This window comes from Apium graveolens, chromosome 2 (genome assembly GCF_009905375.1).
Source record: "Apium graveolens cultivar Ventura chromosome 2, ASM990537v1, whole genome shotgun sequence".
NCBI lineage: Eukaryota > Viridiplantae > Streptophyta > Magnoliopsida > Apiales > Apiaceae > Apium > Apium graveolens.
Genome location: NC_133648.1, coordinates 307,722,486 through 307,794,574, shown reverse-complemented (window position 1 = coordinate 307,794,574; position 72,089 = coordinate 307,722,486). Strand labels below are relative to the sequence as shown.

The 72,089-nt window shown below is 36.3% G+C and overlaps 5 protein-coding genes and 1 non-coding gene across 6 annotated transcripts; all 6 read right to left on the bottom strand.

Annotated features, from left to right (window-relative positions):
- Positions 1-21,586: 21,586 nt before the first annotated feature.
- Positions 21,587-22,024, bottom strand: LOC141703052 (uncharacterized). Its single transcript, XM_074506667.1, has one exon. It carries the CDS (start codon positions 22,022-22,024, stop codon positions 21,587-21,589), a length of 438 nt encoding a protein of 145 aa, XP_074362768.1.
- An 8,113-nt stretch (positions 22,025-30,137) lies between these two features.
- LOC141703045 (F-box protein At5g07610-like) lies at positions 30,138-31,403 on the bottom strand. The gene has a single exon (XM_074506661.1). The coding sequence runs from the start codon at positions 31,401-31,403 to the stop codon at positions 30,138-30,140; it is 1,266 nt and encodes a 421-aa protein (XP_074362762.1).
- A 479-nt stretch (positions 31,404-31,882) lies between these two features.
- TRNAG-GCC (transfer RNA glycine (anticodon GCC)) lies at positions 31,883-31,953 on the bottom strand. Its single transcript has one exon. It is a non-coding gene; the product is annotated as a tRNA-Gly (tRNA).
- Positions 31,954-32,860: 907 nt separating this feature from the next.
- LOC141703038 (F-box protein At5g07610-like) lies at positions 32,861-34,033 on the bottom strand. The gene has a single exon (XM_074506656.1). The coding sequence runs from the start codon at positions 34,031-34,033 to the stop codon at positions 32,861-32,863; it is 1,173 nt and encodes a 390-aa protein (XP_074362757.1).
- A 1,443-nt stretch (positions 34,034-35,476) lies between these two features.
- On the bottom strand, positions 35,477-43,272 carry LOC141708682 (uncharacterized). Its single transcript, XM_074512425.1, has 8 exons — positions 43,118-43,272; positions 42,666-42,849; positions 42,034-42,247; positions 40,880-41,046; positions 40,478-40,602; positions 38,583-38,637; positions 38,231-38,279; positions 35,477-35,864 (listed from the first exon to the last, which is right to left on the bottom strand). Exons 2-8 carry the CDS (start codon positions 42,840-42,842, stop codon positions 35,773-35,775), a joined length of 879 nt encoding a protein of 292 aa, XP_074368526.1. The 5' UTR covers positions 42,843-42,849; positions 43,118-43,272; the 3' UTR covers positions 35,477-35,772.
- Positions 43,273-54,425: 11,153 nt separating this feature from the next.
- LOC141703026 (uncharacterized) lies at positions 54,426-54,965 on the bottom strand. The gene has a single exon (XM_074506646.1). The coding sequence runs from the start codon at positions 54,963-54,965 to the stop codon at positions 54,426-54,428; it is 540 nt and encodes a 179-aa protein (XP_074362747.1).
- Positions 54,966-72,089: the final 17,124 nt, after the last annotated feature.

Genomic DNA, 72,089 nt, shown 5'->3' with positions numbered 1-72,089 from the left:
CAACGGTACCTCAAAGTTTCGTCGACTAATAAATATGAACAGAATTCAAGGAGAAGTAGAAAACATACCGAAGTGGAAAGACCCGTACATGGGCATTCCTTTAATTAGATATCTCATTAATGGATCATAAGAATAGCAAGTGACTTATATAGTAATGACGGCCAAATATTTGATTTTCAAAATTTTAAAATGAGATTTCGAAAAAGATTTTCTTAATCAACTTTCAGAAGATTTTTGCATGAAATGAGTTTTACAATTTGGTTGTTGAATTACTATTTAAGTTCTTGTTATTATAAAAAGAAAATGACCTAAAATGATAATGGATCTAGACTCAGTGTTGTTAATTTGGAGGACCAAGTAAACCCATTAACCAGGAAGGAAGTTTAAAGTTTTCGTGAAAGACGAAAGTAAACTTTGTTTAATAATATTAATGATTGAATCAACATGTTAAAACATTATTTACCCAATTTATAAAATTATAACAATTTAACAAAATTCGTGATTCGAATAGACAGAGTGTAATTGAGGGAAATGGAAGAATCTTCCATATGACTGGAGAAGAATCGTCTTTTTATCGACAAAGTTGAGGCATTACGTGATCGACGGTTATTCTACGCGGCATAGATGAAATCGAAAGAAATGACTATAAATTTCGGGGGAGCGCAATTATGATCAAATCATCAAAGCATTTAATGTGGAGGCATTTTCAGACGACATTCCGAAGTTATAATGTGACCTAAATTGTGAATCTTTCATTCGAATGATTCCGGAAGGCATACGTAGGTGAAGTGTAACGACCGAGAATTTTGCGTCGTAATTAAGAAAGTAAAGTATGTGTTATGTGATGAGATTATGTGATTAAGTGTTGATTATTTGTCTTATCTGTATACTAGAGTTAAGGAGCGTGAATAAAAACGTTCCAATTTAAAGAGTCAGCTTAGAAGTCGAGCTGTGGTTTCGAGCCGTCGGGTAGAACGGAACTCATCCTAGTATGAAAATTTAATAATATAAAATGTGAATTATTTGTGAAGTGAATGAATAAATTATTTCGTCTTAAGAGACGTGTTGATTGGCAAAGATAATGAGAAGCGTAATCGAAACGCTGAGCGTCGGGCCGTCAGGCTGAACGTGACCCGGTACGCGTAAAAGAGGATAAAGATTTAAGAGTGATATATTCTATGATCAGACCTGAGTCATTATGTGACTATATGCGTGTGATTGCTTGACTGTGTGCATGACTATATGTTCTGTGTCAATTTTGTGAATTTTAAAGGAATTATGTGATTTAAGTAAAGGTTTAATTAACCTTCGTGCATTTTTATAAAATCATCTGAGATGGATAAAAACATGGGATTTGTTCTGTTATCTTCATAGAGGTCCTAGAGACTTTTTAAAAATAATAAGTGAATTTAATTGTTGGACCTTGCATTTTTAAATCGATTTTATGAGGAAAATATATTTATTAAAGTAAGTTTGCAAAATTTATATAAAATCAACCGTTCGCTCAAATTCTTATTATGAGTAATGGATAAAAAGCTAATTTCGAGACCTACGTGTTAAAGATTTTTATTCAAGACAATTTCATCTTCCCGAGAGAAAAATATTTTTACTTTGGATTTCGTTGCACTTGAGTAAAAAGAGAAACAAAATGCAAATTAAAAAGGGGGTTATTAGATTACCATTTTACCCTTGTTTGGTGGAGTATAAAACACTCCTTCCTTCCCCCATTTTCTTCTTCTTGCCGTGCACTCACTCTTTTCTCTCTTTCTCTCACTCTCACTCTCTCTCTCTCTCGGCAACTCTCTTTCTCTCTCTCTTTGATTTCTCTCGGTATATTGCCTCTCCCTCTCTAATTCCTTGAAACACTCCATGAATCTTCATCCTTAATCCATACAAGATCTTTAATTCGTGTGCATGTGTGTGTTTATGCTTGCATGCCGTAGTGTGTGTGTGTGTTGGGTTCGGTTTCGAGCCAAGAACCGAGGGCTTGATTGATAAGTTCATGTTCTGTGATTAACGTGCTGAAATCAAATTGCATGTGGTGTTGTTGCATTGGCTTTGTTAAGAAATCGGGGGTTTTTATGGTTGGACACCCTCGAATGAGGGCACCACCGTGAAGCCACCGCCACCGGTGATGAACTCTGGTGAACCGGTGGTGAGCTATGATGTTAAAAACTGAGTTCTAGAACCTTAAGATCACTTCTTTATGTTTGCATGTGGTGTTTTGATTGATAAGGCCGAATGTCCATTATTATTTTTAAGGAAATCAAGTTGATTATGGTTAAATGCATGATTTAATGATTTGATGTTAAGAAATAGGATGATTTGTGATTTAAGGAGTAAGAATATCAAGTTGCATGTTTTGTTTTTGAAAAAGGCCGAATGGACTTAATCTTTAAAGTTGTTTGATTTGAGTAAACTTGTTTAAAGTAATAATGGATTGTTATTAGCTTGAAAATGAATGAAATTATTGGTGCATGCTAAGTTAGGTTCGAATTTTTATGTTAATAAGAAAGGAAATTGATTTTTTGTGAGATAATCTTGGTAAACACTAAGTATGAATAGCCTAAAAGTGATTGCATGTTAGTCTTAAAAAGGATCAAGATGTGCATGTCCTTGTTTGGTTCTTGGATTGTGAATTTTGAATTTTTGCCGAATAGAAAATGGGTTTAGAAGAGATTGATTTGTGATTAAGTGAATGCATGCATGTTGATTGAATAATTTGATTAAAGTTGAGTCATTAGGTGTTGTTTGGCTTTGTGCTTCGGAAATCTTGATGAAAATGAGTTAAATGACTAAGTTAAGGTTTAAAACAAGTTGGAAATGTGATATAAGACTTTGCATGTTAAGATTGATCTTTGCATGTGTGTTTTCTTGATAAACCCGAATGGGTCTTAGGCTTAAAAAGAGAATTGAGTTGATTTTTGCTAAAAATCTTAGTGACTAATGAGAACTTGATTGCATGACCATGATTGAGTGGTGTTTATGTTCGAAATTTGTTAATAAAAAAATGGTGCTAGTTTAAATGTTGGATCATGCTAGAACTAAAGTTGTATGGTGTGATTTTTGAGAAATTTGATTGTATATGTAGGATTATGGCTCGGATTTTTATGATTAAAAGAAAGGAGAATGGTTCTTTAAAGGTTGTTGAATGAGATACGTGTTTATGTGAATTAAAGTGAGTATTTGATTGATTTTATGGTGGGTATTTGCAATAAGGCCGAATAGGCCATAAGAAATAAAGGTCAAAACTTGATTTTGGTAATTGAAAGAATGATTGAGTGTTATATGTGAAAATCTTTGATTTTGCTTGATTGGATTGTTGTTTTGGTTCGAATTAAGGAATAAAAGAAAAGGGAATTAAGTCGATTGATATAAGTGATAGTATGCACGTAAATGTTTGGTTGTAAATGGGTCTAGTACTCGTAAAAGAGTCGTGTTAGTGTGATTTGAGAAATAGCCTAGGTCAAGCGAGTACGCTTTGATTGCTAGGTATATAAGGATATAAAAACTACGAGAAAGGATTGTGCTATGTGCTATGTGTTGTGTGCTTATTTGTATAAGCTATACTCGTATAGTTCGAGTCAAAGATATAATCGAGTTATCGTATAGAGAGATCGTTCTGGGAACGAGAGTTGGGAATCTAATTAAGATTTCTGGTTTTTATTGTAGATTCGGAGCGTGAGGGCATTCGGGCTAGGAAAGGGAAAAGTATACTAGGTGGCAGTAGTTCAACCCTCAGGAAAGCAATTTCAGGCAAGTAACTCTGATTACTTGTGTAAATGATTATAAAGGAAATGTTGTTCATACCATGTAGAGTATTGAACTGTCAAAGTATAAAACCCTTGCTTTATGAAACCCTGATATTGATTTGAAGTACCCTTGTTCTTGATAACCTGTTATTGATAATCCTATTAATTTCACCCTTTGATAATCTGCCTTTCTGTTCCAGTTTCCTATAATGCCATGAATCATATTGAACCTTTAATTATCTTGGATAACTCTGTTAATGATACCCTGTTTCTCTTGATCGCCCTAATGATCCCTAAGTTATTACTGATCCTTCAAATTTAGTACCTTATTATCCTTGATACAGAAATCTTGAGAATTGTTCCTTGCGTATCTTTGATTCACTCCCTGAACTTTGTTTCTTTAAAATCTGAATTAAGAATGAGTTTCGACTTGAAAGAGTCCGAATGATTTCAAAGGCTTGGTAATGATAAAATGAATTTTAGAAAACCTATTGTTTTCCAACTCAAGATTTTCCAAATGAATTCCTGATGGATTGGATTGAGACGTAAGAGGCTAGTGGGACTAGTCCAGTCATGGTAAGAGGCTAGTGGGACTAGTCCAATTTAAGGCTGAAATTATGCCGAATGGTACCTTAAAGACCGGAATGGAGGTCGATACAGGCTGATCACCCGTATATAATGAAATGGAAAGATAAGTGATCCAATCAAGGGTTCTAAATGGTTATTTAAAAAGGGAACTGAAACTTTTATTCAGTAAATTGATTTTTGGAAATGAAAATGGTTTATACTGTTTTGAAAAGAGTTGATTATGTTATTGTGGAGCTTAAAGCTCAGAACCCTGATTCCTGAAATTGTTGATCATACGAATGATTCTATATCTTGAAATACTGTTGCTTTCCTCTATCGAAAGATCCATTTTGATCCTATAATGAATTGTGATGAATATCGGCTTTTGTTCTGTTTCGAGCCTTGTTTCTTGAAAGCCCAACTATTCTTCGGATACCCTTTCCTTATCTCAAAGAAAACAAAAATAAATATATGGAAATCTGCCACCTAGATTAACTAAAGTAGAATGCCCTAGTTTGTTCAAAGTATATTGAGATTTGATATTGTAGAACTGCTATATAGTTACTTGCTGAGTTTTCTACTCATTTGTTTTGTCTTAATCTAACCATGGCAGTTAAGCAAGAAGATGGTCAGGCTTAGGCGCACTGCTCGTAAGAGCGTACCTGGTGGTCCCTACCGTATTGAGGGCTTCCAGTTGCCAGAGCAGGTAATACAGGTTATGAGTGAGCTCGCGCCTAGAAAGAGGTGTATAAAGATACAATGGGTTATCTGTCGGTTTCCAGCCGGAACCGATATTGATTATTTAATAATATTTTGGGTTTGTAAGTTATATTTTGTGATTGGTAGTTGTAATCTTGTCTCATACTTTATCCTGCTGATCCTGTTAGTAGTTAATCGGGGTTTATGCATATTTAATTATTAGAATAGAGGTGTGTGAGTCCTCATTTCCTAACCCCGAGATTGAGGGCGTCACATGAAGCGTGGAAGGTGATCAACACTGACATTCTTTCCTCTAATACGATGGCATATGTTGTTATTGATTCTTGAATACGTATGAGCTTCTTTTGTTGATAAATCATTTGAGGTGAAAACGAAAGAAAATTTATTATATTCCTTCTGAATTGTTTCTCTTCTCAAATTATTGATTCTTGATTGAGACAGATAGTGTTGTGGTGTGACGCTTTGTCGAAATGACGAAGAGTCGGGTTGGACGCCACCTAATCATGTGTTGTATGCCATATAGTATGAAAGACTGGCCATCTTGAGTATGAATATGGTTGTCTCATTCATATCCAAAGCCTCGCTCATTCTTTTTCCTTCAATTTATTGACTTACAGCTCCTCCCAAGCAGTTGTTGCATCGTTATTCCTTATTCAGTTTTTCAATCAAAATCATATTCACAAACTCTCCTCTTACGTAGAGTCTGTATAGTTAGGTCACACACATTGTAGAGGGGGGTGAATACAGTGTATAGCACAATCAAATCGAATTCTAATAACACAAGTAACAGAAAACATACTTTATTCAAAGTAATAAATTATGTTACAGTATGGAACTGTCCTCTCTCAGTGATGAACAAATATCACGAGAGCTGCTAGGGTTACAATGAATAATCTTCTCGATAATGATAACACTTTTAGTGTAAACCCTATATCTGTGTTTATATACTACACAGTTATAAGATAATCGCTAATTGATATGGAATATAATTCTGCTTCCTAAAATATATCAATCAGATATCTTTTCTTCCAAGTATTCTATTCTTCATAAAATTCCTTCTTCATGCATATCTCCTCTTACGTTTGTCTTGATCTTCTTTTCCTTTCAATCAGCTGCCTTCCTTATCTGAATGTTTCCTTTAAGTCCTGATATTATCTTCTGATAAATATCTCCTGAACCTCAAGTACTGATGACTTAAGTTCTGACTTCAGTATAAGTGCTGATTTCAGTTAAGTACTGATATGTCCTGTTTAAGTAAGATCTGAAAACTAAACATAAATCATATTAGACATGACATTATCAAATATATCTAACAATCTCCCCCAACTTGTAAATTAGCATAATATACAAGTTAACAGATATTTGATGATGTCAAAAACATTAAGTACAAATGCATGAGAATTTGACTAGATAACTACAACTTACAGTCCTTAAAACTTTACCAACTTTAACTTCTGATAACAACTTCAGTCTGTATACATATCAGAATTTGAGCAGTTGTAGATCTTGACTTGGCTTCACTTTCTGATCTCTCTGATGTCAGGAGTTGTTCTGAGATAATTCTTTAACAAACATCTCTCAGCATATCTGAGTTCATCAATCATCCTCCTTTTAGCATCTTTAAGTTCTGCAGAATCTTCACCAGTTTGAAAGATTGCAGCCCTGAGATCATTAATTTTAGCTTTCCTTATGTCCTGATCCAGTCTGATCAAATATGCCTTGTCAGACTCAAGATTGAATTCCACAGCCTTGTAACCCAGAAATGTAGTTATAATCTTAGCAGAGTTAGGCTTCATCTCAACAATATCACCCTTGTGATCTCTGTACTTTGGAAGATATGTGCTATCAGACTTTATAAAATAAAGCCTTTTCTGTCTCTGAATTTGACTCTTCAAATAGTTTGCAGCACTTTCTGTTATTTTGTCATTCATTTGAAGTAAGAATAATACATGTTCCAATTCTTCAAAATACTTTAGTGGAATGGAATTTTCCCTTATATGATAAACCCTACCATCTGTCATGAAGTACAACAAGATGTGTTCTCTCAAGTAGGTATGGTAAACCATCTGTACAGATTCTAGTTGATTCAATCTTTCAGGAGTTGCTCCAATACCTGGTTCACTTAAGGAAGTTGGATCATTGGTTGTGTTATGTATTCTTCTTTCATCAGCACTACCCAATCCAAATTTATCTCTTGCTTCCTTTCCAGTAACCACTCTTGCTTCAAAACCACTTACAGCAGTCTTCAAAGGTTGAGTCTGTTTAGCTTTGGTGAATCCTGGTAGGAGTAACTTTGAAGGTTTAACATGAGCAATGTCAGAGGTTTCCTTTGATTTATCTTCTGATATCAAGTTAACTTGAGCTATGTCAGAGGTTACTTTCTTCTTTGAGATATCAGAACTAACTATATCTTGACTCTGAACAACTTGAGCCATGTCAGAGGTTGTCTTAGAAATTTTTCTTGAAGTCAGAGCAAGATCAGCATCTTCAACAGTAATTTCTTCATCCACAGGAGGCACATAAACCTTGATAGGTTCACCAACTTTCTCTTTGCCCTTGGACCTTGGATCTATCTGCAATTGTGATTTAACCTTGGTTGCTTCAGGATTTGTTCTTTCTTTTATCACAATGCCTTTCGCCTTTGGAAGTTTCTTTTTACCAACAGAAACTTCAGATTTAGATTTGAATTTTTCTAACTTAAGTCTAGCTTCTTCTTCCATCACACTCTCAAAGTCCATTCCTGGATTTTCTTTCAGAAATAGCTGTCTTGATATTTCTTCATCAAGATCCAAAAGTTCATCAGAACTTATCCTTTTACCAGTAGCAGAAGTAATTCTTTTTCCAGCATCAGAACTTGTCCTGTGACTTGTAATTTCAGCTCTTCTTGATGAGAAACTTCTACCTTGACCATGACCTCCACCCATTCCAGAGTTTCCCTGGTCATCTTTTTCATCATCCTTCCCCTTCAGTGTCTTAACAGTTTTGCATTTGGACTTAATTACTTTCTCCCCCTTTTTGGCATCAGTAGGTAAGAAAAGAGAGACAAGTAATTCCACTGAGGCTTGGATTTCATCGAGTTGAGATTGCTGAGAAGCTTGACTTTTCAAAATATCATCAATCTGAGACTGTTGCTTCTCTTGGGTCTTCTCAATGTAAGCAACTCTGTCAAAGGTAGGTTGGAAGAATTTTTTCTTATCAATTTTCTGAGTCATTTCTTGCTTGAGCAATTCTTCCTGAATTTTATGTAACTCTGCATGAGTTGTTGAATGGAGACCTTGAAGAAGTCTAGTACTCAATGCAGTGACTCGAAGCTGTGTCTTGAAATCATCATTAATTAACATTTCATCAGCTTTTGCCAAGTGCTCAGCAAGAATCTTTTCAGATGGAACAAAGGTAACTGAGTTCCATTCCTTATTCCACTCCTGTCCTCTAGGAGTTTCACTCCAAGGTACTGGTGCTGCTCTTGTAACAAACTTCTTGACTAGTTCAGATTTATGAACAGTTTGTTGAGGTGCATGTCCTGAAGGACCGGCTGCAGTAACATCTTCATTTATAGCAGCATCACCAGTAGTATCAACATTTGAAGCATCAGAACTGACAGAATCAACATCTTCTGATAAAACAACAGTATGAGAAGCAATTGAGGCTTCAACATCATCCTCTAAGTGCTGATCTGTTTCCAAGTTCCGATCAACAGCCATATCTTGATGCTCACCTATATTCTGATCATCAGCATCTAGATGCAGAGAAGGTGTTGTAGACAATTCTGGAGTTTGAGTAGCATCAGTAAAAGGTGTTGTTGATGGATTAATTGTTGTTGGAGCTTCTAAGTAGAGAACCTCAGGCACAACCAGGTTGTGAATATCAATTTCAGCACTTGTGCCTGGGTCTACAGGAGATACAGGTTCATGTACAGGAGACACAGATGGTGTGTTTGCCTTGTTTGTAGCAGCTTCCTGAGTTGGGGACAATGGAGAGGGAGATGCAGTAGCTTCAATAAATTCTGGTTCTTTTGAGATCAGAGATTCCTGATCTCCTTCATTAGCTGCTGCTTCCTCATCATCTGAAGCTGGCCTTTTAGCTCTCTGTTTCTTGTATCTCTTTGAAGGTGGGGATTCCTTGGGAGGTTCAGCATAAGTCATTCTTCTAAGCCTTTTGAGAAGCTTAGATCCCCCAATTCCAGAATCCTTCTGAGAAGGGACCTTCTCAGCTTTTTTTTTAACAGGTTCTAATGCAGAAACCTGTTCCTCACTATCAGACTCATCTCTCAGAACAATCCTCCTTCTCTTCTGTGGTGTCTGAGGGACAGTCTTTGTCCTCTTGGGCTTGGATGATGGAGGCTTCACAGTATGTGCTGATGATGAAGGTTGAGCTATCTGTGAAGGTTTGAGATGTGTTCTGATAGAGGATTGAGGTATAGATGTATGAGTGGTATGTTCTGATGGTTGTTGTGGTATTTGGGATGTGGTGGTAGGTTGTACATCAAGATAAACAGATTTATAGGTTTGAGGATCAGCATTTACCAGGATCTGTTTTACAGACTGAGGAATCTGTAAAGGTCTAACCACCGTTTTCTTAAGGTCAGCATTTACCAAGTCATTAAAAGCCCATTTTGCAAGTTTAAAAGGTGGAAATAAAGAACTGGCTAGTTGAGGGTCATCAGCACAACAATAGGTATATATAAGCTGACAGAATCTAGCAAAGTAAACTACATTTCTATCCTCTGTCATCTTATCCCCAATAAAGCCTAACACAGCACTTGCAAAGTCAAAATGAGTTTGGTTAATAATAGCATACCCGATGTGCTGACTCATTATTGGAATGGCATCAAAGTTGGAACACTTATTCCCGAAGGCTTTAGTGATGCAGTCGGCTCAATTCCTTTCTGATATGTGCTCGTTTCAACTGTCCAAGCTTAGCCAAACTCTTCTCATACCCCAAATTGGCCATGAGCTGCTGTAGAACTGGTTCCTCCGGTGTTGAGAAAATGCAGCCTTTTGGTAAATGTAGAGCTTTACGAACTGTTCCAGGAGTTACCACATGTTCAACATCATTGACTTTAAAAACAATGCTGGGAGTACCAGTAGCACCACCATTATCAAAATGACCAGTCCGCCAAAATGTCAGAACTTGTTGGCTGGAAATGACTTGAGGCTGGGTCAATGCATACCCAATTTCACTGTGTGCCAGAAGATCTTGCACAAAGTGCAACTCAGATGGAGCTTCATCATAATTTAGGATTGCAGCATAGTTGTTGGGAACAAACTTGGCTCCATCTATAATCAAATCCTTAGGTGCCATGAGAAAAAAAATTGAGAATTAAGGTTGCCCGTAAGGTATTTGATAATATGTCTGTATGAAAACCAACGTCAGGAGATGAGAGAGAGTAAAAGTAAAGAAAGAGAGATAAAGTGTAAAAGTAAATAAAAGATTGTATAATCTTCTCTCTCTCTTACTTATACATGGTTAAAAAAATAATCGTTGGACTCATGTCAGACATGCATCAATAATGAATAGTTAATGGGCACGGAAAAACAGTAATCATTACTTATCACATGCAGTTTTTCAAGGAAAAACCGTTCCACTTACCAAGTAATCCCATTAATTGAGGTAAGTCAGTTTTAATTCAAAATTTAAACTGTTCCCACTTATTTAATCATTTTCACTGCAAAACCAATATTCTGTAAAAATATTCAAGTGTGAGAATGACAAAAAAATAAATAAATCAAGTAAACAAGTACTGATATTTTAAAATCAGAACTTAATTTATATCAGTAATTAAAATGGTCATCAGAATATGGATATATCAGGATTTAAAAATGCAGCAGAATTTAAAACATCTCAGAGACAAAATCTTGCAAAAATATAAAATTTCATTAATATATTAAGAGAATACATTCATGAAATTGAAATTTACATCAGAACATTACAAGACTGTTCTAAGCTACAAACTCCAACATTAACCGCTTTTGTCCTTGGCTAATAAGCCGGACAAAGCCGACGATGAAGAAAAACAAGAAGAAGAAAACAAATTATTTCTTCTTCCGACTCTCTACAAAAAGAATAGTGAGTCGAATGATTCACTCTTGTTGGCGGAGAGCTTCCAGCCTTTCTTCTTCCAATCGCTCCAGATGGCGATGGTAGTCCATGTAAAAGAACAGGAGGTGTGTGAGAACCTCCTGGGGAACCGAGTCCTAAATCTCATCAGGAATGACATTTACGTGCCATTCCTGCTGCCAGTCCTCACAGCTCAACTCCATGTTGAAGGTCTCATAGTTTAAAAACATATTGTAGTTGACCATGATAGTGTTGGTATGAAGGAAAAGAGAGTGAGTATTTGAGAAAAGAAATGATGTGTAGGCTGATTTGAGGTGTTGGTTTATATAGGCAATAGAATGCCAGAAGACGCAAGGAAATTTAATGCTGACAGGTAGAAATAATTCTACCTCGTCTCCCTAGACTGAGAAGAAGAAAAATAGTCATTGGAAGTGTAAAACAGGGTTTAATGCGCACAAGAAACAAGTAAATATTACTGTGCATGTACGTGTTCCACTAATACTAATTGTATTGACTGTTAATATCTCACCCGTACATATTCTGATTTAAGATAAGACTGTTTCAGATTTTAACCACAAATAAGTCAAATAGAGGATCAGAATTTAATATCAGCACTTAGACTTATATCAGAACTTAACAGTCATCAGAACATGATTTCTTAACTCGAAAAATGAATGCATTTCTCTGTGATTCTTCACACAAATTCTGATTTCGGTTCTTCAGAACTTATTTATCAGAACTTCCATCAGAACTTGTCCTCAGAATTTATGCAATCTGACACATAAATTGTTCATCTAAAACAACATTGAACGCCACAGTAATTTTCATCATTCATATGGAGTGTAAGTGTGTGCATTAAGCAAAATATCAGACAAAGAGTAAAGTCTGATTCACTTCAGTACATCTTAGAAATAAGGCATAACTAAGAACTTTACTAAAAATCTATCATTATTCTGAAGTTTACTTTTGAATGAGTTCATGCACGAGTCCACCTCAACTGTTTTGTGCTTATTTTATGCATCTTTTGAAATTCCATTTTACAGTGGCTTCTCAGTGTAGGTGAGTCACGACTGCTTATCAGAATTTATGCTATTATCAGAGTATTTCTCCAGTAATTATAGAGTGTGAAAAGTCACCAAGAAAAATAATTATTTACTTTTCTGATGCATATTACTTAATACCAACAATGCACTTGGGTCGTCCCTTCCACATTTTTACTCTAGATCTCAAAGGAGTACCTGATTTTTATTCCTCTTTCTTTTACTTTTTCTTTTGATGAGTGAGGTTTATCAGCACTTAGTACATCCATCAGATTTACTAACATCAGAACTTAACAGATGAGACGCATTATTCTAGTTTTTGACTTATTAATAAGATAGACAAAGTAAACATGACTAAGCTCAATATCAGAATTTGCTTGTGTAAATAGATTTCCACATAAATAATTACTTCTAACATGGGATTTCTAGTATGTTAAAGACTATTAGGTCAGCATCTAGCACAGTTATCCTCATAGGATTGAATAGTCATATAAACAGTCATATCACTATCAGAGTTTAGAAATTCACATCAGACAACAATCAGTACTTAAGCAATTTTCAATTAAGCACAGAATACACAAAGAGAGTAATTTCTGTAAATACCGATCATAAAGTCTGATGTATCAGAACAAAATCTAAGCAGATTTAGAGAAAGAACCTGAAACCATTCCAAGTTCATTTACCAATCTTGTAAAAGTGGCTTCACACAGTGGTTTTGTGAAGATATCTGCTAGTTGTTGATCTGTTGGAACAAAGTGCAATTCCACTGTACCTTCATCCACATGTTCCCTTATGAAGTGGTACATAATGCTAATGTGCTTTGTCATTGAGTGTTGAACTGGATTACCTATTATAGCAATAGCACTTTGATTATCATAGTAAATAGGGATTTTAAAATATGTTAACCCATAATCCAGTAACTGATTCTTCATCCAAAGAATCTGTGCACAACAGCTTCCTACAGCAATGTATTCTGCTTCTGCAGTTGATGTGGAAATTGACTTTTGTTTCTTGCTAAACCAAGAAACCAATATGCCTCCAAGAAATTGGCAGCTTCCACTTGTGCTTTTCCTGTCAATTTTGCAACCTGCAAAATCTGCATCTGAGTAACCTATTAGTTTAAAATCTGATTCTCTGGGATACCACAATCCCAGATCAGCTGTTACCTTAAGATACTTAAAAATTCTTTTCACATTTGTTAAGTGAGGTTCTCTTGGATCTGCTTGAAATCTTGCACAAAGACAGGTAGCATACATGATATCAGGTCTACTAGCAGTTAGATAGAGTAGAGAGCCAACCATACCTCTATAATTAGTAATATCTACTGATTTACCAGTATCCTTATCCAATTTTGTTGCAGTGGCCATGGGAGTGGATGCACTTGAACAATCTTGCATTCCAAATTTCTTCAGCAAATTTCTGGTGTACTTGGTTTGACAAATAAAAGTACCTTCTTCATTCTGCTTGACTTGAAGGCCCAGAAAATAGCTAAGTTCCCCCATCATACTCATTTGATATCTTGACTGCATCAGTTTGGTAAACTTCTTACAAAGTCTGTCATTTGTAGAACCAAAGATGATATCATCAACATATATCTGAACCAGAAGTAAGTCCTTTCCATGGTTGAGGTAGAACAGTGTTTTGTCTATAGTTCCTCTGTTAAATCCACTTTCCAGAAGAAACTGAGCTAAAGTCTCAAACCATGCTCTTGGAGCTTGCTTAAGGCCATAAAGTGCTTTATCAAACCTGTAGACATGATTAGGATATTTGGGATCTACAAAGCCTGGAGGTTGTTCAACATATACTTCCTCCTCCAATTCTCCATTGAGAAAAGCACTTTTCACATCCATTTGAAAGATAGTAAACTTTTTGTGAGCAGCATAAGCCAAAAATATCCTTATGGCTTCCAATCTAGCAACTGGTGCAAATGTTTCATCATAATCAATTCCCTCCTGTTGAGAATATCCTTTTACAACCAACCTTGTCCTTGTAATTATGCCATCACTATCAGTTTTGTTTCCGAAAACCCACTTTGTACCAACAACAGATCTGTTCTTTGGTCTTGGCACTAGGGTCCAGACTTTGTTTCTTTCAAATTCATTTAACTCTTCCTGCATTGCTTGCACCCAATCAGCATCTTGAAGAGCTTCTTCCACTTTCTTTGGTTCAGTCCGAGAAAGAAAAGAATTGTAAAGATATTCACTCGAAGTAGTTGTTCTAGTTCTGACACCTGCATCAGGATTTCCAATAATTAAGTCAGGTGTATGTGATTTAGTCCACTTCCTTGCAGATGGAAGGTTTTCTCTAGAACTGGATGCTCCCCCATGATCCATGCTACCTTCATCAACATTTTCTGATGCTCCCCCTGAAACTATGCTCTCTGAGTTGGATCCTTCAGAATTTAAGTTTTCAGAACTATCAGAACTTGACGAATCAGAACTTGAAGAGCCAGTTGTATATTCTGATGCTTCTTGAGATGTGGTTGTATCTTGAGTATGCTCCCCCTGCATAGGTGCATCTTCCTTTGGCGTAGTCACCACAGTTTCAATAACATCAGAGTTTAATCCATCAGAGTTTGCAGTATCAGGATTTAGACTGTCAGGATTTTCAGTATCAGAATTTAAGTCTTCATTTTCAAATCTCAGCTGATCATGATCATTGAAATCTTCAAGTCCAGTAATCTTCTTATCATCAAAAGAGACATTGATAGATTCCATGACCACTCTTGTTCTCAAGTTATAGACTCTGAAGGCTTTTATGGAAAATGGATATCCAACAAAGATTCCTTCATCAGCTTTTAGATCAAATTTGGATAGTTGTTCAGGGTGAGTCTTAAGAACAAGACATTTGCATCCAAATACATGAAAATACTTCAGATTTGGCTTCTTTTTCTTCACCATCTCATATGATGTCTTTCCTTGCTTGTTAATGAGTGTTTCATTCTGAGTCAAACAAGCAGTCTGCACAGCTTCAGCCCAGAAATAGGCTGGAAGCTTTGCTTCATCAAGCATTGTACGTGCAGCTTCAATGAGAGTTCTACTCTTTCTTTCAACAACTCCATTTTGCTGTGGAGTTCCAGGAGCAGAAAATTCCTGCTTGATTCCATGGTTTTTGCAGAACTCTTCCATTATCAAATTCTTGAACTCGGTACCATTATCACTTATTATTATCTTCACAGAATCTTTGACCAATTTATCCAGTTGCCTGACATGATCAATCAAGATAGATGCAGTTTCACTTTTTGTGTGCAAGAAATACACCCATGTGTATCTGGTGAACTCATCCACTATGACCATAACATATTTCTTCTTTGCAATAGACATGACATTTACTGGACTAAATAGATCAACATGTAGTAGGTGATAAGGCTCAAGAATTGATGGTTCGGTCTTGCTCTTGAATGAGGATTTCCTTTGTTTAGCCTTCTGACAAGAATCACAAAGGCCATCAGGAGCAAATACTGACTTTGGCAGTCATCTCACAAGATCTTTCTTGACTAGTTCATTTATATTGTTGAAATTTAAATGAGAGAGTTTCTTGTGCCAATTCCAGCTTTCTTTAATTGATGCTCTACTCATCAGACAGATTGCAGAACCATCAGTACTTGTTGAAAGCTTGGCTTCATAGATATTACCATGCCTATATCCTTTCATAACAGCTTTTCCTGTAGATTTACTAATAACTTCACAGTGTTCTTCAAAGAAATCCACATGATAACCTCTGTCATAGATTTGACTGACACTCAGCAGATTGTGTTTAAGTCCTGAGACCAGAGCTACTTCTTTAATGATGACATTTCCAAGATTGATATTGCCATATCCCAATGTTTTTCCTATATTGCCATCTCCATAAGAAACACTTGGGCCAGCCTTCTCCATAAAGTCTGATAGCAGAGCTTTATTTCCAGTCATATGTCCTGAACATCCACTGTCCAAAACTAGGATATTTTTCCTGTTGCCCTGCAATCATAAAGACCACTAATGATTAGTTTTAAGGACCCAGACTTGCTTGGATCCTTTGGCCTTATGAAGTTTGTTAACATTTGCAGCGGATTTAGCATCAGAGTTTATGTTAACATTTTTCTTATCAGAATTTACACTATCAGACTTTGAATCAGAACTTACACTAGAAGGAACAATGCTAACTTTCTTTAAAGAATGTTTTATTTGATAATAATCATAGTACAGACTATGATATTCCTTATAAGTATAAATGGAATGCAATAAACTACCACAATGAAAACAAGGATTTTGTGGCTTATATCTAATAGACTGACTCTTAACTCTTGACTTTGAAGGTAAGGAGTTTATGTTCTTATTCTTCCTGCAAAAAGAAGCCAGATGGTTAGAACTTCCACAGTTATGACACGTTTTTCTAGGAGCATCAGGAACAGGCTTATAATCATTGCTTTTATTCACACCTTCCTTTCCATTCCTATTTTTCCTAGGTGATTTTACCTTGTTTGCATTCTTAACATCTTTCAGCTTATGCTTAAGCTGCTTCTTCGTCATTAAGCCTACGTTTACTTCAGTTGTCTTTTCCTATTTTAGTTTGTCAGAAGTTAATTCCTTTTTAACTTCTGATTTCTCATTATCAGACTTTACAGCTACAAACTTAACAGGCTTTAACTTAGATTTTTGATTAACAACTATAGGCTTAATTTATATAGTTCCTTTATCATTCTTATCATCTCCATAACCTAAGCCCTCTTTCCAGTTTTTACTACTTAACAAATTCTGAGTTGTTCTGCCAGAGTTAGTCCAAGTCCTGATAATCTCTCTTTCCTTTTCTAACTCAGTTTTTAGAGATTCATTCATTTTAAGTAATTCATCCCAAACATAGAAAGCATCATCTCTATCTTTCTGAGTTTGATGGAACATGACTAACTCTTTTTCTAAATAATCATTCCTCTTTTTACAAGAAAGATTTTCAGAAGTTAATCTTTCACATGTTAAAGTTTGATCTCTATAGCTAATGAACATGGTTTTAAGATATCTTCTCAACTCATTAATATCACCAGTATGAAAGGGATAAGTAGTTTGAGGTACCTTTAACTCAGCAGCTTCAGAACTACTTTCAGCACTTGCCATATCAGCATTTGCCATCAAGGCATAATTCTCCTCACTTTCAGAATCTGAGGTGTCTGTCCAGCTTTTGTTCTTTGTGACAAGAGCCTTGCCTTTGTCACTCTTCACTTTCTTGCAATCAGGAGATATGTGGCATTTCTCACCACAGTTGTAGCATTTGACATTTATATAATCTCCTCTGTCAGACTTTCCTCCTTTGCCCTCAGATTTTCTGAAATTCTTCTTATCAGAACTTGCACCTTTCCTGGAAAACTTCTTTCCCTTCCTGAAATTCCTGTATGCAATCTTTGTGATTCCTTTCACCATAAGGGCACACAGCTTCATTATCTCTTCATCAGCATTCGTCTCAGGCAAGCTTTCAAATTCTGAGTCATCATCACTATCAGAACTTGATGACTCAGTATCAGACTTTGTGAAGAGCGCTTTACCCTTGCCTTTCCTTGAGGTGGCTGCCTTGGGGGATTCTTCTTCAGCCTTAAGAGCAACTGTCCTTGACTTTCCTCCTTTCCTCTTGCTTCTTTGTTCCATCTAAAGTTCACGAGTCTTGAGCATCCCATAAATTTCATCAAGAGTTGTTTCATCAAGATTATAGTTGTCTCTTATTGTTGTTGCCTTCAAATCCCAGCTTTCAGGAAGAACCAACAGGAATTTGAGGTTTGAATCTTCAAGATCATACTCCTTATCAACCAGTGACAAATCATTCAAGAGTTTGACAAATCTATCATATAAATCAGTCAATGACTCATTAGCCTTTGAGTCAAAGTGTTCATACTCTTGAGTGAGTATTGTCTTCCTGTTCTTCTTAATCGTATCAGTTCCCTGACACCTTGTTTCCAAGGCATCCCATATCTCCTTTGCAGTCTTGCAGTTTATTACCCTGTTTGACATTACATTATCAATGGCACTATGCAGTAAGTGTCCTACCTTAGCATCCTTAGCAATTGATGCGATATCTTCAGCAGTGTAATCACTCTTCTCCTTTGGTACTGACTTTGCTGCTTCACCTGCAACTGCAACAGCGAGCTTGGTTGGTTTGTGAGGCCCTTCCTTGATTCTATCAAGATATTTTGGATCTGTAGCTTCCAGAAACATAGTCATCCTCACCTTCCATATGGGATATTCAGATGGTCTCAATATGGGAACTCTAATAGCCTCATATCGGCTATGGATTTGTGTCTTTGGAGGTTCTTCAGTTTTGGTGGGCTTAGTTGGAGTTTCTACTTCAGACATGATTATTTTTGGATCTTAAACTGTTTATGTGTTAACGGATAGGCTCTGATACCACTTGTTAGGTCACACACACTGTAGAGGGGGGTGAATACAGTGTATAGCACAATCAAATCGAATTCTAATAACACAAGTAACAGAATACAGACTTTATTCAAAGCAATAAATTCTGTTACAGTATGGAACTGTCCTCTCTCAGTGATGAAAAAATATCACGAGAGCTGCTAGGGTTACAATGAATAATCTTCTCGATTATGATAACACTTTTAGTGTAAACCATATGTCTGTGTTTATATACTACACGGTTACAAGATAATCGCTAATTGATATGGAATATAATTCTGCTTCCTAAAATATATCAATCAAATATCTTTTCTTCCAAGTATTCTATTCTTCATAGAATTCCTTCTTCATGCATATCTCTTCTTACGTTTGTCTTGATCTTCTTTTCCTTTCAATCAGCCGCCTTCCTTATCTGAACGTTTCCTTTAAGTCCTGATATTATCTTCTGATAAATATCTCCTGAACCTTAAGTACTGATGACTTAAGTTCTGACTTCAGTATAAGTGCTGATTTCAGTTAAGTACTGATTTGTCCTGTTTAAGTAAGATCTGAAAACTAAACATAAATCATATTAGACATGACATTATCAAATATATCTAACATGTTCTATGATGATTACAAAAGAAATGGAATAGTCCCGTATGACAGGTAGAATTACATGTCAAAGGTGGATATGATTGCAAGCCGATAAATGGTAGACATTTGCGAGCAAGGAAGTATGGATACACCGACAACACGGTCGTGGCAAAGATATCAAATCAGATAGTTGTTCGTGTTACGAGGATCTCATCAATATGGTAGATTACATTAACGCGATGCACTTCAAATCAGAAGATTTCGACGTGAAATGAATGGTTAGTGGACCGTAACAAATAATTTAGTTATAAAATAAGGAAGTAAGGATGTATGCATCAGAAAAAGCGAACGAGTGTTAGGACGACAATCGAAGATCAAGGGAATTCTGAACACTGACTCAGACAAGAAACTAATACGTGAAGCATCCCTTCATCGCGGGAAGATATTTGTCGTAAAGATTCAAGATCGAAGAAATCTTAATTACAACCAAATCTCAAACGTGTTTTTTAAGAGATTGTGAAGTTCTCTAACTTAAGTAAATGAATGATGGCAAATTTAATACCCATAAGCGGGTCAACGACGAAAGTTCGATACGGGAACAAAAAAAGGGGAGATGTAGGAATGGCGAATCGACTGTGAAATCTTTTATGGAATAATGATCTGACGATTGAGTTTTCACCAGATTACGACAATAATAATAGAACCCCCGCATAGTTATTAAAAGATAAACAGATTAACTAATAAAATTGAATGTGTATCGTTAAGGATAAAGGACTGATGTGATTAATTGAAGGATGCGGTAGAATTCTTAAAAGTAACTATACACAATTAGTAATGACAAGAAATAAGTTAAAAAGAATCGCAAAATAAAGTCTTTAAAAACAACATAATAATTTTAAGTTCACTAATAAAATTTTGTAATATTCTGAAAGAACTGAGAAAAGTATGGTTATATTAATCATTATTGGTTTAAGACCTTAGTCCCATTTCAAAAAGATATATGTTATGCCAGTTAATCATACATATGTTGGTCAGAATGATATAGTTTGAATTATGGCGAATGGATGAATTTGGTTGATGGAAGTGGATGGATATGTTTGTGGATGATTTGGTTGATTGATGGTGTCGGCTTGAGTCCGACTGGTAGTCAATGATATAGGCGAAGTGTTGCCCAAATTTTCAGAAATTACCCTATATTTAAGAATAAAGAAGTATATTATCGTTCTCGTCAATACTCCAAATGATTGCGATCTTGGGTCGTGGGAAAGGTTGTTATGACCAAACCGACTTTATATAATTGGTCTTTGATTCTAGTTAGCTAGTCACCACTTGGTTTAAGTGATCAGTTAAAAGAGTTAATTGATCAACTTTACCAACTAATGGTTAGTTAAATGGAGATCGATTCCAATTAGATTGAGTCAAGCTCTGACATGATTTTCAGAACCGAAATCAAAGAAATTAGGAAATTGAAGGAAGTGATGGCATTAGCAGAAATTGAAAGTTTAATAAAATTAGCATGATGGACTGCAGACATGGGAAAAAGAGAATGAAGGTATGAAGTTACACATTGATTATCAGAAATGGTAAGTCTGGGGATTAAATGAACATAGTGTATCAGGAGTATTTGGGTAGTGTAATTGTATGTATGGATAACATCCTCGCCCATTCAAAGACTAAGGAAGATCAAGTTAAATGTTGGAAGATATGCCTGCGGAAGGTTAAAAAGTAACAACTGCATTCTGAGTTTCAAAGGTGTGAACTCTGGTCATAATTGATTATGAGCTACGGAAGTATGGTTAATTACCAACCAAGCAAGATCCATTTAGAGACAGATGTCTAGAGTAGAAAAGAAAGAGTGAATGTCACTGAGATTGCTGGAAAGTGGATAAAGGAATTGGAAAAGTTAGAAATTGAAGAACAGGTTTTGATTCAGTTTTTGGTTTATGATGATACTTACTTTGTTGTTAGAAATCAAAGGTGGTACTAATATAGATGATTGATGTTGACTTCAGTATGGAATGTTGTGAGCATCAAAGTTCATATTAATATCTAATTTGATATGACAACAAAATGAGTATTATTACCAGGAATTCGGTTTTGAATAAAGTTATGATTCATCCCATTCCAAATTAATATATTTCTTTCAGATAGTAAAAGATTCTCGCGGTGAATATCCTTGATAGTGATTGAAAAGAAATTGGGATATACTGTTAAGTGGTAAGTTAAATGCAATTGTTGAAATTTTCCTTTAAGTTTAAAATTTTAAATAGATATAGGACATTTGAAGCAGAAGACGCCATGAACTCAGTATATCGGGCACAGATAAATGAAAGGTACAAGAGATCGATTCAAAATTCTCGAATACAATTGGAGAATGATCATAAGTCAGACTAAACGAACAAAAGGAGACATGAAGAGCAAAGTAGAACAATCAGTGAAGATGGAAGGTCATGAACACAAATTATTAGAATTAGAAAGAGAAGCAGATTAGTACAAATTAAGTTATTCTTTTTAGACAATGAGATAGGTAGAGTGATTGTGAATGAGTTGGCCTTGTTGTTACGGGCACAACGAGTTCATAAGATGCTCGTGGAATCAGCTTTCCTTCCATATCCTCAAGGTGATAAATCCATTTCCACAAGATTGCTTTTATGTTGTATGGTCCTTCCCAATTAGCTCCAAACACTCCATGATGAGGATTCTTTGTGTTTGGCATCACCTTCCTGAGTACCAAATCCCCTACCTTCAGCAGTTGTCCCTTTACCTTCTTGTTATAATATCTTGCAGCACGCGGTTGATATGCCGCAAGCCTCAGCTGAGAATTTTCCCTTGTTTCTTCCAAAAGATCCAAATGAAGCCTTTGATCAACCTCTGCATCTTCCTCTGTGTAACGATCCTTACGAAGCGACCCTAAACCAACTTCCACAGGGACCATAGCTTCATAGTCGTAAGTTAGCATAAATGGAGTTTCTCCCGTAGTAGATCGCAGAGTAGTGTTGTAGGACCACATCACTTTTGGGAGTTCTTCAGGCCAATTCCCTTTGCGCTCTTCCAGTTTGGTCTTGAGGGTATGCTTTATTATTTTATTCACGGCCTCTGTTTGCCCATTGCTTTAAGGATGATAGATCGCTGCAAACTCCTTCTTTATTTTTCGGATCCTTGCACAGTTGTCGCAATTCCTTGCTGTCGAACTACTTTCCGTTATCAGACACAAGCTTGTAAGGGATTCCAAACATGCACACGATGGAGTTGAAAACAAAGTCTCTGATTTTCTTTGCGGTGATAGTTGCCAACGGCATAGCCTCCGCCCACTTAGTAAAATAATCAACCGCGACCACCGCATACTTGACATCCCCTTTAGCCTTAGGCAGTTCTCCAATAAGATCTATTCCTCACATGGAAAATGGCCACGGGCTTACCATAGGTGTCAAGAGCGTTGCTGGCATAGGTGAGTAGTTTGCAAAGTGCTGGCAGCGATCGCATGCTCTGACGAAATTCGCAGCATCTTCTTTAATCATAGGCCAATAATATCCTTGGCGTAAAACTTTCATTGCCAACGAGTTACCCCCCGAGTGATTACCATAAATTCCTTCATGCACCTCCCTTAGGATATAATTTCCTTCTTCTTCATCGACACATCTGAGCAGCGGTTGATTGAAGCCTCTCTTATACAGAACTTCATCGTACACCACATACCTTACAGCCTGGTAGCGGAGCCGACGAGTCTTGAACTTATATTTGGGGAGTGTTCCCTTGTGAATGTAAGCGAGAATGGGTGCCATTCACGTTTTCTTGGGTGCCTCATCCACTTGCATCATCTCCACCTCCGGGATACTAGGAATCTCCTGGATTTCTAGGGGTATAGATCCCAATAACACAGCTTCCTGCTGCGACCCCATTTTCGCTAGGGCATTCACGTTGCTGTTCTTCTCTCATGGTACACATTTCAGTCTAACCTCTCTAAACTTTTCAATCATGCACTGCGTACATCTCAAGTACAATTCCGTTCACGGTCCTCGAGCTTGAAAACCCCCATTCACCTGATATACCACCAACTCATAGTCACTCCTCGCAATTAGGTTTCGTACTCCCATTTCCAAAGCGATCTTTAGGCCATTAATCAATGCTTCATACTTCGCATCATTATTCGTCGCATAAAACTTGAAGTGAATTGCACTCATCAGGTGATGGCCTTCGGGAGACACGAGTACTATGCACGTGCCTGCTCCTCCATTGTTAACTACCCCATCTACATGCAAGATCCATCAGGGATGTGGGAACTCTTCTAAAGATTCTTCATTACGAGGGGGCTGGAGCACTACCAAAGCCTTATCATCAACAACAGAATCAAATTCCAACAAAAAATCGGCTAAGGCTTGTCCTTTAATTGCTGTACGGGGCATGTATTCCAAGTCAAACTGTAGCACGACAGATCTTCGTGTCCCTACCTCCGATAACTTGTCGCAAACTTTTGAGAGTCGACTCTGATATCAAATGTGATAATCAGGGTCAAATATCTCGGGTATAAAGTCCCAATTCCTAATCTGAAATTAGTCGAAACCTATTGTCCCATATGCATTAAACTTGGGTACACAACAAGGTCATTACAGGCCCCGAAAGATCATAATTTGTTTATTGGTGCACATACTAGTAGTACTTTATATTATATACCGAACATAAATCCCAAATCTTATCGACGTGGGACTTGGGTGTTTAATTTTTTTATTTTGATTAGTTTCTTAAAATAACTTATCGCCCGTTTGGGAAACTGGATTTCATTTAAAATTCTGGATTTGATCAAATAAGCTGTTTGGGAATTTGGATTTGGATTTTATTTGAAATATATGACATTCAAATATTAGTATAAACATGTGAATTTAAAATGACAACCCAAATCATGTCATTTAAAATCCCTCATTTGAAATGAAATGTAAGTTTTCAAACGTTCTCTTGCAGTATTTGAAATTGAATAGCGACGATGAGAAGCTTGTACGCCTATAATTGGTATTCTTAGTTGAAATGTTAAATCGATCGTCTTGTGTGGTCTGCTACATTGTGTTTTAGCACTTGTCTCCTATACTTCGTTGTAGCTATCTGGTAGATACTGACGTTGATTTTGTAAACCTTTTGGAGATGGCAATTATTCTTACATCCTTAAGTAAACTTGGAACCCAGAATCTTCCCTGTTTTGTGAGACTGCAATTACAATTGAACTTGGAATACCGCATAACAATAATCAAATCACACATAACAAACTGACACTTATAAGTAAATGTTGATCCGACACCAAATATCACACAGAAGCAAGAGACTTGATGTAGGGTAACAAAAATACAGAATTTAAATCATATTTATCATTCAAGTAGCCAGTTGGGGATAATTCACACAACATCTCCATAGTCTTATCCACAAGGTTGTACCGAATGATCTTATAATGTATCTGCAAAATTAAGAAAGACTCATTTCCTTCTTCTTTTCCTTTCCACACAAGTAAAAGCATAGCATATACGTGACAACAGTATTTGTTGTACTGATTTTTCTCAGGAAATATTTTAGGAATCGCAAATAGATCAACTTGATGTTTCACAAACCACCCTGAGTAATCTCTTTCCATCTCATACACATTTAACAAGAAATCAGGATCCACTGAAACAAAATGCAAACTGTCTGCCGACTCTCCAAAATAAGAATAATCAGCACAACCGGCACAAAAGCAATCGTCTGGCTGCTTTTGCCATTACCCCGTGCCAACATTATTCTTAGGCATGGGCAGCTTTCTTACTATTTCTTCATCAACTTTGAAGTACAAAGCATATGGCTTGGTTTCCCAAAGACTCTGGTCGTAGTAGCTATCCCACCAGTGAAGAGAACCATTCCAATATACACACTCAGAGAAAAGGGCATACTCTGGTGGGATCAAAGGTAGACTAGGCGCTCTCCACAACCTAGTTTTGGATGAATAAATCGCAATCTAAATTTTTTCACGCAACTTTGCAGAGCCTCCAATACAAACAACTTTGTAGTAAGGCGACTTTGTAGGATCAAATGCTAAACTCATTTTGTGAACACTACTTAAATGTTGGTGAAGTCTAATTTGAGGAAGTGTAGCAAATTCCTTAGTGGTGGGGTTGAACACATAATATATATTTCCTATTTTAGGTGGTATATAAATTGAACATAACAATAGGCCATTGCAAGATTGCAGAACATATATGGGTGCACCGATATATGGCTCAGGAATAAAATCAAGAGTTTTGAAGGGGATTGGGCATTCACTGATAAACTTTGTCATTTACGCTCTTTAGATACAAGTAACAATCAGCAAACTAAGAAGAGGATGAACATGAACTTTATGTAACAGACTCCATTAATGAAAACTAGCAGATGTTCTGTACATTACCACTGAAGAAGAAGAGCTAAACTTAGAGAGAAGCACAATTGAGAGAGTTTATTTTTACAGATTGTATCTTAGCCATTAAGCTTGCTAACCAACAAAAAAGAGTAAACACTACTTTATAACCAACTATGTCTAACTAACTTTTACAGCTGTCATATGGTGGCAAGTGGGAGAGGAATATGGAAGTATATTCTGGTGTGCATGATCTTCAGCATAACTAGTGTGTGGAGCTGCTGTAGTAGCTCCAATACCCCCCCTCAAGTTAGGATTGGATGAATCAATCAAGCCTAACTTGGAAAGTAAAAGATTGAACTGAGGTGAAGGTAAAGATTTGATGATGAATTATGCAAAGGAATGTCATCTGAAATATCAGTAGAAATATTAGATATAACAGTGTGTGTAGGCAAGTAGATTGTATCAGGGGAGAAAAAGATATAGAAGTGACAGGTTGATTGTGAAAGGGAAAATGAGTTTCATGGAGTATAACATCTCTGGAAACATGAATTTGAGAATCACTTAAATCTAGAACTTTATATCCTTTTTGCCCTGTAGGATAGCCTAGAAACACACATGGTATAGCCCTAGGATCAAATTTTGATCTATGAGCTTTAATAGTACTCATGTAGCATAAACAACCAAATGTTCTGAGAGAAGTCAAATCATGATGTATTTTGTGAATTTTAAAATAAGGAGATTGAAAATCCAGAGATCTCAATGGCATTCTATTAACCAAGTATACAGCACACAAGATACAATCACCCCAAAATTTAGAAGGTACCTTTGACTGAAAAAATAAAGCTCTTGCAGTCTCCAACAGATGCCTATGCTTCCTTTCAGGAATTCCATATTGTTGTAAAGTGTACACACAGCTGCTTTGTTGTAAGATTCCCTTAGACTCAGAAAAAGATTTCAAAGCACCTTCAATAAATTCTTTAGCATTATCTGATCTAAAGGTCTTAATTGAAGTGTTAAACTGATTTTCAACATATATGGTGAACTTGGATATAACAGCAGCTGTATCAGACTTATTTTTCAATAAATGTACCCAAGTAAATCTGTTGTAGTCATCTACAATTGTCAAAAACATAGTACAACCAGATGGAGTCTTAGTTTTATAAGGTCCCCATATATCAAGGTGAACCAATTCAAATATATTTTTAGTTTTGATACAACTATGAGGAAAAGATAGTCTAGTCTGTTTTGCTGCAGGACAGACTTGACAAATGTTTTCTTTCATACATAGCTGAACATTACAAGAAGGTAAAACAAGTTTCATCTTCTGAAAAGGTAAATGTCCAAGTCTTAAATGCCACAGCTTGACATCTTCAATAGCTGACAAGCAAGCAACATTGCATATGTGAGATTTATCAGCATCTAGAAGCGTGACTTTATGATTTTGAGCATCCACAGAGTAGAGACCAGCTTCAATTTTACCAAGAGGAATCACCTTCTGTCTCTGAGAAGGGAACTCAAGAATACATTTATCATGAGTGAAAAGAACTTCACAAGATGAATCTTGACAAAGTTTCTGAATAGATATGAGATTAAATTGAAACTCTGGTACATAGAGTACATTATGCAGAAAAATATCAGAATTCAATTATACTAAACCAGTATGAGTTACTTTAACTTTTCTGCCATCAGGAACAACAATGAAATTGTCATTGAGTGTAGTTGGTGTAAAATCAGAAAACCAATTCAAGTTTGAACAAATGTGATCTGTGGCACCACTATCAAGAATCCAAGTAGCATTATTGGAAGAAAATAAACACTTCTTGCTAGAAGAGCATGACTAGTTGAAACAGTATCATTGTTGGAGTTAACCTGATGATTGTTGAGTAGTTGTATAAGCTGGTTGTATTGCTCTGTAGAGATTACTGGATCTGTAGTGTTAGAAGAAGAATCACTCAATTGATTCTGAGATATAGCAGCAACTTTCCTTTCTTTGAACTTAAATCCAGGTGGATAACCATGGACCTTAAAACATCTCTCCAAACTATGTCCTGAAATCTGACAATGAGTACAATAATAAGTCCTTTTAGCATTTCCAGAATTTGGAGCTTTCCCTTGATTAAAAACATTAGGTTGCCTTTGAGATTGAGATGCATTAGAATATCCTCTGAAATTAGATTTTTTGTCATATGGCCTCTTCTATGCAGTAAAAGCCAATGATTCAGTCTGAGAGGCACTTGACAATTCTCTGTGTTTTTCTTCTTGAGCAAACAGCCTAAAAGCCTGTGAGATAGCTGGAATTGGCTCCATCATCAGTACATTTCCCCTTGCAACACTAAAGTTATCATTGAGCTTCATCATGAACTGTATTAATCTCTGTTCTTATTGCTTTTCAACAATTCTTTTAGTCAAATTACAAGTACAGTGATTACAGGTACAAGTAGGCAAGGGACTGGTGTCATTGATAGCATCCCATACAGATTTGATTGTAGTAAAAAATTCAGATATAGATTTAGAACCTTGACTCATTTCAGATAATTGTTGTTCCAGAGAGTACAATTGTGGCATACTAGTATAACCAAAACGTTCATCCAAGTCTGACCATATCTCTCTTGCAGACTTGAAGAAAAGCACACTCTTAGCAATAACATCATCTAGATTAAACAATAGCTAGGAGCAAACTAGATCATTACATCTATCCCAGGCTTTTCCTTCAGGTGTGGTATTAGAAGGTCTAGTTAAAGATCCATCAACAAAACTTAGTTTGTTTTTAGCAGAGAGACTTAGAATCATCGATCGCTTCCAATTAGCATATCCAGTGTCATTGAACTTAGTAGATACAAGCTGTGATGAACTTGCATCTGAAGGATGTATGAAATATACGCTAGCAGGATCTTGATTAGGATGTAAGTTTCTATTATTCGCCATTACCTCAGTAGATTAAACAATAAGCAAAGAGTAGAGAAGAAATTAAAACTTGAGAGATTTGGAACAATTGCACCTGATAATAGAGAACAGTGATGTATCATACGAAAACGCCATTAGAGATCACAATCAACGAAGAAGATGAAGAATCTATTTGAAGAAGATGCAACACGTTCGTAAAATCTCAAATCAACGAAGTAGGCTCTGATACCATGATAAACTTTGTCATTTACGCTCTTTAGATACAAGTAACAATCAGCAAACTAAGAAGAGGATGAACATGAACTTTATGTAACAGACTCCATTAACGAAAACTAGCAGATGTTCTGTACATTACCACTGAAGAAGAAGAGCTAAACTTAGAGAGAAGCACAATTGAGAGAGTTTATTTTTACAGATTGTATATTAGCCATTAAGCTTGCTAACCAACAAAAAAGAGTAAACACTACTTTATAACCAACTATGTATAACTAACTTTTACAGCTGTCATATGGTGGCAAGTGGGAGAGAAATATGGAAGTATATTCTGGTGTGCATGATCTTCAGCATAACTAGTGTGTGGAGCTGCTGTAGTAGCTCCAATATTCACCGCCAACATTAATAGCAATAAACTGGTACTCTGGGGTGCTTCTCAATGAGTAGGGAATAGGATATAAGAGGGAACAGACGGATGGAAAGAAAGTGTTACGAAGACAAATAAAGTGTGGATCAGTAATGAGAGATAACCAGTGTTTGGATACAGATTTGAAGCTAGTGAGTGCCTTTGAGGGGACATGCAACAGGATCTGAATTAGAAGGTGTTCGTTTGAAGAAACATTGATAGCAGATGCTATAATGGGAGAGGATGATTTCGGGTGAGGACTACATGAAAGAGGAGGGAGCTGTTTTGATGTTCGGCCCCTTTTGACTCGTATCTTGATCATAATTAATTAAGAGATTACGTGTTTGCTTATGTGTTACAGGGAGACTTGCTCCATCTTAATATAAACATTGGCTCCATTTCTAGGACAGCAAAGCTTGCAGCGTACTCCTAATAATATTTTGCCAGTAAATCACCAATCACCTACCAGCACTCCTCAACACACTTTACCTCCAGTCTCTTAATAATTAAGGCATAAGTCATTAAACTAGCCTGAGGTGGTTGACTTTAAAACAGCCACTGGAAGAGGGGGGTCGTTGGTTAACTCGGGCAATCACGTTCACGTTGTAGAAGATGAAATCTAATCCTACACGTTTACACCTACTTAACTATGTAACCTCATACATCATGGTTTTCCTATAAATTCAAAGGAGGTCAATTTACTACCACCTCAAACTTCTCAGAGAATGTACACAACTTCAGGAATCTTAATCTGATGTTTGTTCCGGTTGTCTGAAGCGTAAGCAAGCCAGATAGGAATCAACGGTCAAAAATTCAGCAGTAAATACAACATATCATTAAAAAACTAAACAAGATGCATAGGATCCCCAGTCCACCATCTCTCCTGCAAATTTATACTTAATCTCTGAATATTGGTCCATTTTATATTACGTAAACAATGTGAAAATTAGCAATAACAGATTTTTCACCACATAAACCATCTAGCCCAATAAATAGATGATGATAGAATTGAAGGGTACATTTAGTAACAGGCCATTTTAAAATCCAGTTCAAAATTGTGGAAATCTATGTTTAGTCTTACCTTTTAAAAATAAAGGGCAGCAATAAATTGGTAAAACGAAATGCACCCGAGAGAAACGTTTCAGAGCGTCAGAATCACTCGAATGGAGACATTTACACACAACAAAGAGACTCGATGTATGGTAATCCACATAGTTGCCTTATGCGATCATCATCATAAAACTTGTAACCTGGAGCAAATTCCCACAGCTGCTCCACACTTTTATCCGCAAAGTTGTAACGTACAGTCTTACCACCAGCTATCTCCAATACCAAGAAAGATCCATCTTCGTCTTCCGTTTTTCCTCTCCTCACTAGTGAAATCACATGATATGCGTGCGTTTTGTTCTCCCTGATGATTGGAAATTTATTAGAAATTGCGGAGATATCAACTTGATACTTGATAAACCACCCTGAGTAATCTCTAGCCATCTCATACACATTTAACAAACAATCCCATCTTAACTCAACAAGATTCAAATGGCCCTCAGACTCTCCAACATAATTACCTACCGTGTAGTTTGGCTTCTGAGGCGTTGGCAATTGTTCTAGACTCTCTTCCTCAACTTTGAAGTACAGAGTATACGGCTCGTCTCTCCAGTGACCACCGTACATGACACCATTCGACCAGTGAAACGAACCGTTCCACCAGTGAACAGAGCCATTCCAGTACACACAATTCTGAAATTCTGTGTACTTTGGCACGGTAAAAGGTCTACCAGAGACTCTCCAAAATAATGTTTCAGATGAATATATCTCAATCTGAAAAAGGTCGCCAACACGTCTAACACAAACAACTTTGTAATAAGGTGACCTTAAAGGATCAAAGGCTAAACTCATACCACAAACATTTTTCAAATTTTGAGATTTAATCTGTGGAAGGATAGCAAATTGCTTAGTGGTGGGATTACATATATAATATCTTCTATTGGATTCATGTGCTCGAAAGCTAGCACATAACAGCAGGCCATTGCAAGACTGTAAAACAGACGTGCCTGAACCTAAAGGGTCATGAATGAAATCAAGAACTTTGAAGGGGATCGCGCATTTATCACTGACATCAAGAGGAATGAACTGGTAGTCAGGGTTCTTTCGTTTACGGGAAGAACTGATAAAGAAGAGAGAAGAGGCAGAGGGGACAGGATTACGAAGACGGATAAAGTGTGGATCAGTAATCAATGATAGCCAGTGCTTGGACACACATTTTAAGCCCATGAGTGTCTTAATGGGGACATGCAACAGGATCTGAATCAGAAGGTCGTCATTAGAAGCAACTTCAACCGCAGATTCTATTGCAGGAGAGGATTTCAGGTCCAGATGACTTGAAACGCCAGAAATTTGTTTTGTTTTTCGGCTTCTTTTGGTTCTCATCTTCATCATGATTAATTCCACAAATTTATCTTAGAATAATATGTATACAGAGACTTGCTCCATAGTCCATATTTATATGATCCCATTCGGCAAAGCTTGCAGCTGACTCTGAATATTTGCTTGCAGCTGACTCTGAATATTTGTTAATTTTAAATCATCTATTACCTGCCATGTGAGGATTACAGAAGACGCTAAACCTCTAGTCTTCTCAATATTAAAGCATTTAACTTTGAACAAGTTGATGAAGTGAAACAAGGCATTAATAATTGTTGTTAATAAAGAAATGCTAACCACTTCAGTTCAAATAACTGAAACCTGTATACTACTACTATAGACTGAACATATACTGTTTTTTTTTGTATATTCATTAACAAAATAAATTGCAAAATAATGGAAGAGCTCAGCAGCATCTGAATTCGTCCCTAGTCAGACAAAGCAGCGGACCCTTCCGGCTGCAATTGATGCATTTGTTTGTCATCATAACTCTTTGCACCAGCCGGGAATCGAACCCGGGTCTGTACCGTGGCAGGGTACTATTCTGCCACTAGACCACTGGTGCATGATGAACAAATTGTAACTTTAGGATCATTGCCTAATGTCGCTAAGTATAGTTCAACCGAAAAATTCTTCTGGTACAAACATAGCCTCGAGCTGGTGCTTTTTTTTTCCTTTCATAGTTATAAGTTCTCACACTTGTATTTATGAAAATGTGTGTCACCTGTTGTTTGAACCGTAGCCATTCTTCCCAACACTCCGGGGTGTTTGTTCAAAGCGTTTTCAAGTCGAAGGCCGTAGCCATAACCGTACCCGTATCAAAATTTAGTCATCTAATATCATCTGCTAACAAAGAGTTGGTGTATTGGTCGGGGTCTTGGTTCCTCTAAGAAAGGGTAAGGGTTTCACTCTTGGCAGATTAGTGAGTTTAACTAGAAAAATTAGAATTAATGGCCAAACTTTAATAAGATTTAAAGAAACCTGTAAGAGACAAACTTTTAGCAGAAATATTGCTTGGTGACTACTTTTTCCAGACTATCAGCTCCTATGACATTAAAAGAAACGTAGATACATGGCTAATGGCTCTTCTTTAGGCAGATTCGAGTACAATTAACATCTTTTTTCATTCATGGAATCCAAGGTCAATACATCTTGTTAAAAACCTGGAACATACTCACACGCAAGAGCTGGATTTATATAGAAATAGAAGTTGCTAATGAATTGTTAAACCGTTCCCTTGTAAAAAACACAATCATCATTTTTCATTTTTGGAATACAGTTGAAGTTAAAACAATGCTTAACAATTTATTAGAGTATACATCAATAATCACACACAAGCAAGAGACTCGATGTATGGGAATGCAGAGACGCTGTCATGCCTTAAACCATCTTCATTATAGAACTTGTAGCCAATTGGAGTAAATTCCCAGAGTTTCTCCACGCTTTTATCCATCAAGTTGTAACGAATAACCTTACCCCCCCGGTATCTCCACAACAAGAAAAGAACCATCTTCTTCTTCCTCTTTTCCACTCCTCACAACTGAAAGTATGTTAAGCGTGTAACCACTACAACGGTTGTAGCCATACTTAATTATCTCTGGAAATACACTAGAGATCGCATTTAGATCAACTTGATACTTCACAAACCACCCTGAATAATCTCTTGCCACCTCATACACATTGAACAACCAAGTGAAATGAGAATTAGGTCTAAGCTTTGGCAATTCTTCTACAATATGCCAATGGCCCTCAGACTCTCCAATATAAGACACTGCAAAATAAGGATTTTCATTCAATGTAGCCGGGAGAATGTGCCTCATAGGCATTGGTAGTTGTTCTAGTCTCTCTTCATCCACTTTGAAGTACAAACCATATTGCTCTTCCCTGTAAATATGGGTGAACAGATTCCAACAGTCAGCAGAACCCCTCCACCAGTGAACGGAACCATTCCAATATGTACAATTTTGGAATGAAGTACGTATTGGTGCTGCGAATGGTTGACCAGAGACTCTCCACAGCAGGGTTTCAGATGAATAGATCTCAATCTGAAATAACTGACGAATCAGTTCAGAGTGTCTAACACAAATAACTTTGTAGTGAGGTGATTTTATCGGATCAAAGGCTAAACTCATACCACAAACTTCCTTTGCATATTCACGTCTAATTTGAGGAAGCGTGGCAACTCGCTTAGTAGTAGGATTGTACACATAATATCTACGTTTGAACTCACGTGCTCGATAGCTAGCACATAACAATAGGCCATTGCAAGACTGTAGAACAGATATTCCAGAACCTAAAGGGTCATGAACAAAATCTAGAGTTTTGAAGGGGGTCGGGCTTCCATCAGTGACGCCAAGAGGAATGAACTGGTAGTCAGGGTTGCTTCTGCAGAAGGAACTAGCAAAGAAGAGGGAGGCAGCAGAGGGGAGAGGGTTACGAAGACGAACAAAACGTGGATTAGTTATGAGAGACAACCACTGTTTGGATACAGATTTGAAGCCCATAAGAGTCCTTATGGGAACATGCAACAAAATTTGAATCAGAAGGTCTTCATTTGAAACAACAATGACAGCAGACGATTTCAGGACAGGATTACAAGAAAAAAGAGAAAGCTGATGAGATGTTCGACCTCTTTTGGTTCCCATCTTAATCATATTTAGTTCCAAGATTAAGTGCTAAACTGATGTCTAATACCGAGACCTGCTCCATATATTTATACACAATGGCTCCTTCTTTCTGAATGGCAAAGCTTGCAGGGTACACCTGATTACTTATTGTTACAATGTGAGAATTCCAGAACACACTTTACTTGTACATTTTTTAAGCTGGTTGACTTTTGATTCCCATCCCATCTAACACCTAAAGTTTAAGAAAATCACATAGAGTTATTTTTTTTCATTTTGCTAAAATGTTATTGTTTATTTATTCTACAACCAAATATGCTAAAGATACAGTGAAACATCAATCTTTACTAATTTTTTGTTAATTAAACATTTATTTCTGAGAGTGCTACTAATTTTTATATATTTCGAAATCTCAGGGTATGTAGCGGCAGCTCAGCCGCAGAATACTCTACGTAATGTCTAGGCAACGCATAAACTTGTCGAAAAAATATTTGACAAGCCACCAAATGAGATTTAGCTTTGGTACAAGTTAAAACTTGAAAAGTAGAATATCAGACCAAGGTAGCATGCCAGTTTAGATTCCAGAATTTTACTTGTGTGTTGTGCTTTTGTGAAAAAGGGAAGTTACAAGAGCTCAGCAGCATCTCAAATCGTCCAAGTTTGTCAATATATGCAGCGGACCCTTGGGGTTGCAGTTGATACATTTGTCATCATAACTCTTAAGCCGTGGCAGCAGGGTACTAATCTACCACTAGACCCACTGGTGTTTGGTGAAAATAGGATGTAATTTGAAAGATGATGTACTTGCACCAGTGGAATTCTGTCTAGTCATTCTAGTAGTGTTGGTGCGTATTACTTGATCAACTGCCAAGTAAAGTTAATAACATATACCAAATCCCAGATTAAAAAAAATACTAAAACATAACCAAATAAGTTATTTTATGACTTGCACCCCCAAGAAGTGTACTTTATTTTTTAAATCTACCCACTTGTGCGTTATGTTTGCATTCTCGGTGCGAAAAGTATCTGATAACAAATTAAATAGACGGAGGGAGTAATTTCCACTTTTCACGAGTGTGATACACTAATATTTTAACGAATGGAAGAAATGCAGGAATATATAATAATGATACATTCGTAATCGAACGTTTTTAGTTGCTCTACTATTCGACATTCTTGATCAGGCTTGTCTCAAAAAAACATCCATGGTGATTATTACAAGCTGCTGTTAGTGTAGTGTTTCCCACTCCTCTAGAAACCTCTTCTGTTCAAATGGGTTGCCTGATGTGGTTCTTTCATCCCTCGTTGCTTTCTAAAACTTCGAGTTGATTATGATTACAGCTGAGATGATATTACAGTTCACAACACTTATTTGTTCGTGAAGTGATGAACAGCAACATATAGAGTTTAAATAAATATAATTAAAAGCAGAAAGATGTAATGTATTTGCACTGTAAATAAAGATTAGACAAACAATAAAATGGGATATCCATGCACATACAATCTTATAAATAAATAAAACTACAAATAATCCTAATAAATAAATTAAACTACAAATAATCCTAATTCCAACAATCCATTATGTCTACGTTGTTGCAAGTATGGTAATATAAAGAAGTCGAGGCAAAATACATGATACTTTTTAAAGGCAAAAATTTGTCCGACGACAATGACTATACATTTCCTTATTTATCTTCTATAATGTTCAAGAATGCAACATTTTCACCGACATTCTAGTTAATCATGCAACTGTTGGCTATTCAGTTGTCAATATCTCTATGCTTCCCGGACAAAGGAACTACATTCTTGAGTGGGGTGAACGAGAAATTGCCAGATAGAATAGCTTCTTTTTCTGCATAAAAAACGGTAAAATTATCAATTAGGCAAAAACAGTCGTACAAGCAAAGGATGTTCTCAGATTATCCCTACAATCATAACATAAAAATTAGATATCTTCTAACTTTCATTTTAGACATGATTGCAGGTGCACATCATCAGATGAGACCTTAACAAACACTTCGAGTACAACAATAGTATTAAACAAATCAAATAATTGTCAAATAATTGCCTACTGACATCTTCTCAGTTACTTTCTCCTCTTGAAATGTTTAATAAGATATTTTTTCAAAGACTGGAAGAACAGATCAGTAAGAGAAGGCAAGCGGCCAGAGATCCATGGATCAATAAATATGAGGCATAAAAAATCACACACCAACACATCCATTCCCTTTATAAAGAAAAAAACAAACTCGATCTTTCAGTAGGGCACCTACCAATCCTACTGAAAAAAATACAATTGAACTCCAAAGAAAAGCTTTCCAGCAGAACTGTAAATAAATCAACCCCCACCCCCCCCCCCCCCGGAAAGCTGCATATTACCAACCCCATAAAAGAGAGGCATATCAGTAGAGCACCTGTCAGCCCTACTAAGAAGCATATAAACTCCAAAGGCAAGCTTTCCCACCAAAAAATAATATTTTTACAGCCCCACACCCACATGCTTCATGAACTACAAATGAAAAAGAGGCTAGCTAACTCGGATACATTATATTTCAATTGAGTTGCATGCCTGTTTCCCACCACCAAACTCCCTTTCTCGTGAGAGAAATAAACAATGTAGTAGTCCGCATAATGTAGTATCTAGTATGAAGCTAAAATCACATTTAAATGGCTTTTGGAACAACGGACATATGGCCCGACATATGGCCAACTGAACAATTTCACGAAAGTTTTAGGGTCTTAATTGCAAACAATAGAAGCCAGGTTTATATATATATATTCGAACCGACCTTAGGGATTCAATCAAAAATTCTAACCAATTTTGGGGATGTAAACTACAATATTTCAACTCTTAACATTTCTGCAATACATACTCCCGAGAACAGTTTCGAGGGATATTGTTCTCAAACTACTAGAAGCACTATTGACTTGCTTGTCAATTTTCTAACGAATTTCAACAAAACAATGGGACCAGAGATTCGTACTAACGATTCGGTAGAAGAGAGAGATAATTTAATTTAAAGATAACAGGATTATGGATGATACAGCTTAACGTAAGGTTACAGTGAAAGGCAGGGTTGTTACGACGTCCTTTTGGCATCCACATGGCTTGTGACGTGTAAAAGGCATAAAAAGCCCTCCCCAACTAACGTACATGCAATAAGGCCTTCGCCTCGAACGCCACAGGATGCCGCAAAATGTTAAAAAATTACAAAAAAAATGCCCCGTTGGGCTACCTGATCCAGTGATCTGACCCACTAACATGTATAAAAAAAAGTAAGAAACCCCTAATAACATTTAATAATAATCTAAAAAGACACATCCAGACTCCAAATTCCAAACTTAGGATGCACAACCAGTCAGATTCGGAAGAAACTATTCCTATAGATGATGAAAAAATTGATGATTGTGGTGAACCATTTGTTGCACGTGAAAGTGGTGGCCTTAAGGGGGTGGAATTGTTGTTAAAAATGATTTGGTGCTTGATAATGATAAATACATCCGACTTACCACTGCCTAGTTGTTGAATTTGTTAGTTATTGTTTTACTTTATCTTGCTACTGCCCCACCTAGCTGAAAGTGTTATGCTTCAACTTTTAGGAGCTGACTTATGATTTGTTGGTATCCAAATACTTACATTTACATTTTATAATGTGTGTTATTATTAGTTAGTAATCAGAGTGATATTCTAATATATATTACGAATTTATGATAGATATTTACAACTACCATCTTATATATATGAACACTTTGGGCGTCTTAGGACGCCCCTTTGGGCGCCCCTACGCCACACTTTTGTGAAGGTCATCGGGTGCCGTGAATCTCTGTGGCACCATAACAACCTTTCTAAAAGGGCACAGAAAAAGCACTAGACACCTATATTTATATTCACGAAGCACTGGTAGAAACGTAGATATGGTATTGGTAACTTGTTCTTTAGATCTCATAAATTCAGAATTCAAATATATTAAAATAATGAAGACTAAACAATTTTTACGAAGGTCACAACACAACTCACAAGTATAACCAATTTCAACTGATACCTACGTTCTAACAAGGATCAACTGGTAAAGGAAAAAACTCATTCCAAGACTCAACTAGCATAAATGAATAATATTTTTACCAATCTACTTTCTTAACACAAATTAATATAATAAATTACAGCCAAATTTGTTCCTAAATATTGACGTAAAACATATGAGAGAGAGAGAGAGAAACCTGTTAACGATATGCAAGAAATTTCCCGGCGGACATACCTCGACATAGCCTATGATTAAGAACAATAAAAACAAAATTATATGGTCAACAATGAATGAACAAACTATATTCTTACAAATAACATTAAGCATTACTTAAAATAATATCTTATCACTGTTAGTACTTTATGCCATTATTGGCACATCAGCTGGTGGGAAACTAATAATCAGGTAAATAGGAAAGAGTAGAAATTATAATCATAACTTTTTTAAATCTGATACATTTTCTTTTTGATAAGAGCATAAATCTTGTACCAAGTAATACCTTATAAAAGATTAAAAAAGCAAATAACAAAAGAATGGAAATAACTTACCTGGACTTCGTGTGAAGCATCTTCGATGGACAAATCTTCCTCTGCAAAGACATTCCTGGTGCACAAACAAACATCATTCTAATTAAGCAGAGCAATAAAAGGTGACAAAAAAACATACTACAACTTAAAAGACATATAAACATATTGCATAGTACTTCTAGAGAGATCGTAAAATTAACAAATATATGAATTAAGGATACCTCAAACTGTTTAGTGAAGTTTCAGTATAAAGTGCATAATATCTAGTTTTGGTTACTTTCAATAATCAGAAAATGTAATTTCGTCCTAAAAAATGCATATAGGTATATTGTTAAACTCCGACTATCCAACATTCCTTTGCTATTGACAGTGCATTACTCCCTCCATTCCATTGATTAATATATGTGTGAGGTGTGGCGCAGAGGTTATAGAAAAAGCGTAATTTAGTGGAGAAAGTAAGAAAAGTGGATAAAGTGGTGGGACCAATTAATATTAAATGTATAAAGTGAGTGTAGTAGAAGTAAGTAGTGAATATAAAATGGTGTAGTTATTTTTTATATTATAAAATTTTACTAATTTTGGAATGTATACAATTGAGAGAGACGTCCCAAAAAGGAAACTGCATACAATTGAATGGGACAGAGGGAGTAATATTTTACACGATATCATGCCCATTTAACACCCGCACCCAATAATGAATTCAATAAACCATGTTGTGAAGAACAACATTGTAGTTACTGCACCTAGCTCCACAGCCTAAGAGAATCTGAGACACCATGGGTGATAAAGAGTGGATGGCAATATGTTGTCCACCATATATACTTTCAAACATATATATATAGTAATATAGGCTACAATAATAAATTATATAATATTCACTTGTTCCACGCATAAATTTTTGTTCAATCATAATAACTGATTACATAAGTATTAATTATGTTTGGCGTTTGGTTTGAAAGTTAAAATGAGGAGAAATAGAAGAAAATGTGAATAGAAAACGTAAAGAAGAAAAATAAGTAATACAAAGAAGATAAAAGAGTTTGGTGAAGAGAAATTGTATCCTTTGGTGAAGTTGCTCATAGTGATAACAATTTATGAAGATGGAAAAAATAAAAGAGAAAAGTTTGGGTAGAGTAACCGCAGAAAATTAACAACTAGCCTTGTGGTGACATAAAGAACCATAACCTCCTAGGATTTCTTAACCGGGAAGAAGAGGAATTTGTTTGGATCGCAACTCATGTTAATTAAACAATCTCAATTTTCAATAAATCAAAGGTCTTCCAGTAACAAAATAATACATCTCTTTATATGTGAGTAAACACCCAAAAACTTAACCAAGATAACATCCTAATTATAAGGGGAAAAATTAATTTGATATACTACAACCTAGAATATTACTAATATTCTATATTTACTAATAAAGTTAAACCTCGTAACAAATTCAAACTAACTTCAATCCTAAACAATAATACATACAAACTAAATTAAGGCTTATTATTCGAGTCACTCAAATAGTTTTGGTCAAAATATATAAGAATGAGCACGGTGACAAGAATCTGGGGCAAAATAGATCACGGGCTAGCCACAGCCCAGATGTCTTGCTTTTTCCAAAGTGATGCCATGCCGTCACCTTGGCGACACCAAGATAACAGCGATGATCAGTCAATGTTTAACTAGTAAGCCTCATTTTTCTTAATTAAACAATTTTTAATCATAAAAAAGCTAGATGAAGCATTATTAGTAACAATTCACACCTTCAAAACATGACCAACTTGCACGCACAGATTTTCAAGTGGAAGCTCTATCAATCAGTAATCGGTTATAATTATATTGTTTTAATCATGTGTTGAATTAAAGTTTACTTGGAGAATAAAGAAAAGTGCTTTATCATTACTAAGCTATGGTGTCTTTCTTACCTCCATAAAGCATTCTGCAACTCATCTTGTTTAGCTTCTGGAACTAACGCAGCTTCATAGGCAGCAACGCTCCCATAAAATATCTTCTCTAAGTCTTTCATCCATCGAGCTAACAGCAGGTTAACCTGGTGGCTTGCAGAATATTAAAATTTTGTTAACTATAGACTCCAAACCCAAATCTAACGCAGTACATGTAAAAGTACAGTTCCGCTTATACCAAATGCGAAAAGAGTAACAGGTTTGACTTATTGTCAAGTCATTATTTTCCCTGAATATAAAAAAACATGACCAACTATCCTGTACTGGAGGTTAAAGATTTCTTGCTAGAAGTCTATTGCATTGCAATAAAATAAAAAAGTAAATCTAGAAATTTGAAGGTGTGTAGATGCGCGTATTACTAACCCCAGCTTTATAGACCCTCAGCTCTACATCATGATTGTATATCTCATACAAGTTTTGCCCCAAGTCAGCACCCTCGTCTCCCTCTTCTTTCAAACGATGTAAGATTAACCACATATGCAGTACAAGCAAAGAGAAGTTTGTTCTAAAGGTTTTCTCCATGTTAAATACTGCAGATAAGAAAAAAAATCAGTTATAGTTGGCATTACAAAGCAGTACAAATTTTCATGTATGTAAATGCCTCAATCATTTCTGCTACAATCATGGCACAAGAATATATCCTTTGACATTGACACAGCCCCTGCATGTAATCAATGATACCACCAAAGACGAGGACATACATAACATACATATAGGACATACATAACATACATATATAAATGGCAATAAAGTAACGGATTATAATCATGGATCATCAAAAGAAATCGAAGCAACCGAATCGAGTCAAGTTTGCTATTACAGTAATATCCTCAAATTCCATTTGACGCACCTATCATAAGGTTATACGAAAATCAAGTACAATTTCCATGAGATAAATTTACTGCAATTAAATACAGAATTTACTGCAATTAAATACAGCAAACTATCTGCAGATGATTTCTTCAAGTGCAAGGGTCAATGGTCATGGCATGTAACAACTTCTCAGTCAAGAGGGAAACCTTCTAACAATGCATCATAGTTATAAAAAGAAAAATTAAAAGACCCCTTTAATAAGAAGTGAAACTTCACCTGTTCTACTTTGAAGAGTGTGTATGAACTAACATTTAAAATCTTGCTGCCTTGTAAAACTAAAAACTGAACTCGCATCACTAAATCTAGCTGTACAATACATGGAAAGGCATAATAATTACAAAGTTGGAGAAAAACAAAAGGAAAAAACATTATGAATGAGCGCAAAATCATATAGCCTAAATTTTAGCACATTATTTGAGTTATCAAATTGTGAAATATTCTCAACGTATCTAAAATAAACATTGTTTGCTATTGGTAATAAAAATGATATTCAAATTCATCACAAGTCACTTTGTGATGAACTACACACTTAACACATGAATTTATTACCAGGATATAGAGAACAAAAACATGGATGCTTCCTTTAGCGAACAAATGTCATGGAATAATATAAAAGTTACAGGTGACTTCAAGGTAAGACTAACCATCATATATGGCAGGAGGATCCACCTGAGCAACCACGCGACGATAAATCACGTTTGCACGTTCAATGGACCTGCTTTCTTTACTATAGGCCAGCATTAACTTCATCATAATATGCTTGAAACCCGTATATTTTCGTTCTTCAAATCTTATTGGAGAATCAGCAGGCAAAGCCAATGAACAGGGCTTGGACCAAAACATCTTATTCAGGTTTACCTGTGAAGTACATTGCAATCAACCCAAAGGTCATATTTCGAATGAAACAACTGGACACCGCTACAGCATTGCATAACTATCTATCCGAATGAGCTTCTCATTTCTTCACCAAAAGAATTTATCTCATTCTATTCCAAGACACAGGGACAAGCATTGCATACATTTCACCACTCCCATACTCTACTTCGGAGTTGGACACAATGCACATCTTAGGTTTACCTTGCACACTACCCCAACATAATATCTACAAGCTCATTACTCCGTAAGGTTGACTTGTATTTATCCCTTATTACCCAAACTTCTATTGTAATACTAGCATCTTTTACTAAACTTTAATTTAATAGTACAGCCATCTATAAATAGTCAAAAAACCGCAACGATAAATAAACCATAAACGAGCAGTAAAACAAAACCAAACCTGCGATCTAACAGCAGAGCCCTCATCAGTACCGAAATCAGGAACAGCATCAGCCACCTTGGCAAAACCTCGACACTTAAAAACACTCAAACCTCCACACCTCAGTTTCTCGACATCACTGCGAGACGCAGCTGACTTAAAAATTAAAGTCATAGCTCTGCTCCATCTCGGCAACATTTCTTATCTACCAAAATCGACAACAATTTTCCTCAACACAAATCTCAAATCAATCATAACGAAACTAAACATATTTACAAATTTCAACTTAATCAAATCAGTATCAGATGAACAGTACATTTTACAACATTTCTAAATTATTGAAATGAATAACAAATGTGCGCAATACATATTGAATAAGAAATGATGACAATCAGATACATGTTTATACATACATACATATATATACATATATATACATATATATATATATATATATGAATAAGAAACCTTACCGGAGGATGTGGAAGAGTGTATTGAATAGTAGAGTTTGGCCGGAGAAGAGAAACCCTAGCGAGAATTTCTATATTAATTAATTAATTAATTAGGTGAATTTGACGGTGTTGATTGCATCACCGTGTTTGTACCAAATGAGTTTCTTTATTTCAAGTGAAATAATTAAAATTCTAAAATTCTATTACGTTCTATAAACGCGAAAATTTCTAATTTCAATATATTTTCATTGGTTCATTTTTTATAAATAATGGTTGACCATGTGCATTCATCCTAACTCCACCAATCAAATTGGCCTAAAATTATAAATTTACGCGTTTATCATGTGCCCATGGGCACATACTAGAAAACCCGATTAAACTTTCCAAAGTTCAAAAATAATTAAAAAAAGGGTTTTCCAAAGATATGAGCAATAAAATTTTGACTTATCGACCTTTTGGCCCTTAAAATATTAATGTTTGTACCCATAAATCACAAACATAAACGGGTGTATATTCTAACCCCCGAGGTATAGGATTTCATAGTCTTTAACCTTTTTTACCGTTACGGAGAAAATAACGATATAAATCGGAGGGACAAAAAAGTCATTTCAGCCTCCGAGTCAATAGGTATAGTTCATAAAACTTTAAGGGTGAAAAAGTACATCGTAATATATTTTTAAGGGCTAACAGTTATAGCGGTGCAAATTCTTATTGTTGATACAGTTCGACAAAATAATTTTGGTAGTGTTGATACAGTTCGACGAAATAATTTTGGTAGAGTTGCAATTTCAGAAATCTGAAGCACTTTGTTTATAACACAATCCATATGTCGCTGGAACAATGTGGTTTGATTTGCATCTACCTAAGTTTTCTATTTATTTTTTTTACTTGTTAGCTTTGAACAAAATGTCGTATGATACGTTTTCATAAGACCGTGGAGCCTAAATGTTGTAATGAAGTAGATGAGACCTTGGACCACCTCCTTCTATCTGTGCTTTTCCTAAGACTGTGATGTTAAGAGGTTGGAATGGAGTTCCAGTAAATTGGACAAGCAATGCTGAATGAGGGAAAAACACAAGTAATAACAGAGTAATGAAAGGAATGAAAACAGCTTGTTTATTTCTCTAAATAGCTACTTGCTTTGAATTACAATGAAAATGCAATATATATGGAAACTACAACCAGTACTCTCCACTTCTACCATTTATTTGTTACTCTCCTAAGATCTCTCAACTTTTACCACTTATTTGTTACTCTCCTAAAAACACTCTACGTGCACATTGACCATATTAAACTACTGCTAAATGCAAAAACCAAATTGACACGTAGATAAATAAATATGCAGTCAATGTTTAGATTAAAAACCAACAATCACACCATAATCTAAACATTCTCCTCGAAGCTCTGTAATCCAGTAACCCACGCATCTTCTCGAAGTTGACCACAGACAAGGACTTTGTGAGAATATAGCTCTCTGATCTTCAGAATTCACATGTTTAATCACAACTTCACCCCTTTTAACACACTCACGGATGAAGTGATAGCGTATATTGATATGCTTGCTTCGTCCGTGATAGCGGATTCAGAGCCAAATCAAATCCTGATTTGTTATCAACAAATAACACAACTGGACCATGTTTTGTATCTGTCAGTTCCATGAGCAAGTTCATAAGCCAAAATTCTTGACATGCCGCTGCAGTTGCAGCCATGAATTCGGCCTCACAAGATGACAAGGCCACACATCTCTCCTTTTATGAGAACCATATAATAAGACTTTCATCTAAATAAAACGCCATCCCTCTAGTACTTCTCCTGTCTTCTACGTTCCCTCCTAGATCACTATCCAAAAATCCAGATAACAGGTACTCTCCATCCCCTTTTGTGTATCATAGACCAAATTGTAGCGTGCCTTTCACATAACGTAGTATACGGCTAGCAGCTCCCAAATGCAATACTGTAGGACGTTCCATTAAACGGCTTATAACCCCAACTGAATACATGATATTTGGTCTCGTGTGTACCAAATATCTCATCCATCCAACAATACGTTTGAACATTATTGAATCCACTGCTTTCCCCTTTTCGTCTTTTCCAATTTGCTGCCTCGGTTCCATAGGAAATTTCACAGGATTGCAGTCCGCAAGTCCATCCCTTTCCAGCAGTCTCTTAGCGTACCCAGTTGGCCTAAGTTATGTATAGCCCTTTCGCTGATCAATCTCAATACCCAAGTAGTGTGTCAACTTGCCAAGATCACTCATATCGAACTCAACACTCATTTAATTCTTGAACATTCGAATACCTGATGTGCTAGTTCCCGTCACCAATAAGTCATTTACACAGACTCCCACAATCAAACACTCAGTACCTTCACGCCTAACATAAACCGCGTGTTTGTAGGGACACTTCACGAAACCAAGGCGCTTGAGACACTTATTTAATTTTGCATACCAAACTCTAGGGGCATGTCGTAGGCCATACAACGCCTTAATTAATTGATATACATTATGCTCCTCAATTCCTTTCACAAAACCCTTCGGTTGCTTAAAAAACACAACCTCTTCCAAGTCACCATTCAAAAATGCTGACTTTACATCCAAATGATGAACTTCCCATTCATTCTTTGCTTCTAATGCCAACAATAATCTCACCATTTCGAGTCGTGTGACGGGTGCAAATACTTCCTCCAAATCGATGCCTTATATTTGCACGTATCCTTTTGCCACCAAACGCGCCTTGTGCTTAACAACATTTCCACTTGCATCTCTCTTAAACTTGTACACCCACTTTAAGCCAATAGGTTTGTGACCCGGTGGCAAATCCACTAACTTCCAAGTATTATTTTTCTCTATTGCATCAATCTTTTGTTGTATTGCATCTTTCCACGACTTATCCTTCACTGCTTGATCAAAATTTACTGGTTCATCAATACTAGCTAGTAGCAACTAGGGATCACAATCGGGTCCGATCAGGTCGGGTATTGCATAATTCATATCCAAACTCGAAAATTTTATCCATACCCGAACCCGAAAAATACCCGAAAATGAATCCTGAACCCCATCCATCGGATTTCGGATCGGATTCGGGTATACCCGAAACCCGAAATTTTTTTGAATTGGACATTCATACCCGAACCCGAAACCCGAAATCTGAAAATTTATATAATTATTGATATTGCAAGTGCTTGAAATCAAACACGCGACTTGCATAGAAAGAGTTTTAACGTGTCATCTTAACCACTTCAGCACATCATTAATTGTGTTATTATATGCATATATAATATTTAAAAAATCAACTCAATTGACATCCAATTTTTTTAGATTTATCACTAAAAGATATTTTGTTAACCTTATAAACCTTATCACCCGTTTAAATGATTGAATGATTATATTTCATTAAACTTTATAATTAGTTAATTTTTAACATAAATATAAAAATACATGTTCTAAAAATTATATAATAATATGTCTAATGTATATTATATATTTATATATTCTAATGTGTAATATATAAAATTCTAATATTATATATATAATAATATATAAGTATATATAAATATAATAATTCAGGTTTTTTCGGATTTCGGGTTCAGATAGAGTTTCGGATTTCGGATGGGGTTTCGGATCGGTATAGCTAATATCCAAATCCAAAAAATTTCGGGTTTAAAAATTAAATCCAAATCCAAATCCAAAAAATCGGGTTCGGTAAATTCAAAATTTCAGGTTTTGGATCGGTTATTCATCGGATCGGATTATTTTGCCATCCCTAGTAGCAATTCATGTTCTGCTTCTATCTCCTGTGTTTCCTCGTAAATTTCACTAAATTGTCTATATTTTACCGGCTCGATATTACAACTCGAGGTACTAGATGAGGTACCGGATACTCGACTCATTTTTCCTATGTATGTTGACTCTGTGCTCATCGTGAAATCTCCGGTATTATTACTATTACCACTGTTGTTTCTGTCTTGCATAGGTGTGATAGGTTCGACACTTGCATCATCCGTTTATGCATCTGTAACTCGAACATTGGAGATAGAAAATGTATCATATATAGATGTTGTTTCCATTTGTTGCTGATCATGCCAAGTCCACCACATCCCTTCATCACACACAACATCACGGCTCACCAAAATATTTCCGGAGTCAGGATCCAATAGTCTACAGCATTTTATACCTAGTTCCCTACCCAAGTATATCACTTGTCGGCTTCGATCATCTAACATTGTCACTTGATTACTTGGCACCTTCATGTATGCAACACATCCAAATATTCGGAGATGAGAAAGGTCTGGTTTATTGCTCGTTCATGCTTTATAAGGTGTTTTCTCGGACAAGGAACGAGTAGGCAGTCGGTTCAAAATATATACCGAGTGCCTTATTGCTTCTCCCCACAAATTTGTTGGCAATTTCATCTCTTTCAAGAAACTCCTCGCCATGGACACGACCGTGCAGTTTCGTCATTCCATAACCCCATTTTGTTGAGGGGTGTATGGAGCGGTGTATTGTCTTGCAATTCCCGATTCTTTACAGTAAGCTATAAATTGTTTGGAGCTAAACTCATCTCCCCGGTCTGTTCTAAGCATCTTAATCTGCTCCACCTTGTCCTTTTCCACCAATATTCTGAATTTCTTGAACACTTCCAAGGCCTCATCTTTGCTTGTTAACATGTATGCCCACATAACTCTACTATAGTCATCCACCAAGAGCATAAAATATTTATTTCCTCCTTTTATTGTTGGTGATATAGGCCCACACAAATCAGCATGTATTAATTCCAAATATTGGCTTTCTAAAAAACTTGCTTAATTTAGAAATGGCTTACTTGTCTGTTTCGCCATCAGACATCCCGTACAAACCCCGTTTGGCTGAACCAAGTCTGGTACTCCAAGTGCCATTTCCTTGTTTGACATGAGTGTCATGGCTTGAAAGTTAACATGGCCAAGTCGACTATGCCAACTCCAAGCCATCTTTTCTGATTTTGATACAAAATAATTCCCCACACTGGTCTCGAGTATGATCTTATATGAGAGATTAGCAGTCCTCTTTACTTTCATCACCAACCTCCGCTGTGCATCATAAACCCATAAGAATGCTCCATTTAATATAACTCTATTCCCTTTTTTCTACCATCTGTCCAAGACTCAAAATATTACTACATAAATTAGGGATAAAGTATACCTCATTGAAAACCAGCTCTTCTCCGTTTTTGCATTTAAAAACCGTCATGCGTTTTCCTTTTATGTCTACCACCGATCCGTCTCCAAACTTAAGTCATCCCGTAATACTCTCATCAATTTCCCGGAATTTTGCACGATATCCCGTTATATGGTTGCTAGCACCATTATCTAGATACCACACATTTGACTCCTCATTTTATTTGTCCCCTGCCTTCAGCTTTGGTATCACATCATTCTCGCTTATCAACAATGTTTCTTTCTCTCGTTCCACAAGAAGCAAGGTTAGTGTAACGCCCCCAGATCCGGGGTCAGGGATCCGGGTCGTCACGGTCTTTCTTTCCACAATATCACTTCACTTAATTAACAATAAATAACCTCATGATGTGACCCCACACTAACACACACCACAACCCGTTATAGACTCAGAGATGAAATTGAAATAAGTACAAGTCTTTGAATCCACAATTTAAAAGTTATTACAACCCAAAAATGATTACTTGATAAGTTTACAATTAATTGCCATTATCTGCCACAAGTTATAATTATACATAATTGATTCCCAAAAGTAGAAGGTCTGATCTACAAATGGATCTACCTCTGTAGCTATAGCAGCTATGATCTCAACGGGAAGGCGCGGGGCGCTTCCCACGCTCTTGCGCTGGGTCTGCTGGAGTCTGGCCATCTTTCCTAACTGTTGTTGTGTGATGAAGAAATAAAGCAAGAGTGAGCATTACAGCTCGCAAGATAATATATAGTGTAAACAATAACACAAACATCTAAATGGATAACTTGCTGGAAACCTTTATCAGGTGAAAGATAATTACTTACTGGATATAAGCAAAAACAAGGGATGAAGTTATCAATTACTTCACTATACTTATATCATTTATAAGGCTACTTGAACTACCACTGTTCAAAGTATTATAGGTTTCAAAAGGGTCATCCCATAGATGAGACCACAAGTTAAGACTTGAATAGATTCAATCTCTGAAATATTATTGAATGAAATAAAGTCACGAGATACTTTATTTAGTCCCGATATATATATATCCACATATATATCTCTTAAACATTTCCTGGAACCTCTGTTATGTAAAGTATGAACAGAGTTTGAAATATCCAATGAATTTTAGAAAGGAAAAGAATTTTGGCATAAACCCGATATCTTGCTGATCAGGCAAAGATACCAATAAGTAACCTTTTCTACTAGTAGATGGATGAATCCCCCACCGGTCATCACCCTGGCCACATAAGGACCTTGTGCTGGACCGCCACCCGGCCTCTTACGCGTTGATGGACTGCCACCCAGCCACTTACGCTTTGATAGACCGTACCCCGGCCTGTCGCTTATGCCGACTCAATTAGATGGACTTACTTCCCGAACGTTGGGCAAGTAATCAAATTGTTTTCTCAAAACAGCAACCACGTTGTGAATGTAAAATACACCACAGAGCTGGATCCCCCGGGTTTTGAGCGAGTATTTAAATCCTCTTTGAAAGGAAGATCTTAAATATAAAAATGAGTTTTGGGGTCCACTCTAACTTTAAAAATCATTTTGAAGACTCGAAAACATTTTTAAGAATGTTTAGAGTACTGCTGATTTATTAAAATAAATCAGTCCCGATATATTAGAAATATCTGAATATTATTATTTAAATAATATTCTCATAAAGATAATCCTTATAAAAATAATCGAAGTAGAAGTTTTAAAACTCATACTTGAAATGAATATTAAATAACCAAAGATATACTTATACAAAAGTACTATCTTTATTTGAATAATCGAAAATAAGTTTGATTATCGATACATTATTCTTTAATAAAATAAAGAATATTATTAAATAATAAGCGGAGTCATAATACCTCGAATGAATATTATAAATAATATTCATTAAATAAAATAAAGTGAGTCATACATCCTCAAATGAATATCCAATTAATAATCATTAAATAGAATAAACAGAGTCATAAGTCCTCGAATGAATATTCAAATAATATTCATTAAATATAATAAAGTTATCGAATAAACCTTATTCGATCAATAGTTTTGAAAACTATATCCATATATATATAAATATATATATATATAATATACTCGGGAACATCGACTCCCGGTTTAGAAATATGTTCACCTTTTGATCCCCTATACTAAGGGTAAACTCAAATACTGCTTATTTCTAGCATAGGTATTATGCAACTATAAGCATTTGAACCAATAGATATATGAAACAGGCATGCATATATACCATATCACATACTACAATATATCACAAGAATTTGCTAATAACAAATATGCATTTATCGCAAGATCATGCATATACACATATACATCACAACAACAGTTATACGGGTAGAAAACTTGTCTGAGCGACTGGGGGTTATTAATGGCTTGGGACGAGTCTGGTAACCTATAAACAACATATAAGTTGGAATTAAACCAAAGTCACTTGTAAATCTATACGTTAACCAATTTAGACTCTAACGCTCGCTTTGCGCTTAATGATTCTCTTAAGTTGCTCGAGTACCCTCGGCTCCACCATTTTTAATAAATTATCCATTACGAGTTTTAAGGCGATTCTTTCACGAGTGTCTTACCAACTGCCTAACACACTTTACATAAATGTTTCATACTCCAATTAGCCCTTTTAGGTCTTTAACATATGTTTCAAAGTAAGGCGAGGGGTAACGATTCGTTCGTGAAACGTCGTTACTTAAAACGGCCGTTTCTCCTAAACCGTACATCGGAATCAAACGAACCACATATCAAAACGAAGCTCGTAACATGAACTACCTAAAAATGGCAATGGTCAAAACCTAGCAGGGAGTTCTCGGGTCCTAATGTTATGAACAAAAGCAGTCTAAAGTAAATCGGACATTACGACGACTATGTTTACGCGATTTCCCAATTTTATACCATTCCAATTCAACCACCAATCAATCCCAATCCATTCATACAACCAAAATCCATCCACACTACATCATAACAGCCCCAATCAACTCAATATTAACAATTTATACTTATTCTTAAACTTGAATTTAAACTATACTTAAGTCCTTTAACCAATCAATAAGATTTCAACATTCAATTCACTACCATTCCAACCCAAACTCTAAACCAACAAGCATCAAGCTACTCTTTTACCATAACTATCAAAATCATCCTAATATACAATGTAAAGCTAGGGTTTGGAGATGTTATACCTTCCTTGAAGTGATGTGAGTAGCTAGGAAGCCTTAAGAAGCCTTGAGATGTCTTAGGGATGCTTGGATCTTAAAGGAAAAACAAGAAAAATCAAGTTAAAAATCTTGAAATCACTATTCATTATCTTCTTCATTGATTTCTTGGAAGAGATTGAGAATTAATTGGAGGCTTAAACTTATAGGATAGCCATATCTATGCATAAGGAGTACTAGATAATTATCTTACCAATTAAGGAAGCTTGGAACTTGAATTTTGAAAATTCTTCTTCTTGAAATGAAGAAAAGTCGAGAGCAATGTTGAAGAAAGAAATGATTTTGTGTTTTGCTTTAATTTGTTTTGGCTAGCTTGGTTGTTTTTGTTTTGTTTTTGGTTAATTACCTTTCTAACCTTGAACTTTGTGTGGTTTTAAATCAACCACACCTCCTTCCCCTTATGTCATGCTTATGTCACTTTGTGATGTCATCATCCCTTACTTGCCCTCTTCTTATTGGTTGGATGACCTCATCATCCCTAACCTCCTTGATTAACTTCCTAATTGTTTGCCTAATGACCGCTGATCTGTTATACGGTTCGCTTAACTTTCGTTCTCATTTCTCGTTTGAGGGATCATACCCGGGATCTTATTACTTGGGTTTCCTTAACCTTTCTCAATACATTATAATCCTTTTATGATCCTCTCTTATAATCCTTTAATTTAAATCCTTTTTATCCTGTTACCTTATACTCAATTCTTTCCGTATCTAGTGGATTTCCGGGAAAAATCAAAGTGTTCGGAATTGGATTCTGACGATCTTTACATACACTTATATACCATATAGAGTACTAATAAAATCTCAGAATATCCATAACAGAACCCCTACATAGTGTGGCATGAAAAGTTTTCTCATTCAACAAAAACACTATTCATAAGGGTTACAAAAAAGTTCTAAATTTTGGGGGTTATTACAGTTGGTTCATCATCTCGTGTCTGAGTTAAATTGGCCTCCTGCTTCAAGTCTTTCTCTCATTTTGGTTTACGGCATTCAATTGCAAAGTGTCCATATGCACCGCAATTGAAGCACCGTACTTTACTTCTGTCACGCACGCCTCGAACCCCTTGAAAATTGCCTCTGCTTCTCAGATATGAACTACCCTCACCACCATTCTTATTCGATTTATTCAACTACTCCTCTCTTGTGAGGAGTAATTTACTGTCACTAGCTCCACGCCTCAACCATTCTTCTTCAGTAAGTAATAATTGTCTGGTGCCCTTCTCGATATGGCCCTTCAATTTTTCTTCATGTGCCATAAAAGATCCAACTGCCTCCTCAAAAGTAGACCTGGCAAATCATTCAGGTCGTGTCGTTTCGTATCGTGTAATGTCGTGTTTCGTGTACTTTACGAGTAAACACGAAAATGACACGAAATTAAAACAGGTACCTGAAACTGATACACGAACACGACACGAGATTTAAACGACCTGACACGATACGATCTGGTGTACACGAATTTTTTCGTGTACCATTCATGTACACGAAATAAAATGAACTGTTTGGAAATGAATGGAAACGAACTGTTACACGAAATTGTAAATGTTCACATTACATTTTTAAATTCAAAGTTAGGTCCAACAAAATTACAAACATAATTAAAAATAATAATGTTCTTCATTCTTCAAAAGTCACAACCATATGCTGGATTTGCACCTTTTTCCAGATCTGCATGAACTCTAATCTCAACAACCCAAACTGTATTTCACATATTAAAAAAAGTCAATACCACAAATATCTAAAAACCAGACAAACTACAAATTAGAAACTCAGAAGTAGGCTGGTGTATCTTAACAGATATAATCTCCAATTTCAGACATCAGCTATATGCTCAAAACATTACAGCTTCTACTCACTAGTTCTGATCTCCACACGGACATTTAAGGTTGACTGAAAAACAGTCAGAGGTGAATACTTGATTTTCTACTTATTTCAGATCAAAAGCGAACTTATGCTAATTGGAATAACTGCAACCTATGTCTTGCACTGCATGAAATATGATATCCCCTAGAAAATACATTACTTCATTAAAAAAAGGGGAAACATATAATATATAAACATAAGTATGAAATTAAACTGAAGGGAATTAGTTGAGGATAAAGAAAGACGCTTTGCAATCACATATATAATCTGGGCAAAAACTGAACTGCATATATAACAGATATAATCTCCAAGAAAAGAAACTGAGCAAAAACTGAACTCTACATAATTAAGCTTATACCTCAAATGTCATTATCAGCATCAGCATTAATATCAAGCTTCATGACATCTTGTGTAAGCTCTTCCAGCGGATAATTATGATAAAATGTAAACCAAGAAACATCACAGCATTATAAAGTTTTCACTTCTAAAGAAAAATTGAATCTAAAATTGAATCGAATTCGTAATCGATAAGATTATAAATGAAGAAGAATCAACATATTACCGGAATATCTGGGTATTCATCAGCCATTTGTAATCGATTTGTTGAGACTTGAGAGGTTGGAGATTTGATGGCGGCCGCTTGATACTTGATAGAACCCTAATCCTAAAGTTGAATTAGGAAGAATAAGAGTTGGGAACCTATGTTTTAAATTTTTTATCTGACCCGTGTTGGTAGTTGCCAGTTGGTACTTGGTACTAAAATAATATATTTATTCATTAATTTGTTAAAGTGTACTCTAGTGTTGTCACTCTATTTGGTACATATATTGTAAATTGATTAAGAATTTAAGATATAAATATATTTTTTTAAAATTATTTTTATATTTATTTATGTCGTATACTTCGTGTCGTGTCGTGTACTCGAAGGGTAAATCCAAAATATACACTAAATCTCGACCGTGTACTTTCGTGTTCGTGTACTAAAATGGCAAACACAAACACTAAATTTTCGTGTCGTTTCGTGTCGTGTTAGTCGTGTCGTGTCCAAAATTGACGGCTCTACTCAAAAGTCATCTCATCGATTTTTCCGAACTGCTCCATGGCTGAAGTGATCTGAAGATATTTGGATGGCACAACTCGTAGTAAATTCTTGACCACATAATGCTCCTTCATTGTTTCTCCTAGTTCCCTTATATTAGTCACCAGACCACTCAATGTCATGCTGAATTCATCCATCAACTCTGTCCCCTTCATACTCAGAGTTTCAAGTTCCATTTTCAACGTTTGAACTATGGCTTCCTTCACTTTTTCAACGCCCTGACACATCGTCTTTACGTCATCCCAAACACCTTTTGCTGAAGTTTGCTCTGCCACTGCTAGCAGGATATCCTCGAGTATGGCTTGATATATGACATCCACTTTAAATCTGTCTGCCTTAACATCAACCGTAGCCTTTGGGTATGTGGGTTCGATCGCCTCCCAAATTCCGTGTGCCTTCATAACAGCTCTCATCTTCATAGCCCACGCTGTATAGTTGCTCTTGCTCAACATAGGGTAGCTCAGTGCCACCGTACCATCCTTGTCCTTAAGTCCCTCCATTATCGCTCCTTTTGGCATATACTTGGGCATACGCCAAATACAGGCTCTAATACCAAATGTGGGAAAAACACAAGTAATAACAGAGTAATGAAAGGAAAGAACATCTTGTTTATTTCTTTGAATAGCTACTTTCTTTGAATTACAATGAAAATGCAATATATATAGAAACTACAACTACTACTCTGGCAAAGAAATAGAAACAGACTCCTAAGATCTCTCCACTTCTACCACATATTTGTTACTCTCCTAAAAACACTCTACGTGCACATTGACCATATCAAACTACTGTTAAATGCAAAAACCAAATTGACACACAGATAAATAAATATGCAGACAATGTTTAGATTAAAAACCAACACTGGATTCAGGACTTGTCTGCACTCGAATGGCATCAAAATTCAACTCAACAAGTTTTACATATCAGTTACCGCTTATTTATCTGGCAAGAAAGGAACAAGAAATAATTCCATTCCGGTGGTAAGTTGGTGGGTATGTTAGTTCATGAAATCAAGATATTGATTCATGAATCGTGAGCGACTCTCCACAAGAAAGTGGATCAGGAAGAAAGTGAGAGCAGATCGAAGTCTTATAAGTGATCATGTATTAGCTATTTATTTAAGTTAAGTGATCAGAATTCAGGAACAATGCATGTTTGCTCATGCATTGTTCTTGCTTTATATTGATGCTATTGATGCCCACGTTCTTTAGTTGCTATTATATTTGATTAGAAGATTGTCACTCTCATAGCTTAACAGGGAATGTCCTAGAATTTATTTTATTTTATTGGGTAACACAATTATCATTTAACCAAAAACGAACTTAATAAATAAAGTTCTATTTCACGGTTTTGTTACCATCTAACCAATATAGATCTATAATAAAGCGAATTTAACATAATTCTTAACTTAATCATAACGTACTTATATATGAGGGGCATAGTCTTGGCCAAAGGAACCACCCATATTTATCAAGATCCACCAATTATGTCTCATACTATCTCCAATTAGTTCTACTCTAAATATCCATTCCTTCATCCCACACCATATGATTCATTTTTTTCTCCAAGTTCAATTTATATGCATGATCTCCACATCCCACCTTCAACTAAATATTTCATTTCCACGCCTCTTTTGTCTTTGTCTATAAAAAACTAACCATTTTCGAAAATAAGGGCAAAGACTTAGTAGCCTATTACCACTAAGTTTCTCTTTGTATTCGTGTTTTATTTGTGTTTTTCTGCCTCTTCGTGTAGAGATCAAGTTTCTTATCATTTAAGCAAATTTCATCTCCAGCACCACAAACATTACAAGAAGTTACAACCACTATATCAAATGCAAATCCAACAAATTACTGATTAACTTGCAACAAAATCCCATTCCCATCTATTCAAAAGTATTTGAAAGAGTATTGGATTGCATGTAAGCAAAAAAGCTTACCAAAAAATAATTTTGTTCCATTAAAAAAGTATATCACGGTGTACCTTTTCACCCTCAGGTTATGTGAAATGTACTTTTTAACCCTTATATCAACTTGAATGGTGAAATAACTTTTTTGCCCCTTTAAATTATACCATTATATTCTCTTAATGGCAAAAGGGTTAGAGAGTATGAAATCACATACCTTGGGGTTAAAAGATACGTCCTTTTAGGTTTATGGTTTACGGGTATAACGTTAATACTTTAAGGGTCAAAAGGTCAACAAGCCTAAAATTTTCTTTTGTGAGGTTCTCAAAAATATTATAATTTTATTTTTAAAAGTACGGTGCGTAAATTTTTAATATATAATAAAATTTCATTTCAATTTTTTGAATATTGAATCTAAAATTGATTCATATTACATTGATTATTAAGCTTAATGACCTTTTGGCCCTTAAAGTATAGGGTGGTATACCCATCAGCCCCAGATGAATGTTTCGTACCCTTTGAACCATAATGTTTCAGAATGTGTACCCTTTAACCCTTATCGGACTTTAACGACATATCGGTAAATATCGGAGGGGTAATATCATCTTATACTGAAATGGTTCCCTCCAAAACTGAGGAAAAGCTCCCGCCAAATCCCATAGCCCCCATGCTTATATAATTAGTCAAAGATGTATGTATCAATATAGATTTTATAGAAAAAAGGTTCAAAATGAATCCTAATGTTGGTGTGGGAAGGCATCAGTACTAAGAATAACATGGACGGATGCGAATCCGGGAAGGCGGTTAGTAAGCACGTTTGTACATGACATGAAGTTTAATTTATCTTAAGGTTATTTGAATTTTAACCCCAGTATTTTGCCGGATAATAGGATAAATTCATGTAACTTTTATCTATGGTTCGATCCCCCTACGTGCCCAAGGTCAAGAACCATAATTCCCAGACTGTTGAGAAAAATAGAGAAGTTGGAGGATGATTTAGGGAAATTAGAGGTTATTACTGAAATAAAGGTGAAGAAGAGAAGCCCAGTTTTCATGTATTTGGTCATCATTTCCTTGGTCTTGTTATTTGTACTGATGAACAAAGAAGTAGAATCTAAGAGCAAGGGATATGAACTTGCTAAATAATGTAGGTTCTGATGTATAGCTCAAAAATCGGTATCCATGTAATGAAATGATGACAATTGCAAAATAAATTGATTTAATTACTAAGTTCTTAATTCGAAAATTACTTCCTATAACATAGTTCTAAGAAAAACATAAATAACATAAAATAGTTCAATGCCACACATAAACAAAGTGTTTCAGCATCAAAAAAATAGGGGAAATGCATAAGTAGATAAAAATTTCAAAAGTTGCATCTTCATGGGTTCTTTTTCTTGTCCTTCTTCTCATCTTTGATCTTCTTTAGTGCTTCAATAAGAGCATCAGGTGTGATAACAACTCTTCCATGAGATAAGAAAGGTGCATATATGAGTTATGATTTCCCAACAATGGTTTTGTATTTCTTGACTGGGGGAATATGTTTTCCCAAATTCATTGGCTCTGTATATGAGTTATGTTGAGCTAGTGAAGTCAGTTGTTTAGATTGGCCTTCTGCAACTCCCCAAGATTCAACATTTCCATAGATTTATTCCATTACTTCCATTTTCCCCTTTTGTCATGTTCACTGTCCACCGTGGGATTCTTCCATTTATCCACCACTCTGCCCATAGTTACTTGCTTCCCTTTGTCCTTCATTTTCTCAGCTAATTCCTCCTCTTTGAGCATTATGTATTGCCTCCCTGCACTGTTTATGATCATTGAATACCATTCCAACAATCCATTTTGTCTTATCTATCTCTTTGTATACTAGAAATTCTTTTTTCCTCCTCTAAGTTTGAATTTGATCTTCCAATTCATTGTCTATCAAGCTATCCAGATCATCACTTTCAATATCAGTATCAGACTCCATGTCAACCTCCCTCTCAACCTGTCTTTTCTTACTTAGACCAAGTCATTTCCTAAGTCTACAAACCCATTCCACTTCCTCATCAACATTCTTATTAAAAAGGAGGTCATCATCTGTCATGGAGTAGTCACTATCTACAAAGTCGTAGTCAGCAATCTCATCACTCCAATCTTCTACATCATTGCAATCATCTCCTTCACTCATTCCATATACATGTTCATATCCAAATGGTACCGATTCATTTTCATTTGAATGGTAGACATACACATCAATTTTATTATCATTCTCCAAAGCATAAGACTTTATTGTGGATACATGTTGTGCAAGACATGTCTGTATCATAACAAGACTAAGTCACATTGACAAACCTAAGATTTAGTTGTATGATAATATAAATCTGTATTTTGTATTGTATTACTTGAGTCTGTAAAAATATTAAAGATCAGACTGGAATATTTTTCTGTGAACAGTCTCAAGCCTAAGAATAAACTTTGGAAGAAGATTATCAAGATCATGCCTCAGAGAAAAGGTGAAGAAGCTTGGAGTTGAATAATTCTATTTTAGGAAAAATGTTCTAAGTCAAGATATCTACAAGTCACAGATCAAGTCATATAGAGAAGTCGTTCGAGAACTCCAGAATGACTTATCGAGAAGTCCAAAATGGTTTATATATAAGTCTCAGAGATCTCGACAAGTCAAATGAAGATATGAAGATTGGAGATATCGACAAGTCATTTCTACATATAGAGAACTCAAAGATATCGACAAGTCAAAATGAAGATATAAAGATTAGAGCTATCGACAAGTCAATTTCTCATTAGAGATCTCAGAGACATGTAGAGATCTCAGAGATATCGACAAGCCAACATGCAGAGATTTGGAGACCTCGACAAGTCAAGTTCACTTACAGAGAACTCAGAGATCTCAACAAGTCAAAAACACTTATAGAGAACTCAGAGACCTCGACAAGCCAAATTTATTTATACAAAACTTAGAGACCTCGATAAGTCAAAACACTTATAGAGAACTCAGAGATCTCGATAAGCCATTATACTTATTGAGATGTCAGTTCTTTATACAACAAACTAGAGATCTCGATATAAATCTCAAGTAAAGAATGCAGACAAGTTAAATATTCAAGATTATCAATCAACAAATGATTTAATCACTTAGATTGAAAAGTCTACAAAAGCAGTTTGAAGAGTGCAAGATCAAAGGCCAAGATTAACTGACAAAGGAAGGTCGTAGATATACAAGATATGCAAGGATTTACTAAGCCAGAAATGGAAAGCTTTAGAGATAACTAAAAGTAGAGTTTAGTGCATCTTATTGCATGATGTGTAAACCCGTGTTTACTAATCTATAAAGTAAACACTGGTCCTTTGGTTTTAGTTATAACAAACAGATCTGGATTTTATTGTACTATCTCAAGATAGAAGATGAGTTCTTTATTTACAAAGAACCCAGAAATTTGTAGCAAGACATACTTAATTTTAATACGAAGTTAAGTGAGTTTCGAAAATACTCTGTTTGTTGTGCATGCTTCATTAATTCTGTTAAATACAATATCTCTACAAATGAATCTACTTTGTTCACCATCCATAATAGTTTGAAAAAGGCTAAAATATTCAAAACACATTCACCCCCCCATGTGTTGTATTCAATATCTAACAAGTGGTATCAGAGCAAAATCTGAAAGTAAACAGATCAAGATCTTCGAAGAATGAATACACAAAAGATAAGCAGTATAAAGATACTGGCCTTTGATAAGACTAACTATAAATTATGGAAGAAGAAGATGATATTGTTTCTAAGGATGGCCAACCCCTTGTACATCCAGATTCTGAAGAATGGACCTTTTACTCCTATGGAAAGAATTGAAGAATCTACAGATAGAGATATGGTCATCCCAGCTCATTATGGTCCTAAAGATCCTTCAAAATACACAGACATTGAGAAAGAAAAAGTCTCTCTTGACACTAGGCTACAATTAATTCTGATAAAGTCACTTGACAATGTTATGTACAACAATATTGTCAACTAAGACACAACCAAGCAAATATGTGAGAAGATTGAGATACTATGTGAAGGTACAGAGGAAGTTAGGTCAAATCAAAGGAGAATACTGGTTTCTCAGTATGATGGTTTTATGACAAAACCAAATAAGAATGTTATTGATGTGTTTAAAAGATTCAATAAGCTGATTAATGACTTGCAGCTTCATGACAAGTACTTTGAAGCTGAGGAGGATAACTTGAAATTTTTGCTCACCCTTCCTGATCATCTTGAACAGAAAATATCAGCCATAAGAGAAGGAAGAGACTTGAGCAGGATAATACTGGAGGTGTTATAAGGGATTTTGAAAACATATGAACTAGAAATGATTCAAAGAAAATCCTTAAGAACTGGTCAAGGGCACATTGTTGATAGAACAAGTGCACTAGTTATTAACGACAACAATTCATCTGATGATGAATTAGAGATCCAGACTCCAGCTGTCTCTAGCATTGAGCAAAAGAACAAGGAACCAATGAAGCAAGTCATTCTGGAACTTGAAGAAGATGAGTTCTTTACATTAGATGAACTGGATGAGTTAGATAAATCCATGGCTTATCTAGCTAGGAAATTCTCTAATATTAGAGTGAAAAAGCCAAAGTTCTTCAAGAGTAAAGGACATACATTTAACAAGGATAGCAGCTGGTGTTAGTATTTGTGCCTTAGAGACAACACTATTATGTTTATATTATGAAACATTTGGATTATTAATTATGATTACATGGATTATACTTTAGTAATTTATTATATCTTTATTTTATGCGATAAGATGTTAGATTAATAAATGTCCTTGGAGTATGATATGTAAATCTATATCTCTAAGTACGTGACTTAGAAATGAGGTTATGAGAATAGTATTGATATTCCTAAAGGTCCCTAGTCAAGTATTATTGTTAAGGGACGATAATAAATACATTGAGACTAGTGTGTTTGTTGGGTGATGATCACATCTCATTGATCATAGGTATGGTGATACTAAAGTCAAAACACAGGCACATGTGTTAAATACATGGTGTTGGATTGACCCGTTGTGAGATACTACATGTTTATAGTGTCATAAGTTAATCTCACAGTGATAATGATGTATTGGTCCTTGACCTGAAATCATTATATTTCTAAATGAGAATTAATATACTTTGATACTATTGAAAGTTATCCTTGACCGGGTAATAATAAAAGTAGACATTGGGTACATTATGAATCTTATGAGAAATATGAATGATCTAGATGAGATTTAGCCCTTCTTTATTAAAGGAGTTATATTATTGGCCTATTGATTGAGTAAGACTATAAAATGCATGGTCGTGCTCAAATACTGATTTGTTTAATAGTTTACTCATTGATCAAGGAAAGAAGGACTGAACAATAACAGAGGATGACACAATGCATGCCTCGAGTTTGATCTATAATATAAGGCTAAAGGGATTATATTACATTGTACATTATTCATGAAAGGTTTAATTGATCACCAATTCAATTATTATTACTTGGATAACAATGATGTTTTACTAGATGCTGCTCATTGTTTATAATTTTAAATTAGATTTAAAATTGTTGCCAACATAATAATAACCTAAAGGGTCGCACAAAGAATGATTGGAGGATTATTTAATTTAAATTCGGATTTAAATTAAATATAAGTAATTCGAATTATTTGTTATTAATTAAGTGTGACTTAATTAATTAAATAAATAGGAAATTCGAATTTAATATTAAATCCGAAATTAAGTTATTGGATGATTAAGTGAGACTTAATAATACAATAATTAAAATTTCGAATTTAATAATAATAATAACTCTAAAATTCAATTTAGGGTTGGAGGCCCATTAGCTCTTGCCTATATAATATCTTTTTCTAATAAAATTAGGGTTACACGTTTTATTTGATAAAATATAAACCCTAGCATCTTGAAGAGAGATAGAGAGAGCAATAAGGCGGCCTCAAGAACGTGCTAGTACACGCCCATCCTCCGGGCGATCATTCGTGTGGATACCTTCAAGGCGTAGATCATTCCAGCGATGGGCTACGTGGTGATCATTCAAGACCTCCATCTTTCCATTAACGTAAAGTTTCTTAAGGTAAACATACTGAACTACGAATTAAATATTGTTTTTCGCATGTATCCTGCAGAGGGTTTCGATTTTTAAGATTTAAATTTACGTTTTTCGTTGCGTTTATGTGCTAAAAACCCTTCAGCTGGAAAGGAAAGGGACAGTCTACTCCTGGTGGAAAAAGTGGCTACAAGACTGGATCTGTTGACAGATAAAAAATAAGGAGCTTCAATTGTGATGAATTGGATCATTTTGCTACTGAATGCAGGAAGCCTAAGAAGGTGAAGAAAGATAAAGCCTATCTTGAGTTAGAGGTAAAGTATGAAGCTCTCTTGAAGAAGTAATAGGGTAAGGCTTACATTATAGAAGGAAAAAATTGGGATGATTATGATAATGATGAAGATGAGGAGGTTAGAAATTATGCACTCATGGCCTTGGAGCAAGGAGAGTCATCCTCATCAAAAATAGAGGTACCAACTCTTACTACAATTGATTTAAATACAAGTCAATATAAAGAGACTGTTAAAAAGATGAGCTTAGAGATGTTCCACATCCACGCTAGCATGGTGGCAGCTACTGAGGAGGTTAGTAGGTTGTCAAAAGCTAATGAAAAGCTTGAGGTTGAGAAGCAAAATTTGGAACTGCAGCTTGTTGAGCTTGAAACTGTCAAGCAGGACAATGACTATCTAAAGAACAAGCTGAAGTGTGCTAGTTAGATAGAAGCTATGTTGAGGGAAAAGATAGAGAAGATTGAGGTAAAAATGAAATCATTCAGGAATGCTTCTCAGTTAGTGTGTCAGTACCATGAGAAGAACAAGCCATGTGCTAATATAGCCATTGGCCTTGACTATGATGCCTTAAACAGCAACAAAAAGAATGAAGATCACAAAGGGAAAGCAATTGTAAATGAAAATGTCCCATTTATTCTGAGAAAGGTTGATTTACCTTTGTTCAAGGCATGTGAAGTCAATTTCAGTGAAGAAAAGTTGGTGATAAAGCAAGAACTTGTTGATGAGGACAATAAGAAGAAATGCACAAAAACAACTTCAACTCCTAAAACTGAGAAAAACCCCATGGTGGATCAAACCCCCAAGAAGCCAATCAAGGAGGTTAAGACTGAGAATGCAGGAAAGAAGAAGAAAAACAGAAACGGGAAGATCGGGATAAACAAGAGCAATACCTTTGAATTTATTGCACATGCTACTAGGAAATAGTGTCAGAAATGTGGCTCTACAAATCATCTAACTCACCTTTGTAAAAAGGCTTCTAGTGAGTCAAGGTTGGGAGCATGCAAATATAATGAAGCAAAGATTGAAGATCCATATTCCTTCTGTGATAAGTTTGATTGCATTCCTTGCAACATGAAAGTGATGACAAGTTGCCACAAGCTGAGAGTAGACCTCAAAGAAGTCAATATTGGGTCTGCAACTAAAAGGGAACATGCAAATCAATCAATGAAAACCATTCTTTCTGAATCAACTCATTCTAATTCTGCAAATTCTGATAACAAGAAGAAAGTACCCAACACTGCTTGGGTTGCTAAACACACTTAATCCTCATTGTGTGCAGGGAAAAATAAAGAAAGTCTTATGGATCATAGATAGTGGATGCTCAAGATATATGACAGGTGATAGGGCCCTGCTATCACAGTGTGAGGAGATGGCTGGCCCATTAGTGACTTTGAAGACAACAACAAAGGTTTCACAATGGGATATGACAAGTTAATTTCTGGAATTGTTGTGACGGCCTCAACCCTGGGGTCAGGAGTTGACGTCACCAACAACAATACTAACAATCATAACTCAGTCCAACTCATTAATAATACATAACTACGACCCCTTCATCAAGACCTTTTCCAGGTTTAAGTATGACTTAGGTTACTCAACTAACACAACCCCAAATTACCTTACATAATCCTGACCAATAATTTAATGCAGCAACTCAACAGACCTCATTTGGTCTGAACACAACTACCTCAGAGGAGCCTGACATGAAAGGAGCTGGAACTCTGCCCTGACTACCGCACAAGAATCTTCTAGGCATCTGCAATACATACAAAATATTCTGCAAGGGTGAGCAATTGCTTGCTCAGCAACACCACTATATGAATAACGAGTAAAACAGTTTAAAGTAAAGCAGTTATAGGAACAGAATTCATATCTTGCCAGAAACGTGTAAAACAAGTATAAACTGGATATCAAAACTAGCATGCTCTGTAAAACAACAACATCAGTAGTGTGCTGTGCATAAATACCAGAGAATAATTCTAGCATGCCATTTTCATTTCTAAATCCGCTATATCAACTACTCATGCCCTTACGGGAATCACACAAAACCAAATTAGATACGTAGCGGATATGTGAAGACAGCTGATCAGGCTATCAACACCAGACGGCTCCAACTGCCATCTCATTCACCTGTTCCGGAACTCAGAGACTAGCTAGGTCTCTGACCTGCTGGACTAATCGGTTTTATAGTGCGCGCAACCGAATTAGCCTCTTACGCCACCTCAATAGGCCCACTCTGGCCCCAATGTATCCCATATCTGACCGTTTTATCCAGTTTTCAAAACACTTGTACCTATCTCATTTTCAAATTCATTTATTTAACCAGCACACATATAAAATCCAGTTCACAAATCATTTCATTCGAGATAGGTACCTTTCGAAGTTACTTCTCCCCAAAATAATTTGAAAACAGTGATTTATAATTACAGGGGATATGTAACTTAAAACGTTTCTGTTCCATTACAAGAATAAAACATTTAGCTATTCATACGTACTGAACCATAAAAGAATGGTCAGGGGTACTTGCCTTGCAGAGCGTTACAACTATCTCTGATTGACCTTGAACCGATTCGGGACACTCGGCTTTACCGCTTTACTATTTGACTATCCTGGATCCGACTTCAACGCTCAGGTCCTTCGATTGGGAACCTCGCTGCGCTCGTCAACTGATCACTAGGTTATCTTAGTTCGATATCAATTCTTGAGTCCTTCGACTAGAACCTACAGAGCCGAAATAACCTACGTTAGACGTCTAGGTATACTTGACATATCCTCGACACCAATTCTACCCAACGATATTCAAACCCGACTCGTAATTATATACATTATTACAATACAATAACACATCCAACAGTCAGGGTTCACGTTCTCAAGAAATAGGTTTGATGTTTGTTTCCAGAAAATACGTATACTCGAAATTTTACGAAATCAGGTTTATCGATTTGGCAAAATAGTTCATCACATCGTACAATCAAGTTTTGCACAGAATATATGTATATATTTATTTATACTCGTTCGACGTTCCGATAATTACAGGGTATGTCCCGAATTTAATTTCCAAAAATTCGGGCAACACCTCCTCTGTTTATCGGCCTACCCGTTGAACAACTCGACGTCAAATCACAACCAATCAATTCAGTCCAAACCAATCATAATCCAACAAATCACACAATCCAAATTTTATAATTTCTCAACCACCGATTTAAATCAATTAATTATTATTATTCGTATTTTATTTATTTATTTTAAAATATTAGGACTCAGAATTATATCATCACCGTCCACCGTCCGCTCGTCGAAATTCATCGCGGACGGCGGTAAAAATTTGTCGGTGCCCGATTAATTTCGGGTTTCCATACAAATTTTCACCGATTAATTCTTGAAACAATTCCACGCGAATAATTAATATCATAAATATTAATCAAAAACCTGCAGTAAAATAGTTAAATTAATTAAAACGAATCACAGCACCCGCGCACGACCACGCGCAACAACACAGACACAATCGGAAAATGCAAGGGCGGTCGGAAGCGAAGCAATACCACCACCAGCCTACAATCTCAAACTGAAAATACATATTCGAATTATATATACACACTTGTATATACATACGCCAGCATTATGAACAACATCAGAGAACAGGACTGCGTCCCACCGGAAACCGCGGCGGCGGCGGTAAAACACAGGGAAGCTTACAAAGGAACAAACCGATATGAGGGATAGGGAAGAGGCGGGATTAAGCGGGAGGAATCAAAACACAAGGGAGAAAAATCGAACCCTCAAGAACTTGATACCACAGAGAGAGCGAGAGATGAACACAGGGGAAGGGGGAGACAACAGGGGTGCTCCTCTGTTGTTTATTTAATTGCATTTTGAGTTTTTTTTTCTAACCAACAACACTCTGCCACGCATCACAGACATCACTGGAATGCGACACATGTCTGATTTCCCCCCGAATAATCTAGTTTCGCCCCGCAACTTGAAATTAACGGATTTGGGCGTACGAAAAATAATTTCCAAAAATTGCGAAGATAATTTTGAATTGTCATAAATATCCCGAAGTTTACAAAGATTTAAGTTTCGAAATTTTTAATATAATTTTCAAGATGCGCATTGTACCCGCTTTTTACCAAATAACGAAACGATGCGCGGGTGAAACTAACTCCGAAAATTTCCAAACTAATTTTTAAAATTCTCAGAATAATACGAACTTAATAAAATATAATTTTCATAATTTTTGAAGATTTCCATAATTAAATATGGATTTTATCATTAATCACACTCATAAAATCATTTAAATATAAATGATTAATGAAATATTGATTTCTCAATTTTATAAAGTCCTAAAAATAATTATTGAAATTATAAAGTCATAAAAATAATTTTAGAGACAATCCAAGTATTTATGGAAATAAAACTGCAATAACCCCTTTTTTAACAATGATACAAAATCATACAATTCATTAATTAACCACACAATTCAATTCCATACACTAGTAATCACAGACACATAGTGACATAGTAATAACCCACTGACTGAACCCACACTATCATTTTATTTAATTATTTATTAATTATTTAACAATTACACATTTAAATAATAAAATATACGAGTCGTTATAATTGTTGTCATTGAAGATGTAGCACTGATTGCTGGTTTGGAAGTGAATCTCCTAAGTGTTAGTCAATTCACAGATAGAGGATTCAATGTTATATTTGATAAAGGAGAATGCTCAATCATCAGCAAAAAGACTAGTGGAGTTGCTCTGAAAGGAGTAAGAAAGGGAAGCCTATTTGTTGCAGATTTACACTCAACAAATAAGGATGGAATTTTTTGCTTCTACACCAAGGCATCTGTAGAGCAAAGCAAGCTATGTGTCACGTACCGCTTAACTTGGACCCGTCCATGCCATTTTTTATTACGGAACTTTCTAGAGTAATCTAGAATATTATAATAATCTCTTGTAAATAAAGGAAAGCTCTCTAATCTTGTGAAATGTAATTAAAAAATATCTTAGATAGATATTTTAGATGGAAAACCCTAGAACCTTCTTTAGTGGAGAAATATTGTAAAAGATTCTAGAATCCTCCTTAGAGTAGTATAAATAGAGGAGGTCCCCTCATTTGGAGGATCATCCAAGAAGTTGTAAAAGCTCTCACTTGTAAACATCAGTGCTCTTAGTAATAAAAGTTCCTCTCTTTCTTCAAATACTCTAAGTGTTCTTGTGTGTTCACTTAGTTGGCTAGAAAGGCTTACTTAGTAGATTTCAAGGGGAGACAAGAGCTATGTGCCGGCGCGGTTGAACTAAGGGAGTTCTAAGTCCGTGATAACATGGTATCCGAGCCAAAGGTTGCGACAGGCGTAACTTTGAAGGAAGACATCATGGGAAGTGGAGGAGATGAAGTCACTGATGCTAGAAACGTCAATGACTGAGGAAGGGATGCTATTCCACGGAATAATAAGGACAAAAAGTCTCGAGGTTCAAGTAAGTCCCGTCTTAACCTTGATCAACTTGCAGAAAAGGTATCTACTCTTGAAAAAACTATGAGTGAACTAATCCCACGCATTGAGCAAATGGCCAATAACTTTGAAACACTTTAGCATCATATGCTTGAGGAGGCGGAGGAGACAAGGTCAGATCTTGAAGGGATGAAGAATGATATCTTGGAGCTTCAAGATCAAGGCAAGGTCCATGAGGAATGCATGAATATCATGGATATTATAATGGAAGAGGAAATTAATGAGATCAAGGTTCAACTCTCAAGGATTGAGATTGGAATTCGTAATGGGGGTGTGGTGACTAGGGAGGCACCAAGGATCGAAATCCTGAAGCCCAAATTGTTCGAAGGAAAGAGGGATGTTAAGGAAGTAGAGAATTTCTTGTGGGATCTAGAGCAATACTTTGAGGGCATGAAAGTCTTGGATGAGCAAACAAAGGTACGTATGGATACTTGTTATCTTTCGGATATTGCTACTTTGTGGTGGCGTAGGAAGCGGGCCGACATTGAGAAAGGCCTATGCACCATCGATACTTTTGAGGACTTCAAGAAGGAGCTCAAGCGCTAATTTTATTCGGAGAATGTGGTGTATGAGGCCCGGAAGAAGCTAAGGGAACTACGCCATAGAGGCACCATTCGTGAGTATGTGAGGGAATTCACGACTCTCATGCTACAAATCCCGAGCATGACGAGTGAAGATTTACTATTCTACTTCACAGATGGACTTCAATCATGGGCTAAGCAAGAGCTACAATGTCGGGATGTCAAGAATGTGGATGAAGCTATTATTGTAGCCGAGTCTTTGACGAAGTTTTAAAAAGGAGAATCATCCAAACCCAAGTCCAATGCTAGGCTCACTACTTTTAGAAAAGGTGGGGGAGACAAAGGCCCCAAAGATTACAAGGACAAACAGGAGAGGTACAAGCCGTTTACCAAGAAGGAAGCTTATGAGGAAAAGAAGAAGAATTTTATGCTAAAAAGGGGATTCTTTGTTTGCAAAGGTCCTCACACCATGAAGGATTGTCCGAAGCTTGGCTCCCTCTCAGCTATGATGGAGCAACAAGAGAAAACTACCGATCAAGCATCCGATGTGGGGAACATTGGATCGATTCGCTTACTCAACACCATAGAGGCCAAACCGGTGCCAAAACCACAAGGAAGCAAGGGGCTCATGTATGTGGAGGCACTTGTGAATGGGAATAAGGCCCAAGCCATAATAGACATGGGAGCGACTCATAACTTCATTACTTTGGAGGAGGCCAATAGGGTTAGTTTAAAGATCTCTAATGAAAGTGGGTGGCTCAAGACCATTAATGTTAAGGCCAAGCCTTTGGAGGGAGTAGCACATGGCGTCGAGTTACAACTTGGCACTTGGGGGAAGGTAGACTTCTCGGTGGCCCCAATGGATGACTACAAGGTCGTGTTGGGTATGGACTTCCTAAGGTACATGAATGCTATCCCGATGCTATATTATAACTCAATGTGTAATATGAAGGAAGGGGCTCTTTGCATGGTCCCAATAATAGAAGGCACCAAGGAGGTGAAGACATTATCGACCATGCAACTATCTAAGGGGTTCAAGAAGGGGGAAAAGACCTAATTGGTGATAGTCATGAAGAATGATGAACTTAAAGAAGATGGAATCGCCCTTCCAAATATAATTAAGGAATTTCTAGTTAAAAATCAAGATGTGATGCCACCGGAGCTACCTAAGAAACTTCCACCAAGGAGGGAGGTGGATCATAAGATTGATCTTGACTCGGGCGCTAAATCACCGGCTATGGCACCATATAGGATGGTACCCCCGGAGTTGGAGGAACTTCGGAATCAACTCACAATACTATTGTATGCGGGGCAAATTAGGCCATCCAAAGCACCTTATGGAGCACCGGTCTTATTTCAAAAGAAGGCGGATGGGTCGCTAAGGCTTTGCATTGACCACCGGGCTCTGAATAAGGTAACTATTAAAAATAAGTATCCTATTCCTTTGATCACTGACTTATTTGATAGGTTGGGGAAGGCAAAGTATTTCACTAAGGTTGATCTAAGGTCGGGATACTACCAAGTAAGAATTGCCGAGGGAGACGAGCCAAAGACTGCAAGTGTGACCCGCTATGGCGCCTATGAGTGGCTTGTGATGTCGTTTGGGCTAACTAATGCCAAAGCCACATTTTGTACTTTTATGAATGAGATTTTCCACCCTTACATTGATAAGTTTGTGGTAATATATCTTGATGATATCATGGTCTATAGTGATATGATGGAGGATCATGCTAAGAACTTGAGGATGGTGTTCAAGCTTTTGAGGGAGAACGAGCTTTACATCAAGAAGAAGAAGTGCTCGTTTTCCAAGAACGAGGTGGAGTTTTTGGGTCATGTCATCAAGGACGGAACCGTAAGAATGGATGTAAGGAAGATACAAGCTATCAAGGAGTGAGAGTCGCCATCCAAGGTCCCCGAGGTACGATCTTTCCTTGGCCTAGTTAATTATTATCAAAAGATTTATCAAAGGGTATTCTTCTAGAGTCGTACCACTCACGGACCTTCTCAAGAAGGACAAAACATGGGAGTGGTCCAAAGCTTGCCAAGATAGCTTTGAGGATCTTAAGAAAACGATCACGGAGGAACCGGTCCTCACTCTTCCGGATTGTTCTAAGGAGTTCGAGGTACATACCGATGCTTCTGACTTTGCTATTGGAGGGGTACTCATGCAAGAGGGACATCTTATTGCCTTTGAGAGTCACAAGCTCAATGACACCAAACGGCGGTATACGGTGCAAGAGAAGGAGATGACGACGGTTGTTCATTGCTTGCGCACTTGGCGACACTACTTATTGGGCTCACGCTTTTCTATCAGGATGGATAATGTGGCCACTAGCTATTTCCAATCACAACGAAAGCTTATTCCTAAACAAGCTAGGTGGCAAGACTTCTTGGCGGAGTTCGACTTTTCTATGGAGTACAAACCGGGCAAGGCGAATGTTGTGGCCGACGCCCTAAGTCGGAAGGCGGAATTTGCAGCTATTACTCAAGCCACGGGGGATCTTTTGAAGAATATTAAGGAGAGATTGTCTCAAGAACCCGCGGCCTCCCAACTCATGACCATGGCGATGGAAGGCAAGACAAAAAGGTTTTGGGTAGACGACGGTCTTCTTTACACAAAAGGAGATAGATTTTTCGTTGCTAGATGGGGAAGTTTAAGGAAGATCCTACTAAGGGAATGCCATGACACAAAATGGGCGGGCCATCCGGGGCAACGAAGGACTTATGCACTTCTCGAGGCAAAATACTTTTGGCCCCAAATGAAGGATGATGTGGAAGCTTATGTGAAGACTTATCTTATGTGCCAACAAGACAAGATGGATAATAAACAACCAGCGGGTCTACTCGAGCCACTCCCTATTCCTACTCGACCATGGGAGAGTATCTCACTTGACTTCATCTCGGCCTTACCTAAGTCCGAGGGTTTTGGCTTTATTATGGTGGTGGTGGACATATTTTCTAAGTATGGGACGTTTATAGCAGCCACCACTGATTGCACCGCTGAGAAGGCAGCACAGTTGTTCTTCAAGAACGTGGTTAAGTTTTGGGGCCTTCCCAAAACCATCATAAGTGATCGAGACCCACGCTTCACGGGGAAGTTATGGAGAGAATTGTTCAACTAATTGGGGTCTGAACTATACTTCTCTACTAGATTTCACCCCCAAACTGATGGGCAAACCGAGAGGGTGAATGCTTTGCTCGAGTGCTACTTGAGGCACTTCGTGGAGGCTAAGCAAAGGGATTGGCCAAAGTTGTTGGATGTAGCCCAATTCTCTTATAACTTACAAAGAAGCGAGGAGACGAACAAGAGCCTGTT

Bases quoted from the DNA above. Each gene is read 5' to 3' on its own strand.
- LOC141708682 (XM_074512425.1), bottom strand. From the start codon at position 42,842: ATGTTGCCGAGATGGAGCAGAGCTATGACTTTAATTTTTAAGTCAGCT. The intron at 38,280-38,582 runs GTAAGTTATTTC...TCTTAATCATAG, and splicing joins ATGCTTCACACGAAGTCCAG to GCTATGTCGAGGTATGTCCG. The intron at 35,865-38,230 runs GTTTCTCTCTCT...TTTTTTATGCAG, and splicing joins TTCTTGCATATCGTTAACAG to AAAAAGAAGCTATTCTATCT.
- LOC141703045 (XM_074506661.1), bottom strand. From the start codon at position 31,403: ATGATGAAGATGAGAACCAAAAGAAGCCGAAAAACAAAACAAATTTCT.
- LOC141703038 (XM_074506656.1), bottom strand. From the start codon at position 34,033: ATGGGAACCAAAAGAGGTCGAACATCTCATCAGCTTTCTCTTTTTTCT.
- LOC141703052 (XM_074506667.1), bottom strand. From the start codon at position 22,024: ATGGTCCCTGTGGAAGTTGGTTTAGGGTCGCTTCGTAAGGATCGTTAC.
- LOC141703026 (XM_074506646.1), bottom strand. From the start codon at position 54,965: ATGGAGGGACTTAAGGACAAGGATGGTACGGTGGCACTGAGCTACCCT.